The sequence below is a fragment of the Thunnus maccoyii genome, chromosome 5 (genome assembly GCF_910596095.1).
Source record: "Thunnus maccoyii chromosome 5, fThuMac1.1, whole genome shotgun sequence".
NCBI classification, from domain to species: domain Eukaryota; kingdom Metazoa; phylum Chordata; class Actinopteri; order Scombriformes; family Scombridae; genus Thunnus; species Thunnus maccoyii.
In genome coordinates this window covers 24,355,244-24,423,517 of record NC_056537.1, presented here as the reverse complement: position 1 = coordinate 24,423,517, position 68,274 = coordinate 24,355,244, and the positions used below count along the sequence as shown (strand labels likewise).

The window sequence follows — 68,274 nt, the reverse complement described above, 5'->3', positions numbered from 1 at the left end:
GGAAACACCCTTGACTTGCTTTTCAAGTGCATCAAGTTTCACTTGAATTTGAGTTTTCTGTGAGTTTCAGTTGACCTTTGAGAACTGGATAGACAACTTTTTTCATACCTGACCAGGTTGAAAACTGCTCTAACTAGTTTGTGAATCTCAGATGCAATGTCCTATATAGACATTTATTTTTTTCCTGCAGCAACTGTGTATAGTATTTGTGTCGTCTCATCAAGGTGCAGGTACTACAGGAGTCTCTTATAAGAGACAAGTCACAACAAAAAAAACAAACTTCTTGATGTAGTTGGGGTGAGAAAAGCTGAGCTGAGTGCCCACTGACGTCCCAGTCCATGATGCAAAAAGAGAAAATACAACACAGCTATTCACTACATGTGGTTAAAGAGGTTTGCAAGGCTGAAAATGCTGATAGACTGACATCAGTATGCACAGAAACCAAACATCAATTTTTAAATATTGTTATTTTGGGTTTCCTTTGTGGTGAACACAAGATGTAGATATGGAATATCTATGTTGCAAAAAGGTTATTTTTCACCTACATTTACTACATTTGAAGAATACACTTAAAATTAAAAAAAAAAAATCCCAAGCCTTGATATTAACTCACACTGACTTCAAATAAGGAATATTTATTGCAGCAGTGGTTGTCCGTGCTGTTGCTTCAGCTGGAAATCATAGCTTTTAATTGCAGATGTCATCTATTTCTGCTGAGATATGACCCATAAAAGCAATATGTTAAGTGTGGCTAATATCAACCAGTGTCATGTTCGAAATGAAAAAGGACAATTTATTCTCCCTCTTATTAACCTCTCTGGCTTGCCTGTGTAATTCAAGAGCTCGGCGCAGGACGGCACAGCAGTCAACAGAGGACAAGAGAACACCGGCTGAGAAATAGAGGTGACTTGCATTTATACACCGGAGGCCTTGTTTCATCTGCCTTGCCTTGATACGTCCTGATTAACTCCTTGTATTTATTACATATCACCATTGAAAAGCACATGCTGTAACCCTGCAGCATGATGAATGAAAGTGATGTCCGGCTTAAAATTAGAAACCTTCAGTACATGAGCTGCAGTGTACTTGAGGTAGTGTTGGAGCCCCCCGGGGGTTCCATGTTGTGAATGGTTTCAAAATGAACTCTAGTCAAGCATCCATCTGCTGAGCTCAAATTCATTACCAGATGCACTCACTTTTGCATCATCTGCCCAGTGGCTATTGCCATGACTACGGAGCCATGCTGAGTGATGCAGACGACAGCAGATGGGAAGTCGAAGTTGTTAACGTATATATGCTCCCCTCCCTCCTCCTCCCTCTAGACATACAAGCCCTCTCTCTCTCTTTGTCGTGACCCCCATCGCCCACATTAGGAAGATGAGGGAACCTTAAGGCAAAAAGTCATGGCTTCATTAGCTGTGAAGCTCAATCCTATTAAAAAGGCACTCTTAAGCATGTTTCAAGGGCTTTTGCTGGCTTACAAACATTAAGAGACAGGGGAAAAATTTACAATGCCTTCTCTTGGCTTGGACAATGGTCAGTAAGATTGCGTATTGATTTTGTGGCCTTCACTAAAATAAATGCGGGCACTAACCTAAAAGCTGTCATTTTACCTATACAGTATATGACGCACAGAGACATGAAAACCTCGTTATTTAAGTCAAACATAATGTAAAATCAATTTTACGTGAACAAACAAAAACTCAACTGTTTTTTGAACAGTGCAAAGTACGTTCAAATAAATCACTTCCAACCTAAATCAAAGGAAGTTTTTTTTTTATCTTATCATGTGGGTGCATTTGAATTCATTTGAAATGATAATGAAGTGATATTTCAGTGGCACAATAGCTCATAATAAAGTGTCTCCATCTGTAAAGTAACAATAAAAAAAATCTGAGACGCAGTTAGACTGCAGCCCTGAGGGAAACAGTTGTGCTGCCAAGAACAGTGTGTGAAAATGAGACACTTGCACAGACTGTAAATAAAATGGTTTGAAAAGCCTTGTTTGTTTTCAGTTATACTCAGTAATACATTCGATAGACGTGTCGGCACGTCTGTCATTATACACTTATGTTATGCAGCGTTTTATGTCAAGTTATTGTGATGAGGTAATAAGCTGTAATAAAGTCTTCATTCGGCGAGGGACTATATCTTCACTGAAAAGCGTGACAAGTTAAGATGCCATTACATTTGTTTCACTATCTGGTATTACTCTGGGAAGTCTTTATATAACCATCCTCATCTTTTCCAACATGAATGCAATAGAACCTGCAAGAAAAGTGCCCTGATTTTCATGTGTTTGAAGTAATACTTACTTTGATACATTTTTGCATGTGGTGTGAAGATTCACACTACCCAGTTAGAGGAAAGTCACATGACTCACAAGTAGTTTGTTCAGTGTCTTTCAATAACCTGCCGATTACTCTCTCAATTTATCATTTAGTCTATGAAATGTCAGATAATTGTAAAAAAAAAAAGCCTGTTATAATTCCCCACAACTGAATGACATGTATTTAAATATCTTGTTTTGTCCGATCAGTAGTCCAAAATCCAAAGATATGCGGTATACTATCATGCACAATACAGAAAAGCTTCAAATCTTCACAGCTGAGAAGCTGCAACTGGCAAATTTTTGGAATTTTTCCTTTAAAAAAAAAATGACTGAAATGATTTTTCAATTTTCAAAATAGTTTAATTTTCTGTCAATCTACTAATTGATTAATCACCTCTGGTAACCTGTCAAGAGAGTTATGATGGAAAAGTACCTAACACACACCAAGAGTTGTAGTGAGGTGATGATCATTGGAAGTAGACTTGAGAGCAGGAAAAAAAGGTGTTGCACACTTGGAACGTCATCTAAATAAAAAGAGTAAAGCATATGGAGCCAGAGTGTGCGACCCTTTTTTCCTACTCTCAAGCAGGAAGAGAGTTAAAACAAATCAGTTTTTCAGTGTGACTGACATTTCCCTCATAAGAGTTCTTAGCACATCAAAAAAAAGCTGAATTGAAGTCAGTTTTTCAACCCATTTAATCTTGTGTTTTCAGATTGTTTCCTGCAATTTCACCCATTTTCACTGTCAAGATTCAGTGTAAATGTCGTCATTGTAATTTGTCCAAACAAACTGAACTACAGGAGTCAGAGTTAACAGCTTGAAGTGAAGCCAACCTCAAACTTATGGCACTCATATCTGATAATGACATAGAATAAATAGAATTGAGCACAAGTTACAGTTGTAATTCACTTGCATTTGTTCACACATCAGTCATCTCCTTTTAAAGGGGCGACGGGGTTAAAAAGAGGTCTCTCTCTTCGTAGTTGTAGTTTTCCATAGCTCATCTCAAAGTCCTTCTTAGTGCCATTGAGGACCTCCAGACTACCTGTCCTTACATCATAACCGTGTGCCCTCAGTCTCTGCAAGCGATAATTCACTATCTGCGTTGTCAGCTCCAGAACGGTCGGAGTCTCTATGATTTGAGACATGCTGATCCCCGCAGAGAGGAGGCCCTGAAAGCGCTCTGCCAGAATAGCTTCATGGTAGTAAAGTAGAGCTGGGCAGTTGATGATGATGTCCCGCAGCTCTGCCTCGGAGCAGCCCATGGTGTCGTGAGAGTATGCCAGGGTGCGACGCATGCTGTCCGGGTTGAGCTCTGTGACAAAGCCCCTGAGCTTGGAGAGGAGGCGGAGGAGCTCCGCCGTGCTGAAGCCCCTGTCTCTCAGGAACAGCAGGTTCTGCCTCAGCACCTCGGGGGGTTTAAGGAGAACAAACGGATTCTGGCTCAGCAGCTTCTGAAGCCAGATCTTCATGTTGGCCTCCTCTCCACCAAGCTCCTGGTAGGCCTGCTGGAGGGTGCGGACCATAACCTCGTTCTGCTCCACTGGCCGGCTGAAGCTCTGCGGAGCGCTGGCCATGAGCTTGGTGATGATTCGCTTGTTGAGGTTTAAGCTCTGGAAGAAAGCAATGTTGTCCCGCTGGTTGTCATGGTGGCTGGAGGAGGTGAAGAAGGAGGCCGGGAATTTCTCAATGATACCAACCAGCTCTTTCTGGTTCGGGCACACGGATACCCACAGCTCCCTCTGAGCCTGCATCTGATCCGGGTCACAGAGTACCGCCTCAGGGTGAACCGCTAAGATCCGGGCGATGATGGACCCCGAGGCCCCCATGTCCTTAAGCAAACCCGCTACCTCCTTAGTGTAGGCTGGGCTCTGATGTAGGACCCAGCCCTTAAGTTTTCGGACCTTCTGGATATCCACAGAGAGATCATAGAGAGCCTCCACGGTCTGCTGGTTCTCTGCTGAGCTCAGTGTCACACATGGTCTGTAGTTTAAAGGTAGAGCTGTGACACGCTGGCACCGGAGGCACAGGGATGTTGCAATCAGGCGCAACATTGATGCAAAGTCCGCAAGCTGACCACCTAAGGTGAAGGAGGAGAAGAAACTACAGTGGCTGACAGCAAAGCAGGCAACTAACATGACTACAGACTAAACTATACTAGCTTCAGCCTCTAAAGTAAGCAGAGGAAACCGAAAAATGTCAACTTGAGCAAAGATACACATCCACACACCCATCTGTATCATAGTGTAATAACTCTGGTGATGCTCTGTAAGGCCAGGGGTCTGGGCCTGATGTTTTAGGACAGGAGACTGTCAGTCATGATTCTTATCATTATAATGTTTGTTCTGTCCACATAAAAATACAATACAAACATGTGTTCCTGACATTATTCAGAGAGAGAGGATATATTTCTGGAACTTCCTGTGGACTGAGCCTCACACATAGGAAAAGAGATCAAACAAACACAGCTGTGTAAATCATATGAAATTCCCCTTTTTAAAAATAATAGACTGACAGAAATGTGTCTTCTGTTACGCATCTTCTGCCAGAGTCCCTTATGAGTGCTACCTGTGTCGTTTGAAACGGTTTATCTAAAGTGATTTAATCTCTTAAAAGCATCTTGTAATTTAATCCCCCTGCTTTGACCGATGGTGTATTTTGTTATGCTGTCTTGGGTAATGTGACATCACAGCAGATGAGGGTTACACAGCTGCTGCCAGATGTTTCATATGAGAGAGTGGAAAGGCATCGGCCAACTCTTCTCTTTGACACTGTCAGTGCTGCTGGCAGACGTACCGAAACATGAGTCACAATTACTGACAAAAAATATGACAAATTACCACAAAAATGGCACATTGCCATTCATAAATAATACAGATGTCATAATTAAAAGCCTGGGAAGGTACGCTTCCTTTTGTTGCTCTTATGGCACTTTATTGCCTCACCGAGTAAACATTTTTGCAGAGGTTGCCCGGGCAACTATATCAAATCTTTACCTCTGTATTTTTATATGAGGAAACATGCTGAGTGTTTCAATGGCTAATTACTAGAAGAGACAGTCCCATTACAATGACATTGCAGGACATCACGTGATTTAACCTCGTGATTAAACATAGTTATCGTCAATTATTCCTGTACAGAAATGTGTAAATATGTGTATATTTAAGCCGGTACATGTCCACATAAAATGAGTTACCTTTAGCAGCGGTCAGAGGATGTGACGTTTTGTTATGAAACTGATTTTTTCTTCTTGAGTTTTAATGGCGGTTGGCAAACCAGCTTATAGGCGCATTACCGCCACCTAATGGACTGGAGTGTGGAGCAGTAGATGGGCAGTAAAACCTAGAAAACCTAAAAAAAAAAAAAAAAAAAAAGATTGTCTGCTTTCCATGATGTCTTTCCTATCAGATTCCTCAATGTCATGAATGCTGAATGTTTTTCACCATTTAGTAGTGATATTAGTCCCCTTCTTTCTTCATCATACCTGTTGCAATCTAGCAGTACTGATTCTTCTTCTACAGTGTGTCTGTGTTCTCTTGTTCACCACAGTGCCATGCAGAGGCAGTGACTGGTCCTGCAACCAAGACCCTAAATGTGACCATGAAATAGCCTTGATTTTTTTTTTTTTTTTTTTTTTTGACAAAAATCGTTTTACATGCAAAATGTGGGAAAGTCAACGCAGACATGTGAGTGTTATTTGTTTTTATGCTCCCACTGCCCCATTTTCCTCCTGCTCTTCATAGCTCTGCTCTTTTATTGCAGGCCATATGTCCGGTAATGAAATAATTTTGGCAAAAATCTGTACCTCAAACAGCAGTTGGTGCGCCTCCAAAGCCTGCAGCATACGGGTCCCCGATGAGTGTAATCAGTGCAGGGCTGAATTGGACTGAACACACGGAGAGTTTTCTCGCAGTTGGTGCTTAATCATGATGCTTGATCACCAGCTCTGCAAGCTGTTCCCTCAGCAGCACGAGAGCTGCTGCTGCTGAGTGGGAAGCTGGGTTCATTAAAGTTTATGTACTAGTAAACAGATGATCTGCCTCAAAGGGAAAACAGGTTGGTGCTCTTTTTCCTTTTTAATGCCCAATATGTTGACAGGAATGAGCAGGTCATCATAGTGCACTGATGGTCTTGTTATTAACAGTTTGTGTCACTCAGACAGATCAGTGTATGAAACCACAAACACGGAGAAGAGAGACTTAGATGAGATTTTTAAAACATCTTCACTGAGTCACCCGTGCTTCATGGGAAACAGCTTTCATTATGGTGGAAGCTGAGGTACACACAACAACATGCGGGCCTACAGACTAAACAGTGTCAGTCACTCTCCTGCTATTTGCAGTCAACCTGTTGATAGTGTCACTGGTGTTTATCAAGGCTTTGAGCAAAGTCACGCAATCAATATCTACCCTTCATTGCTACAATGCTTCTCTTGTTTCTGTGGGAATGTAACTTAAACTTAAAACATAAACAGGGATGATAAAAAAAAATAATTAAAAGGGTGCTAATGTAAGCAGAGGCACTTAGAAACAGTGTCACTGGCAAAGTCAAATGAACAGACACTTAACCAATAGGTGCAACAAATGCTTAGATTACACTGGCATGAAGAGCCCTACAATTCAAGCCCCATGATCTGTTTAGGACAGGAATCCAGTATGATCCCCTCTGTACTGGAGACATTGAGTCTATGGGCTAGTGACAAGCCCTTCTGATAAATACATGTATAGCTGTAGGATGTCAAACTTGCCTAAACTTGAAGCACAGACATGTTACCACATACTGAAGCAATTTTGTGTTTGCTGTGGGGGGTGCACGGAAATTAAAAAGGCAACTGTAACCAGGTTACAGCACAGCCTCCAAAACTCAGAGACAATAGCATCAACAAATAAGCAAGAGACAAACTGGAGAGCTCAAGACGAGATGTTGGCAGAAAGAAATATCCAAAGGCAATGAACTGGAAGAGGAAAGGAGACACTTTTCCAAATTGCCACTGGGCAACACAAGCAAAAAGTTGATACAGGCTCTCAGACCTCTTGCAGATGCTCACAGACCTCATGCTGATTTGTTTAGTTGCAGTAAGAAGTAAAATATGCGTCATTTTGTTCAGAGGACTTTATAAAATGTGCTTATTTTGTCTACCTACTTGACTTAGATGGTATCTGCCACACACTGGTCACATTGAGGGATTTCATCAACCTTATATAACCTATCTTTACCTTATCTTACTAGACATCTCTTTGTCCTTGTGTGTTTTCCCCACATAATGCCAAAACCTCCACCTGACCCACTTAGCCCACAGGTGGATAAAGTACGGGATTTTCCCAGATATTGTCCTTTGTCACCAAAACACTTGAGTAAGTTCCAGGCATTTATAATTAGAGAAACCAAAAGAGATAAAGCAGGTTTGACTAACAATATCAAAAAATTGCCTCACTTTTAAGCTAACAAGCATCTTCCTTGCTGCAGTGTAAAAAGAGAAATTCAGCTTTACAAAGTAAACAACAGGTTTAACCTTGCGTTTTTCCTATTGTGATTTCCTTGTGTAATTTAGAAGCAAGTTTTTAACCTTGAATGCAACACCATTGAGAGAAGTATTGATTTTTAGAGTAGTACACTTATTTTTTGCTATTCATCAGCTGGAAATAGCTATTACTTTAGTGCTTCATACAGTGAAGGAGTCAAGTAATATGACCAAGAACATAATAGTTGTGTCCTACTGTTTTACAGTAGATCAAAGTCAAATGCCCTTGTACCCAAAATACTTTCTGGGCCAATCTTCTGCCAAGCAAAATAGCAGTTTAGAATTAACAGATTACACACTCCCACTATGTTGTGTGATAAGGCCAGTTACTATTTAAATACTTAACATAATAGGAACAATATGAAGCACATTTGTTATGATACAAAGTGCATTCAGATTTTACAACTTGCCATATTACGTAACTCTTGCACTATACAAAACCAGAGGACACAGCTTTCTCCTGGTGATAAATAGCACTTCCAGGCAACAGATACGGATTACTTGAAACTTCTAGATTTAGTTCAGATTAGTGTTCTTCCTGAATAAGAGCATGATGGTACATCAAACATGCACGGCATGCATTTGCAAAGGTGCAATCATGCTTGCACAGCTGGAATTTCCACAAAAACACGCATGCACATACACTCCCTCTAACTGCTGTGTAACAACCTTGCATGGCTGCTGACCGCACCCACAGCTGAGTAAAAACCTGTCCAACTACACATCAACACTGTACAACCAAGAGCATATTTAATTTTAATTCTTTCAGTCTCTGGGCTTTTGTTTAGCCTTATTGGTTGTCTCAGACTTGTCACAATTCAATTAATTACTTTAATGACTTTGAAGATTTTCCACCCACTCCTATCACTCATTGACTAACTTGACATGTGTGTCTGTGTGTCTCTGCATGCCTGTGTGAATGTCTTATGTGCATGTATGTGTGTGTGTTCCTATGTGTGAGGGCGACAATAAGAAGAATGCGGAAGAGGAGGAAACTGAGATATCAGCTGGAGGCGGAACCTAAGTGACAAACGAAAGTGGCTACATTAAAAACAGGCTTACTGTAAACTCACTTCACAGAGTGTGGCAAACATATGGCTCGGGATACACAGGCAACATGACCTCCTTCAGGTTTCTAGAGTTTCTGCTTTTCCTTCTCCTCCACCAGGTGCGCAGTGAGGAGGCAGAGCTCGTAGTCAGAGCAGAGGGCAGCGTCATTGAGATGGGCTACTGTTTCGGGGTGGATTATATTGTTGTTTATAGATGTGCTCCTGAGGGAGACCAGCTGCTTGGCAACTCCTCAGCTGACAGCACGCCCATCACACCTCCTGCCGACCTACAGGGTCGCATCCACATCAACCAACATCAGCACCTGCTCGGGCTACAGATCAGTGACCTCAAACACATGGACTCAGGGATTTACAGGAGGGAATGCTGGCAGAACCGGGCTCTTGTCAACCACCACACACAGCAGCTCTCTGTGTGTGATGAAGAGATTGGATCAGAGGAGATCATTGTGAAACAGGAAGATGGTATGGCTGAGCTACAGTGCAACAGTACTTCCATAGGTCTGGAGGGAACCTCTGTGCGCTGGTATTATGAAATGTATCCGTCTTATAAGCTCACGCTGTTCCTGGATAGCAGTTTGTCACTGGACCCATTGGTGGAGGGGCTACATGGTGTCGTAGAGGTCAGGGAGAGCGGGGCATTGCTCTTGCTTAACAACAGCATGTTAAAGGATAACCAACAATATTACTGTCTTGTGATGAAAGGTACGAACTGTCTCAGTTACCAAAATATGTACCCACCTGAGCGCAGTGAGAGCAGGGACATTTTTGCCTCACAGGGAGACAGACTGGTACTAAATTGCCCCTCTGATGGTAGTAACCAGCAATGGGAGACACCATTGGGAAGCATTAATGGTAGCAGCATGGAGAACAATCAGATGTACATATCATTCGGTAACAACTCTGAAGACTACTCACTGGTGATTCGTGCCGTCTCTGATGAACACAACGGGAAATACTCATGTATTTCCCCTTCATCCGAGGTGGAGTACTCGCTGGTTCTTTGCCCCAGAAAGGATCCCAAAAAAAATAGTTTTGAAGGTGGGAAAGTCTCACTAAAATGTGATGTTGGCCAAGATGAGGCCGAAAGGGTGCAGTGGTACCGCCAGGAAACATCAGGGGAACATGAACTTATCCATGACTCAAATGATGAGACCATACCAGTCCCAGAGGATCTGAGGGGCAGGCTGACTCTGTCTGAGAACGGCTCCTGTCTGACACTATACAACCTGAAGATAGAGGATAGAAAGGTGTACTGGTGTGTTGCTTTTGGCTCTGAGTTTCTGGAGAGTTATGAATACAAAGATGATTATGATGATGAGGAAGATACCGAGGAAGATGGGCTCAGTGATAGCCAATACTGGTATGACACACACAAGTGCATCTTTAAACAGGAGCATTCGGTCTTGATGAAGAAAACAGGCAAAGGCTCGGGTGTAGGGCCTGTGACCTTTATACCACCGAGCGGTGACCTTGAAACCAGTACCACAGATGACCCATCAACAGACTCTAATGTTACTGTGTATGCTGTGGGAGGCGGACTGGCTGTGCTACTGCTGGCTGTAGTAATTGTTGCAGTGATTGCAATAAAGAAGAGGTCAAAGGCCTCAGCGAAGCAGAGAGCCTCTCGGTCTAGACTAAATACAAATAGGGACATAAAGATGAACGTGGATCCTGGTTGTACTGACAGGTTAACTAACAATGAGGAAAATGAGGCTTAACAGCTTTTGTAAAGTAGCTGCAAGGCATTTTATATCAAATTGTCATTAAGTATACTATGAAACCTGTCCACAAATCTGTTTTCACCAGTTGGTAATTATCAAACAGCTGTATGTATGCTTTCAATTTCATGTTCATGCTGTCTTTCTCACCTTTTCCTCTTAGGTGCTAATGAGTAATGCTGGACTTTATACAATGGAATATGATAAAATGCAATTTTTTCTTTCAAAACCCTTTTTGGTTTGTGACTGAAAATCGTCTGTGTCTAGAACAAGACAAACAGCAACTCTCTCACAATGTTCCTCTTCAGTTTTAGATGCTAAAAGTAAATTTCAGTGCACAAACCACATAGCCTGTACAATGTAAAAAGATGATAACATCTTTTAAACTTATCTGATGGAAAATGTGGTATGGCTGTAATGTGACATTAAATGATGACTAAAAACCAGTCAGGCTGCTCTCCTGTCAACAGATTGTTTAGTGCCATGAAAGCTGAGTGCTACAGCCAAAAAGTACCTGACACTCTGCTGTCAATAGAATCCAAACAATAGAAAGTTATTTCACTGTGACACCATTACTCTGCGGCACATGAAAGTAAGGAATATAGTAGATTGTCCACATTTTCTCTCTTAGCCCTCGCTGAATTCATGGCTTCATAACTTTGCAATCTTTGAGCTAAACAATTGTCTTGAAGTTGCCCTAAATGATAGATTTGGCCACTTGGGGGCAACAAGTTGTAAACAGCATTCACATATTATCACCTTAGAAAGTTCATATGACTAATTAAACTATATTTTTATATTTAAAAAAATAAAAATAGTCAGTGTTAACCTGGAAACAGGCTGAATCTAAGCCTTGCATTGCTTATAGTACATGCTAGCATAAGTGCTTATTTACACATCCAGCAGATACAGAGCAACACTAGCATCCTTTCTGAATCTGATTATGGACGCATGGTAAATGTAAGTTCAATATGTATTCTCATTTTAGCTCTGTTTTAGTGTCCACCATCTCCTAAGGAAATAAATGTATTTTTTACTTTTTGTCTGTCTGCTGTTTTGTGCTGGGCAGGAAGCATACAGTTAGTTTTTAAAGCTTTTTTTGCTGAAAAAAGCTGCCTGCCACTGTCGAAAACAAAGTTGATGAGAGCGGTGAGGTTGAACCAAAACAGTAAAGTTGTTGGTTGCAAATCCAAAACAATTAGCAGAAAGATGCTAAAACGTTCTGTCAAACTGATCAGAACTGCAGACACAGGTGACAATTTTCTGTGGGTTTTTCTCTACGAGTGACGCCTTTCATATTACACATAGTCATTTGTTCCATTAATATATAAATATTGATTAGAGCAACTTTAAAGAAGAAATATGAGGATTTGACTGGAGGAAAGATAGCAGATTATTTTTTAGATATTTTTTGTGAAAGTTTTAACCATCACTCTCAAATAATCTCAGGTATCAGGAGTAAAAAAAAAAATTGGTTTTAAATGCATTCCACAAGACATCAGGATGAATTGGCATTGCTACATATATAATTTTCTTTCAATGTAAGAAAACCAGAAGGATCAAGAGACTCAAAGAAGATTTACATGTAGGCTGCTACAGCTTTAATGTTTCTGAAGACTGGCGTGTGTTATTTTTTATGAAAAGAAGAAAGAAGCAAACAGTTCACTTGACAAATGCATATGTTCATGCATCTTACATTTCTGTGTGCGAGTTCTCCTATCTTTGATTGAAAACATACCTTAGGCTATCTAATCGAACACTACACACACACACACACACATAAACCGCAATACTGAATCAATATCTACTGTACCCTGGAGTACTGAGCAAGTTTAGCAAAACCCTGCTGCAGAGTGAACATCGCTATTGATCCAATATTGCAGTTTGCAAAACACAAAATGAGGTACAGTACATAAAGTGATTATGCGTGTTATTGACTAGCTGTTCATATTGATTCAGTTGTGCATTTTATTACATGTGATAATGTACACTGGAATATGCAGTTTGTGTAGGTGTGCTCAACCAGCTGCAAACTCACAAGACTTCAAACCAGGATCAGGAAAAAGAATCAGTATCATTGTTTAATCTGAATATGAACACACCAAAGTGAGAGGAAAATGTCTCATTCTTGCAGTTTGACTAGATAGTAATTATCAGTTTACAATCAATAATGTGTTGACTTACATAACACATGAAGCAGCTGAAGTTAAACCCTCAGCTGCTGAAACACTTGTGCTCTCCCTCAGGTTGTCAGTGACACCGGGGCCAGACAGGGCTCCTGTTCTCCACTCACTGCCTGACCAGACTTCACAACAAACATTAATAATGTATGAGCCCCTGTGTGCTGCACTCGCTGTTGTCAAACTGAAGCAAGCCTATTGTACATATATGTCATGTAAGTTTGTAAACTTGTCCATGAAATCATAAGAAAAGTTCAAACACTTGTTATAGTACATATTATATTACAGACTGTGGAAATAATGTCTCTGGCATTACTGTCATGACCTGCTGCATAAAAAGTGAATGTAGCTGCTGTCTCATTTATAGCTGCAGGTTGTTAAACTGATCAATAAATCTTGTTTGCAGTTATAACGTACATAACATTTTAATGTTTGCAGCCATAAGGGTTCCATTCAGTGAACCTAAAGTAATGAATCTTGCCTGTGGTGTAAAGTGGAAGGAGCTTTGTAAAATGCTTTTTTATTAGGTGTTTTAAGTCTTTCTTCAGTGTTTAAACAGTTAACACAGTAATAACATCTAGTAACATCATGTTAGTTGTTTCACTATCTGGAAGGGGACGTTATCTCGCTGGAATGAAGAAACTAGAAGATAAAGCAATATTTTGCTCAATGACTTATCCACCTGGAAATTAAATAATCAAACCCATCAAGGAATAGTTTGTCATTTTGGAAAATACGCTTATTTACTTTCTTGGCAAGAGTTAGATAAGTAAAATCAATACCACTCTCATATCTGTACAGTAAATATGAAGTCATTTCCACCAGCCGCTGAGTTTAGCTTAGCCTCACACAAAGAGTGGAAACACATAACACACAACTTCCCCATAAAACCACACCCTTCACTTTTACACTTTGGATTTTGTACGTCTTAAAAAAAACAAGATACCGTGTGTTAATTAGTGAGCTGTAGAGGCACTGGTAGGTGGATTATGTTAACTTTAGACAGAGCCAGCCTAGCTGTTTCCCTTTGTTTACAGTTGCTGTGCTAAGCTAAGCTAACTGGTTGCTGGCTCTAGCTTCATGATGACAGTGGTCTTGTCATTTTAGGGTTTGAAACCTGTGTTCTTTAATCCAGTTGAATCAGACTCTAGTTTGTTTCCCCACTTGGCGCGATTCATTTTTGAACACAGCAGTCATGACAGAGCTCAGTGTGTCATACAAACCATCCCCACCAGTGGGGAAAACAACTGGCGCATAATATGCACCCAAGGGCTGAAACGTTGACAAAATACCATTAGCTAGCTAAAAACATTAGTTTTCAGCATGTCGATGGATTATTTTAGCACCCTGTGTCTACCAGAGAGGAAAAGGTAGTTTATAGCATATGCTGAAACCTGTGACATTGTATATGCTAAGATGCAATACATGAATGCAAGAGCTGACGACGTCTACGGTAGAGATAGCACAACAGTATAGCAAACTCCACCACATAACAGGCTGGCATTACATTTTTCACAGCTCATACTACAGTTAGTAAACATAGGTGGGGAAATTACACACACAGACATGCAATCATTTCCCATTCAGGCTCTTTTTACAGTTAGCATTTCAGTTGAATACAGGTTAGCTACTCTGTGATTAAAACATCTATTACAACACCTCATACCTTTCAATTAAACAGATGTTCTGTTTTTACTTTCAACCTGCATGTTCTCTGTGACTAGCAATGTGTCCAGATATATGTATATTTTTATGGAGGTTTTTGAGCTGCAGGCTGTGCAGCCAAGGTCGAGTCTGTCTCTTCCACAGCCCTGTATTCACTTTTATCTTTTAAAAAGGCTCAGTTTTCTGGTTTGGCAGCTTATAAAATTTAGTTCTGGGATCTTTACCCTGTTGGCATTTTTCTGTTGTTTCATCAGACAGAAGTGACAAGGAGGCACCTTCACTCAATACAAAGTCAATGGAGAGCAATGAATTGTTTTCCCCTCCGGGGTGGGTGGGACTTAATTGTGCTCGGTCTCTATACTCGGGTGTGAACCAAAACAACCGCACAGACTCTCGGTCCAGCCCCAAACGAATTCCAGAGTGGTTTGTTTGCAGTGGGAATGTAATCCAACTCCGATTCGACCCAACTACTTAGCATACTCTGCTAATTTGAATTAAACAGCTCCCGTAACCAGGTGCAATTTGCATACTGGGATGCAGATGAGTGAAATCAACAGTTGCTCGCAGCTAGCCAAAGAGTGAATCGAGAGCCGCCCTGGACTAGCGCAACAAATTATGTTGCATTCTTCATATTTGGCCTTCTTCCTGTGTTCACATTCTTGCTCCTGGAATAGACACAAATAACCAATGAGTGAGTGACCTAACTTTTAGTGATGCGTTTTGGTTTACTTGGATTTATTTCTGTGTGAAAAGGCACCGAACCAAGGGGAAAAGGCAACAAGTCTATCAACTCATCCACTGATTCAGACCAAAGCAAATGAACCATTTGAAAACTGCAAGAAACCAAATAAGCGTTTTTTCCAAAATGTTGAACTATTCCATTAAAAAAGTAAAAGACAATAATGACACATTACCTGCTCTTCCTCTAACACGAATCTGCTAAATTGCTGCTACATTACTTTTGACATGCAGAAGTCAAAAGTAACAGACACAACAGTCTGCACACACCCAAAACACAAACAGCTGGGCAGAAACAAGCTACAATATTCATGACAGGACTCAACATTTTTATTTGTAATGTATATTTACTAAATAAAGATTTTCTGTAGCTTCACATTTTGCCTTTGGGAGCTGCACCATCACCAAACTGGACAGGTAAGTTGAGAACTATATCATCACCTCTGAAACTGGCATAAAATGCTGATTAAATATGGTAAAACTCTGCCCCCTTGAGCAGCCTCAGTGCAGTCTGGCTTAGCCTCTAACATTTCCCTGAAACTCATCACTGTATGTCAATACAAATTCCCCCTGTCTGTGGTTTTCAATGTCATTCAGCAGCGTCCTGCTTTAAATAGACTTGATTTAAATTCCTCATTTACTGAGGCCTCTTCATATTCATTGTGCTACACATTTCTGCACAGTGAGCCAACACAAAAATATTTTTGTGATTTTTGGTAATGCAAATGCCATTAAATGTAATTACCGGTGTGATTTGTCTTTTCCTCCAGTCTTGAAGCTTTCCATCTTTAATCTGGAGATCTTGTGCTTCAGCAATATTTTCAGCTGCCAGATTCTATTACTCCCACACACTTAACCTTTTGGAACCCTGATAAATATTTATACTCCACAGCAGCGCCAATATAGCCAAAGAAGAAAAAAAATGTGTTGGGAAATATTTGTTCAGCTGGTACATATAAAACACTAAATCTTTTCCCATTGTTGTTCATAATTTTTTGTTGGGCCAATATCTGATACTGCAACTGCAATGAAGAGGAGTAAAAAAAAATCCTAAACCAATTATTTACCTGTTTATAACTGTATTTCCTTTTTGAATATTATTTCTATGAAGTGAAATGTTGATATCTTTGAGAAACCTTGCCTTAATAGCAGCTAACATTGTCTCCAAGCCTGCAGTTTACAAAGTATCCAAAGTGTTAAAAATGGACTAAAAATAAACCAACTTTATGAAAAGCATCATATATGGAGAGCTGAGCCATGAATTAACCACACAACGAGTAAGAGGAGGATTTTGGACATTTTTCCCAAAAGTGTATCCTTTGTTTACATTTTTAAAAAGTTATTATAAAATTCATTCATGATCATGAATGCTCTCAGAACAAGGTGAATGTCTGTTGACAGAGCAGAAAACAATGAGATTGATTATCAAAGTGTGTCTGACAACCTGATACAAAAGGATTACAAGGATTTTCATGGGCTGATTTGTTCAGCACTGGTTGTTGTCAATTCAGTGGTCTGTCCACCGACCGTGGTCGCTAACACAGATCACTGGTTACTATCACTAGGGGGCGCTGAAGCTAGCGGTCCGGACCAGTTAGTGAGTGGTCTGTGGAGTGGTCTTCATGGTCCTGACTCACCTTCTCCCTTCTCTGGCCATGTTGGCAACGCTGTAAGCTGAATAAATGTCAGAGATCATAATCCTTTTTTTATATTTTATATTGTCTATATTCTTATTGTTGCACTGTATATTGCATTTTGTGTGGTTATACCTAGATGGTAATAAATCTCTCTCTCTCTCTCTCTCTCCCTCTCTCTCCTTTGTGGTCCGGACCAGTTGCTCAATGGTCTGTCACATGGTCCTAATCCACCACACACCTCCTCTATCTTATCTCCCCTTCTCCCTTCTCTCTCCTTTGGCTATGTGGTACACTTTGTTAGCTATCGATACATTGTTTTTGTTGACAGAGACAAATAAACACCACAAATCATGATATTTTGTCTATGAATTATACTCTGTTGTCGATTTGGCCTCAATTATATTGTTATCGTTTGTACTGTATTTTGAAATTTGTGTGATGATAGATAGATAGAAAGATAGATAGATAGACAACCCCTCTCAATTTGTGTCTAGTTGTGAGGGAAGCACTGCGGAATCAGAAGAGTGAAATAGAGAATGAAGGAGGGGGAAAGAGGGTCTTCCATATTTGCCAGTTTGCTTTACATACGCTCCTTCACAAGCTTGATTGATGGAGACACAGATGTGGAAGGGGAGCAGCTGTTCGGTGCTCTCAGGTGTAATTAAGAAAGGGCTCGGTCACACAGAATTGCCCCAGGAGGCCCAACGGAGCGCCGAGGAATCAGCATGCCTCAGAGAACAGCAAGATCCAGCAGCAGGCTTCCTTCGGCTCGTTACAGTGAGAGACTCTAAATGGATCAGCTTAATTGTCGAGGCATCTCTCAGACCATCTGTGTGTGTAGGAGGGCGTGTTTGAGCTGCAAGTGCTTGTCTGTGCTCGGTCTGTGCTGCATGTGTGTTCCAGTTTAAGCAAACTGCGAGTGATCACGGTGACAGAGCAGAACTAAAGATAGAAAAATAATCAATGAAATCATCCAGGAAATTGTGTTTAGACAAGTTGTTACTCAGAGTCTCTTGTTCTCACTTGGGCTGGTATAACTTCTGCAGAACACACAGAAATGTGTGACTAGACTCCCAATTTAAAGATTATCTAAAGTTTTCTCTGCCACACACACACACACACACACACACACACACACACACACACACACACACACACACACACACACACACACACAGAGGTCCATTTCTCTCACCAATGCAACAATCAAATCCACAGTGGGCGGATGTTCACATGATCCCTCCCTAGCTCCCTCCCTCCCAGGACACCTCTTTCTTTCCGATCAGGAGGCCATGTTCTGTAGAATCAGCACGTCTGCTCAGTGTTCCCTGGTGGCTGCCGGGCTGAGCCTGCTGAGGCCCGATCTGCTGTAATTTGCCAGGCCCATTACTCCCACAAATGTGATGGCTGCGAGCCCTGCGAGTGTGAAACAGTTGGTGGGATAAAGAGCAAGAAGGATAGAAAGAGAAAGAGAGAGAGACAGAGAGAAGAGCAGGGTACCTCGCTTTTGCTGCTGTCTAGCCACAGTGTCTGAGAGTGTGTGATGTGTCATGCTAATGGCACCAATTATGCACCAGAGAGCACAGCTGATGGGCTGGTTTTACAGCAAAAGTGCTGGGGAAAAAACGGTTGCAGAGGGAGGCCTTTGGGTCTAAAAACAAAACAAAAAAAAAAGAAAATTATGTTAGAGACAGAAGGGAGACGAGCCACTTGGGGCTTTTCTTTCCTAATAGCGGTCTGCTTGCTACCCAGACATGTGGAGGTGTCTGGTTGGATCTCAGCCACTCAGGAATTTATGTCTGTTATTTTCAGAGGGGCAATCCAAGCGAGACCAGGACCAATCAAACGCTCTCAATAAAACTGACTTCCCTCTGGAAGTCTCAAAGGCTTTCAGTAGATTTGATTTGAAGTCTATAACCTAGAAACTGGTGGGCGTGAGGCTGAGATGCTGTGATACTCACTCTGTCAGACTGTAAAACTTCAACTCCCCTGTGTGATGGAACTGTTGAAGAGCAGAAGGTGTATCACACATAATCATTCTGTTTTTTAATCCCCTGGCGTGATTGCATTGATGTTTACAGGTTGTGTTGTGTGATGCAGAAATGATCTGATCTACTTTTTCTCATGTATTGATGTGATGCATCATAATAGAACATTTTGTGAAGTGAATGCTCTTGCAAGCAAAAGCAGCGATCAACCAGTTAGACTAGATATCTCTTAGTCATGTAATTGGCTCCTCTGGCATGTAAGAGTCTTCTATGAATGTGTTGATGGGTACCAGGAGAAAACTTAAAAGCTTAAAAAGTTTTAATTTTATTGAAAGGCGTTGAGCTACCCGCATGCATACAGCAGATAATTACAAGTCTTTTTTTCAGGAGCAGGATTTTTCTTTTTTTTTTTTGCGCACAGCAGGGTTCAACAACACAACAGCAGAGCCGACTTGTTCACTCATGTGCAGATACTGTTAGATTAAAGCTGAAATAAAAAAAAAAGAGAATGGGAGATCTCAGAAGACAGGGGAGTGAAAATGAGACCATCTATATTCAAGAGATCTCTCGTTCAAAAACAATCACACAGACGTGCATCGTGAACGCGGCACAGCCACACCTTTGATGCACAGATGGTGTGTGTAAACTTTATCGTTCCCCCCCTTCCCGCTCCTCCTCTCCTCTGTAATCTCTCTCTCTGTCTCTCACATCCCTCATGTCCCACATTCTTCCTTCCTCTCATCACCCCGTGTGTCAGTCAACGGATTTCTCTCACTCTGCCAGCAGCAAGGCACCTCGGCTGGCAACCCGTCCTGCCTAAATTTAATAAATGAAGCCTTTGCAAAATTGGCAAGCAGGGTGGGAACACCACGGCTGGGTAAATGTTAGCTGAATGCTTGGGTTTATAAAGACGGCCCACTACTTGTGTAATTTGGAGTTGTCATAGAAAACAGCCAGTGATGGAACGGGTGAGACAAATTTATGCCAGATGACCCTCGTCTCCTTAAGTGGCTCACTGAACAGGACAGCAGAGAGCCGGGTCAGGAGTTCTGCGAGCTTCAGGATAACAAGCAATCAAATAGACTCAGACACTAAGTCTGATTGGGGTCAGCGTTGTTGAATTCAATCATGACCTCCCATAAACAGTCAAGAAATATCAGGCAAAAAAACCCCAACCTTCAGCAGAGTTTGAAAAAAATTAGAGCAGATTAAAATAATTCCTCCTCATACATATATTGATGATTACATTATTAAATGAAATCATTTTGGGGAAGAGTTAGATGAGAAGCTTGATACTACTCTTAGGTAATCACTTGTAAATGTGAGGCTTAGCTTAGCACACAGACTGGAAATGGGAAAAGGTCTCCCTTTTCACCAGGCCCTGGTTCCCAACGGCACTAGTGTTTCTCTTTGTGTGTGTGTAAAATCAATCATTTCAGTCCAATTTGTTAATTCATCAGTTCTGTTTCAGTTGAGTAGTTTGTGTTATTTTTTTGTTGAAGGGCTTCACTCCTGCTGTGATATGTTCCTTTTTTGAAGTGTTTTGTGATGTCAGCACTGATTGCTTAATCAGTCATAGTGACAACAGGTGTGCATCATTAGCTGCACTAAGAGGTACTGTCAAGGTGAGGTAGGAATTTGATAAAACTTTCCTGTGGTGTAAATGACATTCAGCATCATTTGGAACACTCATCGCTGTGCATGTGTGAACTTAGAAAAATTGTGATTGTCAGCAGTAACAGAGAAATTCTACATCAGTGTTGTTCTAATGTTATTCTCTATGTTCACCATGTGGTAACCTGAGCATGTTCCAGTTAGGTGAGGCCGAGAGGGTAAAAGGTCAGTCACTGGTCAGCTGTGATGAGTGAACGAGAGAGTAACTGACAGCTTGCTTTGAGATTTTACTTGTTTCATTTCTCAAGTTATTTTTCATTTCCTGTGTTTTCATGAATATTTTTTGCACTGCCTTCTGACCTGCTTCCTTCACATCCTCTTTAAAGTTTGCCATTGCCAAACAGCATCTCCTGCCCTTTATATGGGGCATCAGCATTACACTCTCTAAAGGACAAAAAATGACATTTCACCATTATGTGCCACACTATTTGTTGCCTGGGACCAGTAACTTCCTGTAGTTTCCACTGGTTGCCTGGCAACTGGTCCCAGCCAAGAAATAGTGTAACACAACTTCAGTTTAAACAAATGAGATATAACTTGTTCATTAGTGAGCCTTAGAGGTTCTAGTAGGCGGATTTTATTGCCTTTGGACTGAGCCAGGCTAGCTGTTTCCCTCTGTTTCCAGTCTTTATGCTAAGCTAGCTAACCAGGTGCTGCCTGTAGCTTCATATTTAACAGATGAACATGAGACTGGTATCAATCTTCTCTTCCATCTCCCCGCCATGAAGCAAATAAGTCACACTATTCCTTTAAATGAAATAGTTGTGTGTCTGCATGGCATTATTACTGTCCAAGCGACAATATGACTGTGAAGAATTTCTCAGATGTTGTTAGTGCCAGTGAGAAATAGAGAAAGCGTGCTGGAGTGCCCTGTTTCTGGTTGTTTGCTGAATTAAATTTAGCTGTCTCTGCTGGCACACTAGTGGGTGAGATGAGATTTCTTTTCACCTGCTTATTGCACTTATAGGAGGGAGGGGAGGGGGCTGAATAAAGGGGGCTGCTCTTCGCTCCCTCAAATGAGTGTGCAGAAACACTAGCTTTCCTCCACAGGCAAAACTCCTCCTAAGATAACTTTTGCAAGACCTGCTTTCCCTTGTGACAAGCTGATTGACAGATCTTGTCTTTAAAAGAAAGTGGAGCAGAAGTTGCCAAGCAAGCCCAGACACAGAAAAGCAGTCAGTTAAGTCAGTTAAGAAGACACGGTTATCCTGAACTGTGGAGAGTTTTCAGCTGAACACTTCCATCCACTTTATGATGAAAGACTGCTGTCATGTTAAAGATCAGATAAAGGGTGGATCATAGAGATATGGGGAATGCAGATTGGTGAGGTGTGATAGTTAAGAGCCTGAAAGTCCCGGAAAAGAAAAATGAAAGGTAGCCTACTCCAATTCTCTAATGCATGTGTACACGTTTGATTTTGTGCTCTTTGAAAGTGTGTGTGGTGGGGAACAAATGTGGGTATAGCTAAACAGGGAGCCCCGTGGAGGATTCAGCTTTCGCTCACAGAAAATTCAACTTTTTCTTATTGCCTGTTTCACATCTCGCCAAGGAGGTGTGGGGGCGATCGGCTGCTCAGAGCTGGGGAATCGATGCTGTACTGTAGGCAGGCATAGCGAGGGATCAGCGCAGAGAGGTGCGGAGGACAGGACTCTCTTGTATCACTCACTAGGCGTTCTTGGCAGCTTCTTGTCCTTTGTATGTGTGCTTGTATGGTAAAACCTTTGGCTGATAATATGCTGCAGCCTCATATCACCAGAAAAAGCTTGTTCTGTATCTGCGTAGGTAGACTTCTAGCCCTCTGGTTCCCAATTCTGAGATCATTTCAGCCTGCCTTAGCTTTGGTGTATCCACTGCCTGAAAGGTTTAAACACAGGTTAGATAAGGGCAGAAAAGTTGGAACAACTAATCCCCCACTGAGAGAAAGTTTAAGGATCCTTATGCTTTGGCAACTCATCCAATTGTAGAAAAATCCAAAGACAGCCATTATTTCACCAATTTTCTCTGCGAATCTCAGTAAAGACACACTTTTTAGCCAGCATGACACTGCCACAGCAGGAGATAAATCTGAAAGACCGCAAACAGAATCGACCCCATTCCCAGGAGTAATGGAGCTGTCACTGGCTAAATCTGACCCCACAGTAAGCCCCAGGGGGCAATGATATGGCACCCGTCCCTCCACAGCAGGGAGTCAGCAGCACATATCTGATGATAGCAGTCATCCTCACTGGAATGAGGAAAAATAGAGGTCATTGTGTCACTGTAATCTCATGGGAAACGTGTTTATGTGCGTGTGTGCATGTGTGTGTGTGTGTGTGTGTGTGTGTGTGTGTGTGTGTGCGTGTGTGTGTGTGCGTGCGCGTGCGTGTGTTATGAGTGTGTAGTGATCCATTTGAGGGTATAGTGAGAATCCCTGCAAAAGAGCATGACAGTGACAGAGAGGGAGGAATGACACTCTGATGGTTATGGTGGGATGCTGAAGTGATTGTTGATGCCTGCCAGGAGCTGATGAAAGCTGCCTTCATGAAATATGAGAAATGTCCGGTCCTCTTACACCTGCAAACATGTCAAATAGACAATTAAAGGAAGAATCATATAATAGTTGGACTCACTGTTTACTGCCTGTTGAGATCACATGTGTCCAACACATATGCCCACGTAATGAAACGTACCCTCCAGCATCAAAGCGTAATGCACGGCAAGGCAATCTTCCATCCAATCTAGACTCAGCTCCAGTAGCCTGTGTGGTCTCTGGAGGGGTGAGACATACCTCCCCACTCAGCATCTCGCTGCTCTCCATCCATGGCGCATCTCCGGCACTGAATCCAGTTCGGCTCTGGACACCGGCTGCAGCACACAGCGCTCCCTCCGCCTCACACACACACACACACACGCGCGCACACACACACACAGACAAACACAAACACACACTTTTACAAATGCATCGTAGAAGACTGGACTGGCCTGGAAAATATCTGATCGAGCGCGTTCATGGTAAGGTAACATTTTTTTTTTTTTTGTGAGGGGAGGGGGGGGGTCAAAGCCGTCATCTGTTGTGCATTTTACGCGCACCGAGCTGCAACCTAACCGGTTATCTAACAAACAAGATGCGATAATCTGGCCATCATACATCATAATGAGGATGTGTAGAGATAAAACAGTAAATGTGTCAATGATTTTATTTTTTTCCCCATACAGCTACTTCAAGTGTGTCCGTGGTACTCAGTGGTGTGTTTATAGTGACCTCGTCTTACTTTATCGGCTGCGGTTCCACCATAATACTCCACAGGGACTCAGTTTTGTTGTGATATTTGTTGTTCTGACATTTATTGCAACAATATTACAGATAATTATCGGTTATAACTCGAGTTTACAGTGTTTCAGTTACTGCAGATTAATTTCCAGTGCTCTCAGATGCAGATGTATGCTTCTTATGTTTAACATCCACAGGATCGTGTAGCTGTAAGAGAGGCGGGATAAACTCAAGTTGAAGCTTTCTTTTCTTATTCCTTCCATCTTCTCCTCTATTACTCTAATTTCATCATCACTAAACTTTAGGCTACGTGACTTTCTCATTTCATTTCTCATCTTTCATTTTACGCTCAAACATCGCGCACCATCCGCTCGCTTGTTGTGCTGTTTGTGAATGAACCACACAGTGAGAACAATGCGCGGTGTCTTATCAGGGAAATATAATCACGGACAAGATCAGACGGAGAGTTGACCTTTTTCTTCATTGTGTTCCTTACTCTCTTCTCCGTGTGTGTGTGTGTGTGTGTGTGTGTGTGTGTGTGTGTGTGTGTGTGTGTGTGTGTGTGTGTGTGTGTGTGAGAGAGAGAGAGAGAGAGAGAGAGAGAGAGAGAGAGAGGAGAGCTGGAGGAATCATGTAGATGGCAGGAGCTCCTCTGTAACCCAGGGTCAGTTGCAGCTCCTCCGTGCGCTGCAGCGCTCTGTGCGTGCGTGTGTGTGTGTGTGTGTGTGTGTGTGTGTGTATGTGTGTGTGTGTGTGTGTTGATGGACAGGAAAAGGAGGATGAAGAAAAACAAACTGAGACACAGAACTCCTAGTGTTGCCACTGTTGCTCAACTCTTTGGACTGATCACCAGGCTTTGCCAATAAACAGCCTCACTCACCTCATTCAGAGGATCTGAAAACACACAGAGGTGCCTTAATAGAAAAATCTTTGGCACTGTCGCTCACCCACTGTTCCCTCAATCGCTTCCATCCCAGATCCCTCAGTCCCACCCTCATCACTAACTTCTAACTTCATTTGTTGCCTTCATTTTCCACAGAGGCAATTGCCTTTCCTTGCACCATGCACTAATGTCATTATCTCCAACACTTTAGCTGCTAGCTATGTTATCTCAGCAGCAACGCCTGTGCTCACTGAATTTACAACTCAAACCTGCCAGAGGAACGTGCACTGCACAGTGTAATCTGTGGCTGATCCTGTCCCTGAGGCTTTTATCCTCTTGTAAGCACTGAGGAATACAAAAACAGAGACCACCTGAAGCCTGCAGTCCCCTTCCAGCTGTTGACAGAGTGTCTATTATTCCTGGTGTCGAGTCCCAATGCGGGAACAGTTATAAGCCAGGGAAAAAGGAGGACTTGCAAATCAAATTGCTTTAATCCATTGAAGCATCTGTCTTCATTCTCGAGAGGGCAGCAGGGTGTGTAGCAGAGGAGCTCTGATCATGACTGGAGGAAAACAAAACCTGTCACTGTGGAATCGTATGATGTGCCTCGGTCAGCCAGCTGTGCAGTAGGGTATGAATGGCAAGACAGTCAAATTGACAGATTTTTTTTTAAGTGTCAAAGATGGTAAGAAGCTTGGTCAAAGTCTCTCATTATCTGCAGTCATTCATGCTTATATTTCTCTGCCCTTTCCTCTCCCTCCTGTCCATCAACAAGCACACAAACAGGAAAAGCTGCTCTAAAGTTGTTCTGAGACAAGAGACATACAGTACAGTGTCCTCATTGCTATCACTACTAGTCTAAGAAACAAAGTTTTTCTCTCCCCGATGAGTTCATTCTGTGATTGCTGTTTTTAGCCGTATTCAAACAGAATGGCTCATGATGTCAGCTCGATTTCTCTTCCCCTCACCCACAGAGTAAATGTCTGGTTTTGCACTGTTTGTGATTAATGGAACATCAAAAGCCGATCTCAGCTCAGTGTGATACATTCCTGAGGATATGAGTCTGCCAGGGACATATAAACATCATTAATGAACAAGAGGCAGACTGGAAAGACAGAGTGACAGAAAGAGGGTAAGGAAGCAAACAGGAAAGCAATATTTATTTTTGTCAGTAATATGATGTATATATACCTGTAGCTTTGATGGTGATTGCCTCCGCACAGCCACTCTGAGTGATGGAGAGACAGTTTGCGCCCGGATCTCATGTGATTACCTACCATCAGTTTGGTGCAGAGGGACAAATGGATGGCAGCACCTTTTTTTTTCTTTTTTTAAATCCATTTGGAAAATCACATCTCCCTTCGCTCTTTCATGCCCAGTGGCAAAGAACTCGGAAGTGTACAAAGGAAACTTCTCCACTCATCTATGTGAAGACAGCTATATTTATGTGGATATGTAACTCTCTGCTGGGCTTAGAGGCTTAATTACCCAGAAGAGAGGAAAGCAAAAATGAAATGCAATTATGCAACTGTGTGCAGGGTATCCTATCCTGGATAGTGGAGCTATTGTAGATGGGCACATTACAGCTACCATTTTCCAGTGGTCTAACCTTTGAGTCGTGTTTTCCTGCTGAAGAAAATCAATGGATCCTTTAGGAAACAAATCCACAACCTTTAAACTGTTTATTCAAAGCGTTTAAGCTACTTACGTTAGAAATACTACAAGGTGCTGTCTGTTTGTCCTCCTTGTGGAGACAACAACCTTTTTTCTGGAACCAAAAAAACACTTCAAATGTGTTTTAAAGGAGAAGTTTGACATTTTAGAGAATACTCCTATTCTTTTCTTACCAAGAGATAGATGAGAAGATTGATGCAACTCTCACATCTTAAATATGAAGCTACAATCAGCAACCTGCTAGCATTGTATGAAGACTGCTAGTCTGGCTCTGTCCAAAGGTTAAAAAATAGATATAAAAATCTGCCTACGAGCACCTCTAAAGCTCAATAATTACAAAGACATTGTATCCATTTTTTTTTAAATTCATAAATAACCCTCTGTAACACCACAAATTGTCATTTCTACACTTCTGTTTTTGTATGGTAAAAAAAGGGACATAACATGCTAATTAGAACATTCTGTTACATAAATGATATGATAAAATATTCTGAACTGGCAGGGGAAATCTGGAAAGTTAATGTGACATACTTTACCCTCTACTGTTGAAGTGCCCTGGAGCAAGGCTCCCAACTTCTCCAGCAATAGATGCTCAGCGGCCAATAGTAGACGCCTGCAGGTGTGAATGAGCAAAAGCTGCACACATGTATGAAGATGGAAAAAATAGATCAAAATGACATCTCATTGTGTGTGTGTCTCCCTGGTGGCATCAGAGTGAAGGATGTAGAGCCAGAGGGGGGGGCAGGATGGAGTGCTCCTGGAAGACGGTGCTGCTGCTGGTGTGTGCCTCTCTGGGAGTCCAGTACACGGCCATCCGCACCCTGAGGGATTCGCTGTCTGGACCCTGTCAGGGATCCTACCACTGCCAGACCAGACATCACCGAGGTACAAATCAACAGCAAGTCCAGACTGTGCTACAAACTTAACTTCCTGTCTACAAGACCACAGCAAAAATCCGGAGAGTATAAAGTTTAGACATGTATGAATATACGCTTATATTTAATGCAAAAAAAACATGCTCTCTTATAAAATTTGAATGAGCAGCATCAGCAGAGGGCACACACTTGAACCTTAATTGGTAATATTAGTAATGTTGTATTGTGATTAATGTTTGGAGGAAAGCATCATGTAAAGAGATTGAGTAAAGACAGAATATCTAAGCTGGAGAATCAAGCTGTGGCACCACACTGTGACTGAAGCAAAAGAAAAAAGGGAAGCAGATCATTAAACGAGGGAATTCCCAACAAGTGGGCAGGATGGAGAAATGAAATATGTGTAATTCGTTTGACAATTATCCTCCAATTTATCTCCATTAATCCCCCTCTCATAGCGCAGCTGTAGCTTGCCGGAGCTCCTGTGTACAAAAGTAACATCCCCTTTGCAATCAACTCCTCATCAGCCATAATTACATGTTAGCTATTTGCACTATATTTAGAGATCCGCCATTTCATAAACCCCCTCGGTAACCCACCGGCAGACAAGAAACTTACTCATGCATGTTTACCCTCTAAATTATTTAAACCTTATTGGCTTGATTAAGGAGTTTACTTTCTCCTGGCTTGAAGTTATGGCGAAAACGGACTCTCACTTTTATGAGCTGAAATAAGTGAAATAAATCCTCTTTTGTCAGAACTTGAAACAGATCGTTTTATTTTTTTAAAAAAAAGAAATAAAAAAACAATCAAATATGGCTAAATTTAAATCACATTGTCAGTAAAGCGTACAACTTTTCTTTCCCCAAGACTCCAGGTGGAGAGCTTTGTGCGATGACAATTGGATGCCCGTCGAGTCGCCTCGGAAGCACATCCTGCTGTTTGCCACCACACGCAGTGGCTCATCCTTCACCGGTCAGCTCCTCAACCAGCACCCCGGGATGTTCTATGTGTTTGAGCCTCTCTACCACGTCCAGCAGGCCTTCACCAACTCCAGCAGCAGGCTGCGTCGCACCTTGGACCGCCGGGCCCTACTGGGAGCATACAGGGACCTCCTCCTCAATCTGTACACCTGCGACCTTCACTTTATGGAGAGCTATATTCGTCCTGAGCCACAGGACCACATCACAAGTTCTTTCTTCCGCCGAAGCTCCAGCCACGCCCTTTGTTCCCCTCCTGTGTGCCTGGAAGGAGGGGATGGAGTGGGCTCTGATCCACCTGATGAAACCTGGTGTCCTAAGAAGTGCGGGGCACTGAACCTCACCTTGGCCTCTATGTCATGTCTGTCAAGGGAACACATAGCCATAAAGACAGTTCGGGTCCCTGAAGTGGGGGACCTGCGCACCCTGACTGAAGATCCGCGTCTGGACCTGAAGATCATCCACCTGGTGAGGGACCCCAGAGCCATCCTAGCCTCACGCATGATGGCGTTTTCAGATCAGTTTCGTGCTTGGAAAATATGGAATGCAACAGGACGGCAGCCACGATATGTGGACCTGTCACAGATCACCAGCACCTGTAAGGACATGGCGGCCTCTGCAGAAACAGGCCTGCAAAGGCCAGCCTGGCTGCGGGGACGCTACCTGCTGGTGCGGTATGAGGACCTGGCTTTCAACCCAAAGGACAAGGCTGCTGAGATCTACAGGTTCATTGGGCTGGAGATGGAGGACAGGGTGCAGATGTGGATCGCAAAGAACACCAACAGTAACGTGTCATCTCCGTCTGAGTGGAACTACAGGTATTCCACCACCAGAGACTCCAGAGCGACAGCAGAGAGCTGGAGGCTTCGTCTCGGCTTTGATATCGTGAGGACTGTGCAGAATCTTTGTAATGACACTCTGGCTCTGCTGGGATACAGGCAAGTTCACTCCGCAGCTGGACTCAGAAACCTTTCCCATAGTTTAGTGGAACCCCGGACCTTTCAGCCGGTCACATGGTAGATTTGATTTCTTTTTTTTTTTTTAATCTCACTGTTATTTATTTATTTATTTATTTATTACCGCTGACTTTCCCCTCTGTCATACAGAAATAATGAATGTATTTTATATTATTTTTGAATAATTTAAAAAGTAATTTATTATCACTCATATTTTCACTTTTTATGGTTTTGTTAGATATTAAAAGTGCCAAATTTAAAGAGTGTGTGATGCCAGAAAAGGTATTGATCTTAACTAAAGTGTATACTGCTGTATGTGTTGACAGAATACCCCTCTTTACTTGTACAGCAAAACCTTGAGGTATTCTAGTTTTATTTTATTTTTTCTCCACTATTTAATTTTCTCATCATCTTAGTGTTTACTGGGTTTAAAAGAGGAAAAAAGGACACTTCAAAGAATCCAGGTACAATTTCAGAGTAAATCTGACCTTAAGTCTTATAAAAAGTGATTTTCTTGAAGGTGAGACACACAGGAAGCGAGGGGGTTTATTTGCAAAAAGAGAAAAAAGAAGAAAGAAATTATAGGGCTTGTCTCCTGAGTGTCTCTAATGCATTCTGGAAAAGGATTAAAATGTCACATGTTGTAGGTAGAAAATCTTTGCCAGTGCAATCTTCTGAAGCACACAGCAGCTCTGTTTCCTAAGTGAAGATGTTCAGAATATATGAGAATATGTTTGTTTTTTTCTTTACTGTAAATGCTTAAATACTATTAATACTGGTTAACTGTTGCAATGCAAGTGTGCAAATGTTGTGTAGTGGACATATTTGTCAGTGTAACTATACTGTTTATATTTTTTAGATTTTTTTAACAATAAATTATTCATATGTAAGTAATACATATTCACACTGCTGAAATCTTTTTGCAACCACATTTGTTTAATGCCTTTTTTTATTTTTATTTTTTTCCTGCAAGGAAAATGGATAAGTGCTTGAGTTTTAGGGCTGAAAACAGAGAATGGTGCAAATCTTTGCCTTTTATCTTGTAATCCTGCTGTATTTCTCTCTGTCTTTCAGCCAAATTTCAATCTTAGTGATGTGTCTGCAGTAACAGACATATTTTTGATGCAAGAGAACACACGCTGCACCAACTGTGCTTCATTTTGAGCTAACTTTGAACACTAAGAAGAATAATACAAGTATTATTTGGTGGTAACAGCTGTCTGCAGCGGAGTACAGTCACACATTAGACAGCTGCAGGTTCTCTGCCATTCCCACCATTTGAAATTGGTCTTTGTGTCTAAACAGAGAAAGGAAGCGTGTCATCTCCAGACACCAGCCCATTTATTTCCATGTAGAGCTGCTCTCTTGAGATAAATGCTGGAAGTAGTTTCTGAGGGAGAACTCATTGCATGAATCATAGCCGAACCACCGATTGACTGTGATTTTCTTGCCTTTCAAATGCGAGCATTGCGTCTTCCTATGGTAGCCCACTGGGAGCTATGAGTTTTACTGCTTATGCCGCCAAAGAAAGCCACTCCAGAGTAAGGAAAGTATGCAATTTGAGTGGAACGGTCAGGCTGCTCTGTGAAGACTATTAAATCTGAAGTGAAATTGTCCCTTTAATAATGTATTTTTAGACACCCAGGCTTCCCTATCCTTCCTGTAGCTGCCCTATAGCTGCTGACACCAGGGATATCTCAGCGCAGCCCAAAGAATTGATCTACAGATCCAGCGGAGGAGAAACAGGATTTAAGATGCATGGAGAAGAGAGCGGCCGTCTTTCTTTGAACTTAATCTGCAAGGCTACACAAACTGGTCATAAAGCAAAGCTTTATGACACCCAGGGAGATGCACTTCATCGGTTTTTCCATCCCCTCCCTGACACACAAAGCTGCAAGTGGCCTGAGTCAGCCGTCAGCTAATTACCCATTTCTTTGCACTCAATACCAGCAACTCCTTTCTGTCTCCTTAACTGTGTTGACAAATTTAGGTCTTATCAATACTGGTTACAAATATGAGGTGCATGCTGATATTGGAAAATGCAAAATAGCATACAGTTAATCTATGCTGTCCTGGCTGGACATCCAAAACAGAGGTGCAGAGGTCAGAGTATGGGGAGCTCAAACACATTTATGGTATAAAATTCAAACCAAGATATTAAAAGATGAAGTTACCATTTTATATCTTTGACTTCCTTCTTTTTTTGGAATCAGAGTTATTTTCAGATGTTACTTTGTTTTTTACATGTGTTTTTCCCTTTTATATGTAAGCATAAGCTCCTCTTGCATCAGCTCATTCTGGGTGGTTGAAATGTGGAATCAGTTGGGCGGCGATGTGTGATTTGCGTGTGTGCGGATGAGAGAAAAAAGAGACTTTGAAATGTTGAAATACTAATAATAATAACTAATAATCAACTAAAAAAGCATCAAGATAAACTAAATATTCTGTGAAGATACAAGCTTTTAGGACGATGAGGAGCTAGACCTTCAAGCTGAGAGGTCTATGGTTCAAAGCCTGAGTAGGCAAGAATCTCCACTGCTGCGCTCCCGTCTTCACTGTGAGCAGTATTGCAGGGATCAATAAAGAATCAATGTGACACAGTAACATTTATTGTCTTTATTAGATTCAAATGCAAAAGACACATTATTTGTTTTTAAATGTCTCTTGCTGGAAAGTAACGTTTTTTCTGAACCAAACTTCATCTGCTGTTATAATTCAAGATAGATGAATATCACGACGTCATTGCCAGTTTAACAACTACAGGTCACAGACGCAGTGTGAACCAGCTTCTAACAGTGTTTTGATTAGCACCCTCTTGGCCTTCCAGCACCACTGTTGAGTTGGTGTCGGTGGAATCAGCTCTATCGCGTAATTCCCCCTTCTGCTCTGCTTCAACGCCCGCCCGTAATCACTATCCCTGACCATTCGCTGGTCATAATGAGATGTGGGAGAGGAGGATGTTGTCAGACGTCCTTGGCGTTGCCCCCCCAGCTGCAGGTGTGTCATCCAGGTTCATTATCCCACGGTCGATTCTTTATGGTTCCTATGGGCAAGCAGCCAGAAAGACAGAAAATTATGAGCTCTCCCGCTGCCACGCTCACACATGAACACATGCTTTGATCCAAATTACTGTCATTTTGTGTATATACGAAAACATACTGTGCTTTCATGCTCATGTACTATAATGTACATGTGGCTGTTAGAGGCTTGACAGAGGTGACACCCAGCAGAGGAGAGGCTGAGAACCACAAATCGCCCCCTTATAGGATAGCATTGATTTAAGAAAGGTCAGAAAGAGGCTGGTGAGAGCAGAACACACAATATATTGACAATCCAGTTAAAGTGACTTGTGAAAAGTGCTGTTGGTGACCAGAGAAACATCATCAGGAAATGGCTGTTCCTATTTTGTATCAGACTGACATCTGCACTTAGAGATAGCTTTTCGCAGCACACAATATTTATCATTTCTCTCAGCCCCCTAAGTGCTAAGAGCTACTGTAAGTTGTAATTTCAAGAAAATAAATACATGAACTGTATCATACATAAATGTTTTTTATAAAAATGTACAAAAAATCATGCACAAAAACTGTACATCAAGCCCTCCTAACATTAAAGCTGAGCAGCTTTTTCTCTATTGACACAGCCATAGAAATCCCAATAGCAGCGGCACAAACACGTTGTATTTTTCACTCTCCTTACTGGAAGCCAAAGTCATTTATAGAGAGATTAAGGAGCATTTAAGACAGAATGAAACCACTTTGCACCATCATATCTTTATTACTGGAGCCACCCGAGCCCTGAGCAGACATCAGCTTCTGTCACACCCATCATTCAAATACTGTTATATCCCCCCATGCACACAGTTCATACACACACACACACACAAACATGCTCCATATGCAACCCTGCTGTTCATCGGTCATCTTTACCTCTCTGTCTCTCAGCTCTCTCTTCTCACAGCGTCTGAACATTTTGCCTAAAAAGATTCCTTCAGCACGCCTGTGACATCTTCTGTATTGAAAGTTGCATTTTTATGACATCTCTCCCCAGTGTTTGTTTCCAGTGCAAGTCCACTCGCAGATTATTTATTGTGTTTTCCACTGATCCTAATAAGGGGCTTTCATAGCGAACATCAAAAGGCCAGCTGGCGGAGCTGCATCTTGGGTAGAGCTCCTCAAGATAAATGCAAGCCGGCCCCTGTCAAACTTAGCACCGTCAGCAGTCTCACACAGTGCAGTTTAAAAAGACACCAGTGAATCTCAACAGCAAGTACTATACAGTATTTCATGTATCAGTGAATACACTAAAAGCTCCATTAACAGCAATCCATTTAAAGCACCGTATGCACATATTATTGGGGTTGCGGTCCTCTCTTAACTGCCAGCAAGATTTAAATCATGGGTTTACATCTTTACAATAATGAAATGCTCGATTGATCTCCTTGTCCTTTATTGCTCTATTGGGTGGAAAACACACACCATGAGGGCATACAGTGATTGCTTATCTGCTGTGATACTGCAAAGGGTAATTAGGCATATTACAACCTGAAGTAACAGGCAATAGAAATTATGATTTGAAGAAGCATCTATAGCTTATGCAATGCTGGGGCTATTTTGATCTTTTTTCATGATGCACAATGAAGCTGTCGCAGGAGCTCATCTCGGGGGAGAAATTGAGAAATAACATGGCATCAAGCATGAGGCGAGTAACAACAGGCTACTTCTGAGGCTCCTCGGTGTGTAAATAAATGAATATTCACTCAGTTTGTCTCTGCTAGATTCATATGAACGGTCACATTGTGACAGCTGCACAGGCTTAGATTTGGATAAAAAGGCTCAGGATTCCTGTAAATGGAAATGCATATGAAGACCATGTGAGTGTTGGTGCTTTAGCTCGGAGCAAAGCTCTGGCTTTTTGTTCTCCTGGCCTCTTCAGGGTGCTCTCAGTAGAATAGAGTAGATCAGTGTATCTACTGGCGTTCAATCACACACCCCACTGACGCCCCTCACCAGCCAGAGCCAGGCTTCTCTGAAGGATCTTACCCTGAGGAGAGTCTTTCTTCCGGAAGTCCAAGCCTTTTTCTAGTGAGCAACACTCAGATGCTTTAGATGTGGGTATTGGTCCGCTGCCCCCTCACTTCCTCCCCCACAACTCTCCACCCCCTCCTCATCCCTGTTTGGCATCTCTTTCTTCCTTTCATTCCCAGCTCCACTTTCAGAAAACTGTAGGCGTGAAACTGTCTGTGGGATTTTTTATTTTTTATTTTATTTTCTGCCCTCTGTTATGGAAGTCTTTTACACAACTAAAGCACGGCATGAGGCGTAGGCTGCAGTATCACAGAGGCAGTAGGGGGAAGGTGTGATCACAACCCTGCAGGCTCAGATCGGATCGCACATCATCGTTTTCAGCCCTGGTCTGTGAGTTTGGTTTGGCCTCTGTTTTTTCCAGCCCACTCATTGCAGCTTGCTTGAAGGTTTGGGGGCAAATTTGAAACACACAGACTCATGCATTTTCTTCTTTTCTTTGTCTGGCTTTTACCTACAGTAACTTATTTTGCATTGAACCCCCGTCTCTCTCTGTTTTCCTCTACCTGCCCAGAACCCCCCTTCCCCCACTGTCAGCAGTTCCTCAATGAATTCCCAACTAGCTTTAATTTTCAGACTCATCCATTATTCACCAACAGAGGGCACCGAACAGAGCGGCATTGAGTTGGATTAAAGGCCCAAGTACTGTATCTTTTCCTTTCAGTTTAATTTGAATAGATTTCATATTCATTGAAACGGCATATGAGACATCCAATTTCAATATGTTGAAAAGGAAAAGAAACAGACAGGATGGAGTAGAGGCAGTGGGGAAATGGACCTTGACTACAAAAAGATCAGCAGGGATGGCTGTGAGCTGTTTTTGTGTGTCCTGAAACTGCTGCTGATTTTATGACAAGTTGTCTTTTACAGATATTGTCCACTTCTGTTGTTATGCACTTTTTTTCTTCAGTTTAGATGCAGAACAAGAGAGAGAACAACTCGCAAAATTTTTTTTTTTAAATTACTGGCATGTGAAATCATTTTTTACAGTGTGACATTTTAGGACTACTATCTTGCCTGGAATTAAAGGAGAAGATCAGTACCACTCTTATGTCTGTGTGACATAAAGAGCAAGCAGCTATTTAGCTTAGCTTAGCACAAAGACTGGAAACCAGGGGAAACAGCTAGCCTGTCCTTTGCTAAAGTCCAAAAGTACACCAACCAGCTCATTAATCTTTTAGAAGAATATTTATGGATTTTGAGAAACATGCTTAAGGCATGTGTGGGCACAAGTTGGCCTAGGTAGCCTTGTTACACCCAATCATTGTGCTTCTAACACTCATAGGATCAAAGCTGTATGGATGGAGGCCATTCAGTGGATGATATCTCTGGATAATGTGACCATTAAAAATAAAGCATTATGTGTGTTCAGTTCTTTTTGACCACTTTATTACTGTTCTGTTTCTAAGTGACCACCTACAGTTTGTAAAATCAAAGCTATCCAGCTGCTTCTAAATGAAAAAAAACAGCATCACAAGGAAGAGAAAAGAATTTAGATTCAGGAGTTATTCTCAGCTTGAACTCTATCGGCAGACAAAACATCAGTACTAGATAACTCTGCAAAAAACACTCAACACTCATAAAAAAAGAACATTGACATGTTTTTCTTGCTGTAATCATTCCTCCTGTTCATATTGGCTATTAGCAGATCCCATAATCATAATGCACTTTCAGTGTAGATTTGAAGTTTGAAGCTAATATGAGGCTTCAGCAAAATCTCCTCTTTTTGTTACAATCTTTCCACTGCAGCTGAACAGGAAAACACTAAATATCCACTTTATTTGACTAACTCAGACGGCTGCAACTTCATATTATCTTCAGATAGACTTAAATACATTTTTGCTCAGAACAAGGACTGTGGATTTTGTCCCCCATCACTTAAATTGGAAGCACATCTGGAGGAGATCTTCTAATGGTCAGTATGAACAGGGGGAATGATTATAGCAAGCAAAACCTGTTTCAATTTTCATTAGGGCACCTGCCTGTTGTTTCAAGACAGACTTGAAAAACTGTGAGTCTATCCATTAAGGTTAAGGACAGATACTGACTATGGCTTGTGCTGCTGTTTCTGTACCTGTGAAAGGATAATTAGTCTATTTTTGGTGCCTATAATTCCCACACATCGTGTAAATGATACATTAATTTAACTAAGAATAGAGCCAGGCTAGCTGTTTTCCCTTGTTTCGAGTCTTTATGCTAAGCTAAGCTGTAACCACACCCTGATTCCAGCTCTGTACTTAACTCACGGACATAAGATTGATATTGATCTTCTCATCTCAACTTCACTTCAATTCTTGTACTTCACAAACTAGCCCTTTAAATGACTACAGGCTTCAGGGCTACAGTATGTCAGCCTGCTTGAAAGCCTTCTCTTCCTCTCCATCTTTCTCTTGCTCTCTTTCTTTCCCTCCCTTCTTTTGTTTCCAGTCACACAGCTTCGGTCCCATCAGTACCTCAGGGCTGACACGTCCGCTGATGCTAACAAATGACGAGCGTCCCCACTGACAGCAAGTCCATCTGTCTGTGTCAGAGTAATTGAATTTCATAAATATAATCAGATGGGTCTGTTATGAAGGGACCTGTAGTCTGGTCTCCTCTACTCTGTGGCTGTGTATTATTCCACACACAACAGATACTGTCTGCAGCCAGATTAACAAGAGGGAGCATGATTACCGCAAAACACAGATAGATGTTAGTTTGGTATCTGACAAATAATGAACAGAGAACTGATTCTGCTGCACCATTTGTCTTGAAATCTAATAGGAAGAGGAAGTTGCCAGTGGCATGCCGGCTTAATTGATAAGGTAATGGAGGGACTATTGATGCTCCACTCCGGCGTCATGATTATTTGAACTGGTTTGAAAAGGAATTGTGCTTTAAAACTCCAGTAGACAATTTGAGATTACCAAAGTAAATTAATATACTGAAGGCAATCTGCCACTATTGATCAAAACAAGATAAAATGGAGAACTCTGAAGCTACTTAAGGCAAATAGACTTTAAGCCGTACATCCTATTTGTTATTTGCAAAAGCAGGGCCACAGTTTTCCCACTGACCGGCATGTGCAAATTCAGCGTTAACTGTATGTTCTGCTGAAACAGATGCTTCACAAGAAACATATGCTCAATAGAAAGCATCTAATTAGCTGTTAAATGAGCCGAGCTTTGACCTGAGAAGCTCTCTCAGAGGGGTAGTTAATCCCTGTTGATGCAGTTTGAGGAATTATTGATCCACGGGCCCATCAAGCTTTACTCCATGAGGATGCTATCGACCAAGGCATCCAGAGAGTCCTTCCACTCTGCAAATTTACGACAGAATATTTCTTTTCTTTTTTTTTTAAACTCCATGTGTAGATGATCACAACAAAAAGTCAACTGACAGGGCCTTCAGGGGTTCTCAAAGACAGCGATCTAATTAGTGGCAATAAAGACTTTGAAAACTCCTTTGACGAGACGCTCCCGACAGAGATTATCTTTCTCCCAGGCTGAGGAGAACAGAGCAGCAGGCCCAGATCAGGACTCTCTTGATGCCACTGTAAAGAGCTTCAGTGAGACAAACATTGTGTGATATAACTGCATACACAAACCAAAAAATTAATCTTGTAATAATCCATCTGAAGTTATCTTTGCTCTGTCTGATCCATCCGTAGCAATCGTGGTTCCAATTAACAACCAAAAGGAAAAACAATCACTCAAACAGCATTTACTTTAGAATATTTCTTCTTAGAACAGTATTTTAATACAAAGATCAAAGCACCAGATAACAGGATAGATGACCACATGTTACTCACTCCCTTTGGCAAGCATTCAGACAGACAACTGTGATGTCTGCAGAGCTGCAAAACCTGCCTAGACGAGGACCGAAGCAGCGATTGGCTGATTCACTCGCTCTCTCATGTTCAAGTCCTGATAGATTTCATTTCCAAAACAATTGATAGTTTGTCGCATCTGCTGTGCTGTGGGACATGCAGCCTGGGATGTGAAGAGAGTGCCAACATATGGTGGATTTAATTAATGTGAACCATCTCATCTGCCTCTCTGTAGACAGTTTAGGCCTGATACACCCTACAGACCTCCTGTGTTTCCAGACCAATTCACTCTGTTGGGTTCACCTTACTGAATTAATTAGTATGCCCTCTGCCCACCTGAGCCTGGGGTTCACATGCTTCCACTTAGAGCCACAAACTTCTGCTAAAGTTGCAAGGAAAATTTTTAACATTTAGTTTCAAAGTTGCCTGTGTGATGTATATTCCCCAGCTTGCAGAAAAACAACTTGAAATTTGATTTATCTCTTTGAGATTCAGTCACTGATGTTCAGCTGAGAAGCTTATTTCTCGATCCCCCAGATCAATGAGCGTCTTTCGAGGCGCTGTTTGTACTCAGTCATCTTTCCTCTGTACTGCTAAGGAGAGTGCTCCTTTAATGGATTTGAACACTAAACTGATGAAGGAGCATTAATTGGCTTATCAGGGCAAATCACATTTTTGAGCAAGCTCTCAGAATCAGAGCTCCTGTCTGTAATGGGATAAACAAAATGGCCTTGTCTCAAATGAGAGAGTGTGTGAATCCACCGTTGCCAATAGAAAAATATATTCCAGAGGAGATACCAAGAAGCGTTGGCTCCTATGCATGCTTTTCTGAAAATTTGATTTAAATGATTGAGCCCCATGCCTGCTGGCAACTAAAGTCCCTCATTGGATGTTAACCCTTTACTTATATACATCAAAGAAATGAACTGAGCTATGGACAAAATGCAGAAAAAAAATAATTTGGAGACGAAGAAATGTTGTCTTGTTTTAGTAAATTAAGTAAAAATTGCCAAATAATACATGTCCAGGCTCATAATCTGAGCCAACACATCCAAAGCATGAAGCTCTGCCTTTGGTGAGAACTGAACTGTCTGAGTGCCAAGTATACAAAGTACCCAAAATAGAAAAGCAATGAAATACTGAGATTTTATGGAAAAAGTTTAATATAATTTTGCTCTTCCTTCTGCTCCAGTGTTTCATCTGTGCACCGTATCAGTCCCCAAATTCACAAGAGGAGAGTTGATATAGTGAGCAAAATTAAATAAATATCATCACTCACCATCTGTCAACATGACAGCTATATTTAACAACACAATCTAATATGCAACATCTCTGAGTTATCAAATCAGCTCGCCCTGAGGAAATGTAAGAAAAACAGCATTGATTGGGGGGCCAACACAGTGCTCTGTCATTATCGACTGACCCTTCTGTCAGAAAACAATCTGACAAGCTATTCGGTCTGGAAACACAAAGAACAAAACTGGATAATCTAGCTATCATAAGGGTGGCAGTTGAAGATCATTCATGGGTGGTTTTCAAACAGATGATACAAATACATTTCCAATAGATATTCAGATTCATATTCATTTGCAATCCTGCATCAACAACAGAGGAAATTAACAGGAGTACAGTAAACTATATATATTTTATGTGTCTTTTATTCAGTATGAATTTCACTCTCTGCTTTCTCAATAAGGAAATAATCAATTCACAGACACAAGATAAACAGACTCCAGGATGGTCCAGCTGGCTTTGACCGTTTCCATAGCAATATAATAATATAAAGAGTTTTTTGAAAGATGGATAGAACCATAAAAAATCTTGTGTTCATTGGCCCTGAAAGATGAATACTGACTGTGTCAGCCATACAACATATGAAAGACTTTCCATTATTTTGATAAACACCAAAACCCACCAGAATATAACTGAATGGGTAGCTCCTGTTGACTGGAGCATGGGGCTCAAAGTTTCTCATGAATAGATGTAGCCTGGGTCTAAAAAAGCTACAAATTGTGGAAAATAAACTGGTGCATAAATAATATGATTCTGATAATGCTTTATGATAAATGAGAGGGCAGTGTTTGCAGAGGAAAAATTTCACACGCACACACACAGTCGTGTTTCCATAACTTCAGAGGACATTACATTGACTTATATTAATTTGCTGGAGACTTATCTTAACGTTAACATAACCCTAAACTAACCTTAATTTTAAACCAAATCACAGTGCTTTTTTGGAGTGCATCTTAAAATCTACACAAATATGGAGCTGTTGAACATCCTGAGATTTAAACCTGTATTAACAGTTGTTTTTTGTTGTTGTTGTTGTTGTTTGTTTTTTTGCCACTTGGGGGCAACGGAAACAACCTGTAAACACAACACTGACATATTATCACCTTTAAGTTTAAGTTGATATAGCTAATGTCTTAGCAAGGGGGATAGCGATAGCATCCCCCCTCAAATCACCTACTGACTGTATCATATCCTTTTAAGTTGATATAACAACAATTACAACATTAATATTCATTTGGAGCCGTGTTTCTGCCCACCTGATGAATGTAGGTCCAATATTTTCCTCCTCCTTTAACTCCCTTCTCCTTTAACTGTTTTTTTAAAACATCAACTCCTGAGGGAAATATCTGGTTCTTTAGCTGCTAAATGCTCCACTTGTTCACCAGCTAGTTGCTAACTGTGTCTATTTGCCATTTTGGTGCTGAGAAGAGAGTGTACAGTTCATTTTTAGAGCTATTTGTCTCTAAACAGCTGACTGCTGTGGCCAAAAACAATGTGGAGAGTGAACCAAAACAGTAAAGTTGCAGCCGGACAGCTAAACAAGGAGCTGAAACTCATTATAAAGCTTCATAAATCCGAGTGGAGCTGCAGAGCCAAGTGATAATTCTCTGTAGGTTTATCACTACAAGCAACGCCTCTGACATTACACAAGGTCATTTGATATATTTATTTTATTAAAAATCAATTATAGCCCCTTTAAAGACAATGGGTATATAAATGTAAAACACTAATACTAAAGTATGATTGAGTCTCACCAGACTCTTGTTGCTACTGCCTCCCCGTCTTCCATTGTTGGTCTGATATTTGTTCAGCAGTGGCCAAGCAGCCAGAGAGCCTCCTGCTCCTCTTCAGGGTTTGTTCAGGGTAATGAATAGCATGCTAGTGTGCAGCCAACCACCAGGGAAGGCCATGACTTTGCAGGAGGGGGAATCCTGCTGCTCTCCCCCAATTAGAGCCACCCGGTCAGTCCGGCCACCTGCTGATCCACAGAGAAACCTCATGATTGCAGCAGCTTGCACCTAATCCAGTCTATTGAGGAGAAAACAGGAAGAGGGGCAGACAGCACGTCCTGAATTTGGCATGGCGAAGCCTGATGCAGCAGACAAGAATGGTGATGATCTCTCTCCATCTCCTCACTTACCAAGTATCTAGAGAGGGACCTAGCTGCAGACAAGATGGTGGACATCAACCAACGGGGTGTTCGTGGTGCTCATTAAACATTAATGACTCCAGCAGGTGGCAGTAATGCGCCTTTCGTTGGTTGCAGCCTGTCATTGAATCGGGAAGAAGAAGAAGATAAATCAGAAGACTTTTAGAGCAAATAACTTTGTTTCTGAGTTTGGTCAAACAGTGAACAAGATTTCCTCACAGTTTTGACCTACTAGCAGTGAATGCTTGTAAAGGTCAATGCAATTATATTCAGCTTCAATCTGGTGAACAAGAACATGTCAGGTTATAGATCTCAAGTTCAATAAAATTGAGAAGTATCTCCATATCGACTCAAGGAATACATGAGACTCCAATTTAACTGTAACTTACAGATTTAAACAACAGTGATTTCTGTGAATCTGATATAGAGACATCTGAACATCTGTTCTGCAGCTGTAGATTTATCAAGAAAATGTGGTCGGATGTTTATGATTGGCTTCATTCTAAAGAAAATAAATGTGGAACATGTTACATTTAAGAGTATGCATTGTGGGATAAATCTGGAGGAATTTGTTGTGAATGAGTGTTTAATTAATAAAAGTAAATGTACTAAGTCACTCCTTTTTGTGGAATATTATTGAGTTTTCATCATATACCAAAGCCGAGGAGAAGATGAACAGTATCCAAACTCTTAGATTTAGATTTATTTACATTTGTTTTATGTTTATAGAGAAGAAGAAGAAATTGAAGTAAAGGAAAATTTGTTTTCATCTGTTTTCATGTTGATACTTTTTATTAGATTCGCTCAGTATTTTTGTACAACAAAAAAAAATATAAATTAAATTTAGAAAGACAAATTTGTAAAAATGATTTCTACTTTATTTATTTAATCAACCAATGCGTACTACATGTAGTAGTACAGGATTTATACAGTAATCTATTAATGAACTGACAAATACCATATCCACAAATGTGAAATTGTTTATTTTCATTACTCAATGGAGAAATGACTCTGTAGATCTACATTGATACAAACCTGTTAAAACGGCTAAAATGGCTGAAATTTCCTCGGCCTCAGTTATTAATGACTATTTAAATAAAGGTAATAAAAAAGGAAAAACTATTGGTTATCGTCAAAAAAAAGTTAATAAACTCAGTGACCCACTGTTTATTAAAATTATGTTTTAAAAATGTTTTGGGGAATAGGAACAAACACTTCTTCCACTATCGAGCCGAATACATCTGTCCCTCTTTTCTCAGAGCTGAGAACTCTTTGCATTCATGGCTTACAGGGTCTAACAACACGGCTAATGGGATCTCAGCTATCTGATCACTCAAGAGCTCCTGGACCCCTTTCACAACCAGCTCTTTACATTCCCAGTTCTTTACATCAGAGGAGCTGCAGCTCTTTCAGGAAAGAGACATAATACAAGAGACATGTTTGGTTTGAGCTGTTTGTTTAACGAGCGGGAGAGAGTTGGATAATATGTGGAAAAAATGATCAAAGACGACAAAATATTACCTTAAATATTATCATTCAAAATACTATTAAATTCAGTTTTACATAGGGCTCAAATAATGGGTCACTCAATGCAAATATTTTCCGTATCACTGATAGCTGGTCCATTTAAACATCATACTAAAGAATTTAAGGACTTTTTTATTCTTGGTAGTGTAGGAAATTAAAACAGAATCAAGACACTAATGCTCAAATTTTGAAGGAATAGTTTGACATTTTAGGAAATACAATTATTCGCTTTCTTTTTTTAAAATACTTTTTTGGCATTTTGCCTTTATTTGAGAGTCAGTGTCTTTATTAGTGAGACAGGAAAAATATTTTGCTGAGAGTCACATGAGAAGATTTATATCTTTGTACAACTTTGTACATTAAGTAACGTTCGCACACAGAACTGGAGCCAGGAGATGATTAGCTTAGCTTAGCATATTGACTGGAAGCGAGGGAGACGGCTAACCTGGGTCCGTCCAAAGTTCAAAATTTGACTAAACAAAGACCTCTAAAGCTTACTAAATGATATGTTCAGATGATATTGTTTGTTTTGGTCATTGTTTTCTCTCTGTGTTTGGACAGAACCATATCTCTGGTTATTAAGCTAAACACCTGCTGACTTGAGCTACACACGCAATGCCAATATCTAATATATGTGTGTATCCTCAGTGGTGACCAACAGAGGTGTCACACAGTAAATTTTATTGAAGGGACACAGTTTCACAATGGATATGTTAATGTTCACACCAAACCAAGTTGGTGCCAGTAATTATCTGCTTTGGCTGCTATGTTTATGCCCTTCTAGCAGGAACTATCTAGAAAATGACACTTATTAACACCATATTTCATTTACAAGAAAATATTAGGGAAAAGGCTTTAAAATCAGGGGTAATGTTAGCTGGTTAGCTAAGTAGCTTAGCTTAGCCAACAACAACTCAGCCAGCACTGTTGATTATTTAACGTTAATAACTTATAGCTACTAATAATAGCAAAGGGCAACAAGCTAACATTACTGTTAATTACTTGTGGGTTATAGTTAAAACCACTGATGCCAAATTCACTTTCAATTTTGAAGTTCTAAGTTATTTACAAATTTACTCAAGTCATAATGTAGTGCTTTCTCGTTCTAGGAACCAAGTAGCCTTAACAGAGAGGGATGGTCACTGTATGTAGCAGGAAGAGTTAAATACGAATAAAAACATACAGAAAAGCGACTTGTTTTATATATGATATTATTAAGGCTAAGGCTAAAAAAAACTTACTGTGAAAATAGAAGTTAACAATATCTGAAGCCATCCAGTCTCAAATATTTGAATGGGCATGATGTCGCTGGTCACTGCTTTCAATTTTAGATTCCTGGGATGAAATATTTAGGCATAATACTGACACCAAAACTAAAGGAAATTATGGAAATTAATATAAACACAAGATGCGCATGGTATATATCTTCTTAGCTAACTATTGGCAAGAAAACAGCACATTTCCCAAAATGTCAAACTATTCCTTTAAGCCCAGAATAATAACCTTTTCTATGGTAGGTTGGCAGCTTGAAGCAGTTGGCTCATCCTGCTTTGTGAATAAAACAAGTTAAGCAGTCTGATGCTTTAATTTAGCTCATGAATGCAGTCAAGAAGAGAGGAAAAAAGAGCAAGAGAACAAGTGTGGCTCCATCAATCTCTGTCTGTCTCTGGACCTTGGGCAGATGGCTCTTTCTTAAACCAGCTTACACACACAGATGGAATACACAAACACTGTATGTGGTCAAGGGTAAAGAGGGTTGTACTACTATACATTTAATCAGTTCATGTCTCTCTTTGGTGCATTCATGTCGGACAACTGCTCCCTCTTTACAAGCCTAAGGACCAAATATCCTTGGATCCTTCAACCTTTAATCCCCACCAGTCTTTTCCACATTGACCTTGTTGTGCATGTTTTTAAATTCACATTATTATTAAATATGCGACCTACATTTACATGCAGAAAGAGAGAACAAATACAGTGTCGGTGCCCTTGAGGGCCTCAGTGTGAATGACATCAGTACTTATTTTTTATTTGTTTTTTTTGGGGTTGACATAGATCAGTGTGAGTACTTAAATCAATGGAGGTGAGTCTTGAGGAAAGTGATGACACAAAACATGTCTTTATCAGTCCAAAGGATGATTTATTTATTTATTTATTTATTTTTATTTCAGCTTGTGGATGATGGTGCTGGCCTGTGTTTGATGCATTTTACAGTTTCTTTGGTAAAAGTATTTCCAATTGAAGCCATTGACATTGAGGTCTGTGGATTAGTCAGAGTGACTGAAAAGACACGCTGCTGTAGAGTGTTTCGAATGTAATTTTCCAAAGCTTTGAGCACCACAAATGACATTCCTTTCAGCTCCATTGTATCGGGGTGGCAGCAAAACCTCAGAGAAAGATATCTGTGAAACCTTGGCACAATTAACCAGTGAGTTTGATGAACTAAAACTTTATTTTACACACCATTATTTGTAAGTACAGGCACAATTAAACAACAATACAGCAAAGACACCAGAAAAGATGCCTACAAGTATCAACCTATTGAAAATAGCAACTTGAGGACAGAATAGACCTATACATTTGAGCTATGCAAGATACAAAGGTGCTTATCATTACTTCTTTTTGGCTTCACAGATGTGTCAGTTTGGTTCAGTAATCAGACTAACTGAACAAATCAAACCATAGTTCAACTAATAGCATTACGTGAATAGCTTTATTAAAGGAACAGTTTGACATTTTTCACTTATTCACTTTCTCTCATATTTTTACAATAAATATGAAGCTACAGCCAGCAGTTAGCTTAGCTTAGCATAAAGACAGGAAACGTGTTGAAACAGCTAGCCTGGCTCTGTCGAAAGGAAACAAAATCCGCCTACCATGACTTCTAACGCTCACTTATTAACACACATTTCATTTGTTTTTGTAAATAAAAATAAAATAGTAGTGTGGCACATAACCTCCCATAAAACAGCTAATTGTAATTTTTAGACTTCAGTTTTTGAGCTTATTTTGCACATATTCCTGCTAAGCTAACTCGCTCTCCACCAGAAAGCAAATATGTGTATTTCCAAAAATGTCCAACAACTTCTTTAAATGATGCTGAGATTTGCTAATTTGTCACAATTTTTTCAGTCTGTGTAAATCAGGGCTTGGTCTTGGCTTCATGTCTGTTTCCACAGATCTGAGTGTTGGTGTACACATGTGTTGTCTTATCTCGGGGGGCGCTCAAGATTCTTTAGGACCATAAATTTAATTTTAGAGGAAATTGGTGCAACGTTGATCCCTAGTAATTCAGCTTGGTTGAAAAGGTCACGGCTCTGTCACATTGTTGTTGCATATAGTTCTGTTCTGGTGTTGATGTCTTGACTCTGTTAAGCCATAAACTTCTAGCACGAGTGGAGACACCTGGTCTCAGAATTTGGATTTAATATCGTGCCCTGGCAGAGTTCAGATCCTGGGCAGGGTGTGATTGGTCAATTGGTGATTTCACTCAGTGATCAAAGGACCTGAGGATCTGCTGCAGCACTCCAAAAAAGACAGTTTTAAAGTCGGGGATCAGAGTGGGGGATCTGTTTTCTTGATCAGGAACTCTGAGTGCTGTGGGAATGTACTCTGCTCTGACATTCAGGCCTACAGAAGTATGTCCTGAGCACTACTGTCCCAACTGAGATCCACTGCATGAAGCGCATTTTCTCCACAAAAATCATATCATCCGCTCGCCCTCTTGGATCAACCCTCCTCTGACACAACAGAGAAGTTGTTGATACTATCATGTTATCATGTATCATGTCATTCATGGGCTGGCTGCTTGTTAAACCTGCTTGTGTGTTGACTTTTTTAATAGCTTCACTGCTTCACTGAATAAATTACACACATCACACACATTTGGAAACACCCAACCTACTGTAAGCCTCATTATATTATAACAATCATCATCATCAGGAATCGCCTGATTACCTGACCTTGAAAAAATGATCTGTAGAAATCTGTTCTGTTTAATGCTGTGGGAGAGATGAGAGATGGTGACCTCAACTATAATTAATGTAAAATAGAAACAGAGCAGTAGGCTGTGGAATTGCAAATTTTGCAAATCTGAGCATTTTATGTATTTAGGTTACATGTCTGAATGTCTCTTTACAGGAGAGCTTAAGTGGTGTAATCAGAGCCAGGTATTTTTCTCAACTAGAAGCTATTTCATTCAAACGGTAAATAAAGTATACCGCTCCAGTGCATTTAATTTACAATGTGCTGCGTTCCAGAGACTGGAAAATCATGGTTAATGTATGTTTTGATGCTTCTATTCTTCCATACCATGAATAAAATTAATTCAAGAAACAGGGAAATATTATCTTAGCTCACTAGAGTGCTAATTTGGTAAAACTCTCATTTCTCAGAAATGAATTAATTTAAAGGCAAGTACATGCAAATCCACTGATGTGGATGCAACCTGGTGATTAATTAGAAACTTAATGGTTAATGTTATGATAAACCATTAAGGAATAAATCAAAGAACGTTTATATTGTGAACAAAAGTCACAAAGATCAATGCAGACTGGGAAGCTCCACATATAAATTATAGTCTTCACATTGTATATGGCCTGTCTAGTCAGGTAATAACTATACAGGGACAGATTTGGTGTAGTTATATAAATTATATTCATGGATTAGATTATTTATAAATGACTTTGATCACTAAAGAAACCAACAGATGAGGTACTGACACATTCAGAAAAGAAATCTATTATTTATTCAGAGTTCAGGATCAGCATCACGCATCATCATGGTGAAATAGTGAGAGGCATTCAGATGTTAACCCCCTTCAGTTCTAATGTATGTATGAAAGGTCAGAGGTCGAAGCCATCACGCGAGCATAACAGATTGCATATCTAGTGTGTGCTGGTGCCCTCTGGCTGCTTCCTCTAGCATCCCAGTAGAGGAGGATCTTTAAGACAATCCCTGAGTCACAGCGTGCCGGAGGGTTATGAGCAAAGAGTTCTTGCTGAAGTAAAGCAAACATCATCCCCTGCCAGCTTCTCCACAGCATATGAGATTCAAAATGTGCCACAAAAGATGGGGATAAAGCATACTGCCTCGCTGCTGTGTTAAAAACCCTTTGATATAAAAACTGAACAGCTCCTATACAATATGAGTACATTAGAGTAGGGACTGAAACTTATTTTCAGCTTGTATCTAAAACCTAAACACAGGCCTTTGTGTTTGTGTGTGTGTGTGTGTGTGTGTGTGTGTGTGTGTGTGTGTGTGTGTGTGTATTACTCAGATTAATGATGTCTTAAAGGGTATAACTGGGAAATGTTATCTCGCTCTGACAGTAAAAAGTCTTATTAAAATCACAAAACAACATTTCCCTCATGAGTTTCTAATTACAATGTCAACATTCTCCCAACTTTCTGAGCTGCTCACATTTCTTGTCACAACAAGACAATAGACACCGATGTCCTCTGTAGTCACATCTCTGCGTGTTGTCTGCACATGAGCCACTGTGCTGATTGTTCTGCTTTAACCTTGAACTACCTGGGAATCCTCCCCACCGTGCTCCGTCTATTTTCCCTTCTCACTACAAACAATCCTTTCAGATCAAGCAGCGCACCGAGCGGTGACCCGCTCTCCAAAAGCTCTCCTGGGACGTTAAACATGGTCGCCTGCTGGTGACTCAAGCTGGTTGACAGAGTGGAGGGGAGGGGGGCTGACACAGAAAGTATTTAGAGACATGAGTCTGTTGCCTGCATGTGCACTCTGTCTTCTGCCCTTCCCCTTCCTTTATCTTCTCTAAGTGTTATCCCCTGGGGAGCCCTGCTGCCTCCTCCTGCTTCACATCTTACAACTACCTTTGAAATACAAGTCTTTTCAGGGGAAACGGCCTATTTTGTTCTGTTTTGTGGTGACATTTTTATGACTGTGCAGATCTCGGGGGAAAAGCAGGTTTGGCTCAGTGTATTGTGCCAAAACTTTCTATTAGAAGTGGGCTTTCATATCACAGATGAGAACCAAAGACTCTCTTGGTCTCTCTCTCTCTCTCTGTTACTCTCTGTAACTATACACTCTTTCTCTGCTTGTCATCTCCACTCTGACCGTGTTGGTTTAGTCTCATTTCTCTCCATTTTCCTGCAAGCTGTGTGCTACTGTGGCTGGCTTTATAAAGCATGCATCACATACAAACTCATACACACACACATCACTCCAGTGGGACTCTGCTTCCATCTGACAACAACTTAAACAACGTCTGGTCACCATCTGTAAATGGTTTTAAGTCAGCCTGAGGCTCTGACTTAAAAACATGAAAAATTGCACTTCTGTTATAAACATCTAATTCAATATTTGGTGATAAAACATGAGGAGAGACATGAAGAGCAGCTCATTTCTTGCCAGTACAAAGAAACCTGATTAAACAGATAATGGGTTTTATCAGTGATTCTTTCCTCATTCGACTGGACTTTTTTCTGTGTTTTTCTTGTGTGCAAGTGCATAGATTAATCCTGTTGACCTCTGTATGAATCACATCACAGGTTTAAAAGCTGTCTGCTTCTTGGCACAGCCAGTCAGTGAGACTGAAGCACCCAGGGGGCTCACACTGTCTGCAGCCTCTTTGCCAGTACTATCCAAACACCATCTGGGTCTGTTTGTATACTTCACATTACATAGCTCCCTCCTGTGGCACTTTACCACAAAAGTTTTATCATGATACTCTTGAATAAAGTTTGCGTTCATATCTTCAAAGATTCATGTAATGTTGTCTGCTCTGAGGACAAACTCAGAGATGTACTGTCACTGCAGTGCTCCCAGATATCAGCGGCTTTGTTTACATGTACAACTAATTCTATTACTAGTTCACTTAATCAAGTAATGTGGGTTTTTTTTATAACTTTCATAACTTGATTAAAATGTTTGGAGTTTTTTTGTTTGTGGGTCATCATCCTGCCATTAGACATGATCATTGTGGTGGAACTGATGTATTAGCGTTCACTACTAGGTGACAGAATCCATAAACAATTCAAATGCTAAAGGTGCATAAAAACCTTAAATTAAAACAGATTATAAATGAAGTCTGGCCTTGATGACTCATAAATTGGGTGGCTCAGCTGGTAGAGCAGGTCCTTCATTCACTGCAGGGTTGGTGGTTCGATCAAAGGCTCCTCCTGTCTATATGAACCCCAAATTAGAGCTGCAATGATTAATTGATTAAATAATTTAGTTGATCGACAGAATTTTTTTTTTTTTCAAACAAAAATACAAAAGACTCCCTTGTTCTAGCTTCTCAAATGTGAGGATTTGTAGCTTTTCTTTGTCATATGAAATAGTAAACCTGAAAACCTTTGGGGTTTGGACTGTTGGTCAGTCAAAACAAGCAGTTTGAGGGTGTCAGATTGGGCTTTTTAAAATTGTGCAGACATTTCTTAATATTTTCAGATATTATAAACCAGACAGTTAACTAATTCATCAAGAAAATGATCAGCAGAAAATAATTGGTATTTGTAGCACTACCCCAAACTGTTCCTGATGGCCAGGCCAATTCCTCACTAAGCTGTTGGTGCGTGTTTTAAATGAATGAGAGACAAACTGTAAGGCACTTTGGTATGTAAGTCCAGATATATAAGTCCATTTACCATTTAAATGGCATCAGAAGTGCTTTAGAAGTATAGCTAGAATGACTGACAGTAACTGTTATGTCTGTGCACATTAAGGACTGTATATGAGTGACTAAAATGTACTTTGTGTTTTAGTGACTGGACCTGAATTCAAGTGTATCTGAGTTGGGGTAGGACATTGCCTGGATGCATCATCTTCTAGTGTTGATTTTAATGCTGATAATAAACGTCATGTCTTGGTTTCAGTCAACAATGTTTCATTTAATGAAGAGTCTAATAATGCTCAAATCTGCTTTAGCTATAGTTCTTGCAGTGGGGAACAGAAACAAGGCCCTGCAGGATCTCTACAATTCATGAGTCACAGGGGTAATTTTTGATATTCTCTAGTTTCACATCAGAAGATGTAATGAAGATACAATACACACAGATTTAATGCCATTTGATGTGTTTCAGGATTACACGTTAGAGGGTGAATTTAGGACATCAACAGATGGTTTCTCTCACACTGGTGGGGTTGTGGAAAGGTCCACCTATAGTGCGATAAATTGTCTTTCAGCAGTTCATCAAAATGTACTTAATTTTTAGAAACTTCCTCAATTCATTTCACATAGTTTAGATCATTATATTTGAGAAGAAGGATACCTGATGCCTTTATTTGATATAATTGATTACTCAGCTCATTACTGAGATACAATAATGTCGTCTAATGTAACCATTCATCATTGTTGTGCTCAACAGATCGCATCACAGAGACAGAGGCAGATGCTGCAGGGAGCCAAAAAAAAGGTCCTGTTAATGTATGCAAATCAGACTTAGTATCCATTGCATTTCCATAAACATAATACTGATACTTTTTTCTTGTAAGTTTCTGCTTCTTAGACAGTTTTTCCCTGCTTTGCTCTGGAATATGACCCCATACATATATGACACATCAGTCCACAGCACATTCTCAATAAAGCCACACTACAGTGCTAAATGATGACTTTGTTTTTCCTTATAGGTATTCCAACGTAGACATGCACCCAAAGGAAGCCTGAGATAACTATGCAGGGTTTATTAGGTCCAGAGGGGAAATCCGTGCCTATTTTATAAGGCTTGTGTTGCATTCGCTTCCAGCCTCCCAACTTCTCTTTGGGTAAATGAGTGTCAATTGAACACACAAGAAAACTCATTTTATAATTTAAAAAAATCCAATTTTCAGGATACTTACTGATCTTGTTTGATTTCTTTCTGATGTTCTTACAGAGGTGCAGTGTCTAAATGAAACTCAAATATTTGCTCAAAGTTGTGCACGAGATGGGACTTGAGCTGCACAGCACAGCAATGTGTAGGAGACGACCCCTTCACCCTGCAGGATGCCCTAACCCACTACCACTAGATGCTTCTGATGTCACATGCGACATCAGACAGTACTGCTCCTCTAAGACAAATAAAAAATGTTCCCATGCACAGATCAAGGACCCAGGATTACAACCGCCTGAATAGAATATGACAGCCAGTCAGCAAAATGACATCAACTGGGAAGAAGCAGAACATACAGTTAAATAACTAAGTCCCTCTGGTGGCTGATCACAAACATTGACTCCATGAGCCTGAGTTTGAGTTCAGCTCAGTTGGAAAGAGGTTTGACAGAGCAGATATCCTGCTTTCTAAAAGAGAAAGTATCAAATTGGACTCAATTCATCACATTTCTTTAATGTCTGAACTTTCTGTATCTCATGTAAGTTTCAGTGTATTCACTTTTGTTATCATGCAGGTAATATTAACGTATTCTCCAAATGTTAATATGAAAGTGGTTTATAAAATAAATTAAAACAGAATTTGACCAACAGTTTCAAAAAATACTTGTGTCTTTTGAGAAGTTGAATTACGTTGAATAGTTTGAGCTTTTATCAGTGTCAGACAGGTCATTGAATGGTGCTTTAGTAAAAAGTGGTTGGTGACATGTACAGAGCCTTTTGTATGACAAGTTAAGTCAACAGTCAACACTCTTAAAGGTCTTACGATGAGATGACACATCTGTTTTATCATCACAAATACCCTCCCAAAGTTTAAAAGGTTACTTTTATCTCAGTGATGTTTGACATTGTTTTAAACCAGCTGTCTCTATGACAGTGGTCATGTTTAAACTAACTGGACACATCACACGTGTTCACATGTTTGAGAATCTGCTGATTCCTGCTGTGGGTGAGTGGTCCTGCTGTCCTGAATAAACCAAAGTAATATCTTTCCCACTGTGAGCAATAATAAATCTTCTGTAATACCTCAATAGCAATTTTAACAGAACTCCTTGCTGCTTGGTTACAATACAAAGCGGCAGCTGTAGCCTGGGGCCTTAATGTATTTAAAAGGTTTTCTGTAAGGTTTTCTATTTATTTCACAGGCCTGTAATTTCTTAATAATTTATTGGAGTGTTTCCTGGAAAAATACAATGTAATATGGAAAGAAAAAAAGAAATTTCCTTGAAAGACATTTTCCTCGAAAGAAAAGCTTTATTTAAACCTAAGTAAATATTCATTACTCATGTATTATTGAAATGCAGCTGACCTGCTGTGTACTAACTAAAATTCTCATGAGGTTACAGCAGACATTACTTGGAAGGCTACAGCACCAACTCAATACTGTATTTTAGTTCTTTACAGGAAACTTTATGGATTTGTTTAAAAAAAAAAAAAAGCAGTACCAGATTTCTGACCATGTAAACTGTAACTGTTAAAACTAGATGTTTTAACAGTTACAGTTCACATGTTCCCACCTAAAACAGTCATCATATTAACCGAGAGCAGGAATAGTAATCCTCCCAGTGGGTAATGTGTAGCCAGTGAAGTCAGTGTTAATCACAAATATTAGATTTGGTGTGATCATCTGGGTCCTGTGATTATGTCGGAGGATGATGTCTCAGTGTTTCTGTTTGCCACTAAAGCTCCTTTGGGATCTTATGAGGTTATTGCAATGGCGCCATTGTTTTCATACTCTTCATATCATTGAAAGAGTTGTTGTTCCAGTGGGAACACCGTCATCTCTTTCAGTCTGGAAAATGAGACCTCCATGAGGACAAAAATTCTCTATGTGAGCATACAGTTGTTCTGGAGGTTTATTAAACATGAAACATACCATTAGAGCACTTTTATTAAAGGTATTTAGAGACACAATACATGGACACACATCAAAAGGGAAATGCACAAAAATAAAAAACATAACATGGGGATTTAAATCGTGTTAATCATTTAATCATAAAGGGATATATAAAATAGAATTATGATCATCTGGCTGACCTGGCAGCTATATGACAACTGCACAGATTGCCAACATCATTTAGAACAAATGATAAACATACAAAATCATAATAAACTTATTATAATAATTACTGAACAGCTAAAATGAAAAGATTTGCTCACATATTGCACAAGTTGCATGTAAACACTGAAATACTCAAAAAGGTAATATTTACTAGAAATTAATAAACGTTTGATAATATCAATTGGTACCAAGTTCTGTAACTTCCATGAGGAAATTTGCCTTTCGAGAGTGAGTAAATACAGATTTAAAACAAATTTGTTCACAAAATTAAAATGAAAGATTAATTTCTATAAAGTGAAAACACTGTCAAACAAACATTGAACAGCTGTACAATATAGAGGATTTTCTTTGTGGAAACTGTACCCATTATTTAACCCATTTATTTGAAACTGAAAGTGCTAAAGTAAAAAAAAACATTCAGTTATTACATCTTGAAATGGGAATATCTCAGAATGGAACAAGAGGTCATTTTACTTATTTTAATGTGGCAACTTGTGCCAGCATTTTTTGACGTTAATTGCTGCAAGTTCAGTTTTAGTGTTGTGATCTGAAGTGGCACTTTGCAAGACAAAAAGAATATCCATTAATATTCAGAAAAGCCAGTCCAGCTAGTACAGTATGTCCACTGTGTACAGGATTTCACCAGTTTACATCTTTTCAGCAACATCCTGATGTTTTTTTCTGTCGGGGCTCTTTGTAACACCACAACTTCCTTTCTTGTGTCAATTTTTTGACTAAACAGCCTGACAACAACACAACAACAACAACAGTCAGTGGATGGCAAGTAACATTACAGCCCTACTAAAAGACATGCTTGAAAAAATAATATGTGTGTGACAAACAGACACAAGACAAAGGAAATATCAGTGAAGAATGTGAAATGTGTTTCCTGGCCACAATTTCCAAAGACTGAACCACATTTTCACCTGTGGCAGAGCTGCACTTCACAAAGTCAAAGTTGTACTCCTGTCGAAATCAAACAGCTGCCCTCAGTGAAGGTCTTTGACCATCATAATTATTTAATTATTTTCTGGTGTCCTGATCATGAGTGGAAGTAATACAACAGATCCATACCGTAGCAAGAATCTCCCCTTCCTGAGTTGCGACTTGATGTTCTGCATGATCACTTTTATTCCCAAGAGCCCAACAGCCCCTTCCTGCAAAACATGAATTACTTTAATTATTGTAACTTTTCAGAAAGGGTCAAATGTGACTAGAGCTGCAATGATTAGTTGATTAATCAATTAGTCAATCAACAGAAAATGAATCACCAACTATTTAATGTTTTAAATTAAAAAAATAATGGCAAAGTTCTCTGGTTCCAGCCTCTCAAATGGATCTAATATAATACGAGTGAATATTGTATGGCTTCTTTAGTCTTCTACGATAGTAAACTTTGGATATCTTATTTGACTTTTGGCTGGAACAAAACAAGACATTTGAGGACATCACCTTGGGCTTTGGGAAACAGTGATCAACATTTTTCACCATTTTCTGACATTTTGTCAACCAAACGAGTAACTGATTATTCGTGAAAATAATCAACAGATTAATCAATCATGAAAATAATTGTTAGTTGCAGCCATAAATGTGACATTGAGGTCATACTCTAAATCCTAATTCACAAAAGTTCTATTTTGTTTGTTTAGCCCGTCAGTAAGTGTTGACTGAAAATTATAATTTCAATATCAGTATTATTTTGCAAAGTATTGTTTAAGTATGAAGGCTGGGGCCTTTCTGTGTGGAGTTTGCATGTCCTCATGCCTGCATGGGTTCTCTCCGGGTACTCCGGCTTCCTCCCACAGACCAAAAAACATGCAGGTTAGGATAAATGGTGACTCTAAATTGCCCATAGGTGTGAATGTGAGTGTGAATGGTTGTCTGTCTCTACACTATATGTTAGTCCTGTGATTGACTGGCGACCTGTCCAGGTTGTACCCACCTCTCAACCAGTGTCCAGCTGAGATTGGCTCCATCTCACTGTGACCGTCTAGAGGATAAGTAGTAAAGAAAATGGATGGATGGATTGAGTCATATTTGACATTGTTAAAATATAGAGTAAATATTACTCATAGCTACTGTACATGCTGCTGTTTAAATACACAATTCAATGTTATGTTGTTTTTAGTTTTGATTATATGTATTTTGTGCTCTTGAAGGCTGATTTGTATGTAAAGAGCAACACTAGTTTAAAACTTACCCAACCCATTATTAGGGGTGGGTTTCTTCTTTTTGGGTAGCAGTACTGTAAAGTACTGACAGTTGGCAACAAATGCCTGGTCAGATTTTTAATTTTATTACATATATTTTTACCTTGTTTACTTATTCTGTGATTAAATATCTACTAATATAAATAATAATTTTGCAATTTTCAGTTTAGTATGTAGCAAAGTTCTTTTACAGCTGCTTTGTGTTAAGACATACCGACAATTTAACACTGATACATTTGATAAAGTTGGCTTTAGATTTTTGATTTTAAAAAAAGTAGGTGGTTTTGTAGATACACATTTTTATATCTATATATGTGATATTGAAAAGTGTGGTTTTGGCATCAGTACCAAAACTTGGGTATTATAAAAGCAATGGTATAGAAACATTTTCAAACAATACTCTACCCTGCCAATCACATCAAAATGAGAAGGACTTTCTGCTCCAGAGTACTAGAGCAGCTCTGTTGTCAATCAACATGAGTGTGACCTGATTTAATGAGATTTATGCACTGTGCATTAGAATACTTAATGCTGTGATTTGCATGTCAGTTAGCGCCAGCCCACTCTGGTAAATGCATATGCAAACAAACGCACATAGTCTGCCATATACTAAACATGCGGCTGCATGTGTCACAGAAACTTGTGAGTATTGGTCGTCTTGTGCTGTTCCCATAGTTCCCCTCTTTAAAAAGAAAATAATGTGCTGTTTTAGAGAATTGTTGACACTTGACACGGACTTCATTTGCTTCTTTGAATAGGTGCTATGATATAGGTTTCACAATAACAACGAAGGAGCAGGATGAAACAAGTGTTTAGTGTTAAGAGCAGATTGTGTTATTACTTCACCATATGTCGTTTAGCTTAGACACTGCGGCAACATACTGTATATGTCTTTTGCACCTTATAGCTGATGTGACAGCTCATCCACACATGTATTTCACCACAGATGGACATCATCTATCTTTCATAAATGTGTTCCCATGCTACATGCTGCTCGCATCCTGACATTTCAGTCCAACAAAGCATAACACATTTTCACAATTTCAGAAAATTACTTAATTTCATTCTGACTTCACTCAGCAAATGTTGGAAGTAATTTTAGGACATGAAAAAAGAAGGAACAAATACAGAAAAAATCAGTGAGCATCAGAAGTAATGGTTCCTTGTTACTGTGAATCTTTGTCAACAAAATCATGAACAGGAGAAAACATTATGCACTGAGAATTGTTCTCCTCCCCACTCTTATATGAAAACAGAAGTACCACTCGCTCTTCAGAGGATATTATTGAGCTTACTCATGCACAAAGCTTTATTCCTCAGAAGCATATTAATTGGGGCATTTGCATAACTGGAGAAATTAGTTGTTAGTAATACAAGAATAGCTTAGAGATACCATTATGCGTTATTTTATCAGTCTCCTTTGACAGTGAAGCATATCGTTCTGTTAACATGATCAGTCCTGTGGCGATGCCTGCGAAAGCCTTCCAACTCAAGCATAACGTTTGATTATTCTACTGTTCCCCCAATCACATGTAGTAATAATTCAAAGGAGAAAAATCAATTCAGTGTAGCTCATTATTTCGATCTGTATTAATCAAAAAGTAAGCTCTCTAAATAAATGATGCTTTCCAAATTTCCTGGCAAGTATTTCTGCTGGCACCCTGCTGAGCATTTTGTCGACTGAGCCAACATGAAACCAATGAAACCAAATGGGAAAAGCATTGTTTTGTGGATGTAGGATAGGATGACTTTATAAGTGGTTTGCAGGATACTTTATGTATTTATGTGGTGTTTCTTGGTGTCATCAGTTGCCTGTATGTATTATTTAAACTGCAGCCTGCTTGGGGTAAAGTCAGCAGAAAAATGGCAGGTGGTCATACTGGATCCACGCTGCATTACCAATATTTTCATCCATCATCCAGGGTCAAAACGTGGACGCTGAGGGTGATCTGGGTGAGTTGGTGAGTGTTCTGAGTATTTTCTCTAGGAGTTCCAGTATTTGTATTATTTTTTTTTAATTTTCAGTCTCTTTGCCTACTTTTAAAGGATCAGTGTGTAGGATTTAGTGGCATCTAGCGGTGAGGTTGCAAATTGCAACCAGCTGAATACCCCTCACCCCTCACATACCAGAGTAAAATCCAGGTAACTACTATTCCTATCTTGTATGAGCTCCACCCTCTAACGGGCTTTGCTATTTCTTAAAACCTAAGGTGCAGGCCACCAAGGATGAGACATACTCCTAGCTGGGCCCAAACCAACACTAGTCCGTAACCAGCCATAACAAAGAAACCACAGCAGTCCAGTGGCTGAGCACCGCCTGCCTGAGGGTCTCACACCGACTGCAACAATGCCAGCAAAACTGGACATTATCAAAAAATACCTGTCTGCTCCAGGCGAGGTCCCCGCAGATGCTGCACCAAGCACTGAATGAGACACAGAATCAGCAGTCATATCCCTGAGATTTGACTGCACAAAGGTAGAGGTGGAAGACCAGGAGGCGGCAAGGCAGATGTCCTCCACTAAGACACCCCTGAAAAGTGCCATCGAGGACGTGATGCCCCTACTGGAATGTGCGCTCAGGCCCACTGGAGGGGCACATTCCACTGCCTGATAACTCCCGCAGATCGCATCACAGGTCCAGTGAGCAAGCCATTGCACATTACAGAGGGGCCCTATGGGCCCAACCCGCCGTGACAAATGAACAGCCAGTCGGACTTCCTGAAAGCTGCCATGTGCTCCAGATAACAGCAGAGCACTGAGGCTGGGTTCGTGGTGGGGAGGCGGGTGGGTGCTCGCGCTGGCTGTGGACCTGTCTGGCAAGGGGGAGGCTGCTAGGGATGGAGGTGAGAGCCCAACACCTTCCATGTTGCTTCCAGCTGGTCGATCATAGCCTGGATGTCCAGGCCAAAGAGCTAGTCCGTGGAGAGAGGAGCAATCAGGAGGAGGCACTGCTCCTTCACCTTCAGGGAGGACAGGCCCAGCCAGAGGTGCCTGTGTCTGACCTGAGTGGCGCACATGGAGCAGCCACTGTTGATGGCGATGGCCTGGGACATCCAGACGAAAGTGGCCGCCGTCATCTGGACCTTATTGATTTCCACTGCTGAGCAGTCTTCCAGTGGGTGAGGCGGTCCAGAGATCCTGCCAGGAAGGCCATATTATTAGCCAGTGCCACTCCCTGGGTGGCACTCCCAGCCACCTCCCAGCACCTGTGGTGAAATCATTGTCCCACTCCCAGCCCTCAACAGTGGAATATGGCCCTTAAGCGGGCTTAGCATTCATATGGGAGACAACGACATGAGGAAGAGGCCTCTCGTGAGGCTGGCGGCAGTCTTGGCCAGCAGCTGGGGAGGCAGCAGAACCGCCATCCTCTCGGTGGCCGAGTCAAACAAGCCAGGCAGGTCGTCTACAGATGGCGGTGGGCTGCCAGTGCATCATCATCTTTGAGGAGGGAAGCGGGGTCACTTCTAGGGATGTGCAGAGGGCCCAGTATTTATATTTGTATCTGTATTTGTGGAGGCAGCAAAATTATTTGTATTTGTATTTGTATTCGAATAAAAGTGGAAAGAGGCTTAAAAATCCTGTTTTTGTATTTATTACACTTTTAATTTTAGAAAATTAAAGTGTCACAATAAGTGTTCATGAATAAATTACCTTACAGAGGAGGTCCCCACACCAGGTCTTGAACTGGAGTCTCTCAGATCATAGACAACTGCACTGACTACTGAGCTTAAACTTTACTCATCGACTCATTGCAGACAGACCTCTACCTATTTATACACCAATAACACAGAGACAGCACACCATGTAACATATAGTAGAACTTCAAAGATGATTCTTGCTTTGCACTTTTCATTATTACCTATTTTTTACAACCTAACTTTGTATAAAGGAGAAGGGGAATAACAGGTTATGGAGAGTCCCTTGGGACTTACCCCTGATAGATGTAACAGCAGAGCAGAGGAGAGAGACTGACATAACGATGTAACTGACCTGCAAACTGGTATTTGACATGTTTTTTTTCTTCCTAAAAACAAATAATTTTTAAAATATTTGTATGAAACAAATATTCATATAAAACCCTCTATTTGTGCTTTGCCAAATAATGTATTTGTATTCGGGCACACCCCTAGTCACCCCTAGTTTTGTTTTCAGGAAGTTTTCCTGAAAATAAATACAGAATGAAATCTGGTGCTATTTATAGGTACAATAGAGACAAAGTTCAGAGACAGTTTTTTAAGCCAGTTTGGTGGTGTTGAGTTTATAAATTGTTCCTGATAACAGAGGAATTTAATAACACACACAAATTCATGAACAGCTAATTAAGTAAATTATATACTATATGAAATGAAAGAAAACATGAAAAAGGTTGAGATGTTTGGGGATGGACTAATGCATGACCTCAGTATTTAAAAAGAAATCCTGGCTACAGCTCTGCTATCATCCAATCTCAGTCTTCTTATATGATAAGCATATAAGCATATAGGTAAGCGTATAGATAAGCATATAATTTAACATATATGGAGAATAACATTTCCAATAATTAAAAAATAATTCATTAATATTTACTTGACTCTAAATTGAGCAGCAGTTGATTTCCAGAAGACATTCATCTAGAAATCACTACATCAACACAATTAACTAAATTCTAACTGTCTCACAGACCTTTGTCTCTGTTTCCCTGTCGCATCACCTTACATAGTTCTTTATAGGAAACTGACTGGGAAATTATTGGGATATTATAGACATGCAAAATAAAACATGGAGTGTTCTTCTAGAGACTGAAATTCATCAGATTGTATTTACCTTTAAGCGGGAGGTCAAGTGTTAGAAAAATATAAATCAATGTTTTCTTTGAACTGAAGCTTAACCCAGCTTGACTTCCTGTCATGTGAACATGACCCTGAGCTCACATACATACTCTTCATTATCCATATTAAGATTAAGTCTGTCTATAAAAGACTTCAGATATAGCCCTGTGACCTTTGACCTATCCAGAAATCTGAAACATTTGTCTTCAGTATTTATGGACGTTAATGTGATACGTTAATTCTGTTCATGTTAAAAATGATAATGAGAATCGTGTGTGAGTAATAGTGCAGGCCGTATGTCTGAGTGAGCTCAGGCTTAAGGTTTACATGACAGAGAAGATCCTCTAGTGGTGAAGTGAGGATGTGAGGGGACGGATGTAAACCCTCTGAGGTTAGATTTCATAATTTCATAACATAATGATCAGAAAGGAGCAGAAGTCAGAGGCAGAAGTTTTCCAGATTTGCCATTATTCACTCACAAGCCTGGAAGAAACAACTTTGTTGATATACTTTGACAAATAATATCAACATAAATTAAACATGAACAATATTATGAAGAGTAAAAAACATTCTGATCAGGACGTTTTATTTAAAATCTGTAAATCAGTCAGTCTAAACTAATTTCATCTAGGGAGGAACAGAGAAAGGCAGCAGAAGTGTGTTAATTTAACCCAAATTTAACAGTTGTTCTTGCTCTTAACACATAATGCTAAGATACTACTTTTTAATTTTGGCTTTATTATAACCAAAATTTTAGGTATAGTGTATCAGTATGACTTGAAATTGTACCTTTTTCCGATTTCTCTGCATGTGGCTGCAAACAGTATCTCATCATAGTGTTGATGGTAAAAAATAAAGAAAAAGATGCAGATACTGCTCACAAACTTCTCAACAGTTTGTTGACCTCGACTCTGCCTGCTGTCGTACTGTTGTGAGAGATTTGACATTTTGAACTGCAGAATAGAAGCTGAGAGAGAATTTTGCATTATGAAAATCCATAATAATATAACAATTAGATTGTCACACCTACAAAGAGGATATAAGATCATGACTTTGCTTCACACCTCACCTCCCACTCATTCATACACACACAGACTCGACTCACACAATAATGTTTGGATAAAACAATAGGGAATGATGCTTCATTCTTTAGAAATAAACAGATTGACCAACAGGGGGAGCTACAGCATTTGTTTATTTACTACTAAATCCACTTGGACTATTTTAGTGCCTGCATATAAATAATTTCATATCATATTATTAAATAATTTCACATCATATTTTCTCATCTTTGGTTTTAGGAAAGAAATGTCACCTTCTATATATTTTAATAAAACTGTGTATCTTGTGTTCTGTTAATGCTGCTGTTTATTCTGTAAGTGTGTGTGTGTATTTGTATTTGTATATATATGTATGTATGTATGTGTATATATATATACACACACACACACACACACACACAAAATATTCATGATTCTGACCACCAAAGCTTATTCAGCAAAATTCAAAGAGTAAAATTAAACTATCACTCAGATTTTGTGGGTTCCCCTGGGAATCCCTCAAGGACTCAAAGGATTTCTTTTATAAGGGAAAAAATGGGTTCAAGCTCTAAGATGTTAAAGGCCTTCAGTGCCTTTTTCTACAGCTTGCATTCCTGTAAACACAAAGACAATGTAGTGAGGGGGAGGGGTGGTGTCTGATATCACTGATGAAAGGTTTGGTGAGCCTGTTTGGGTAAAAAGTTGCTTTTGCCAGTGGAGTTCATCATGGAGGAGTAGCACCTTTATTTCCTAAAGGAATACCAGTTGCAGCAGAGGATTGGGAAGATAATTTAAGGATGGTGACAGTCCATGCTGGAGGCATAGCTGAATAATTTAAACATAAAAAACCTGGAGGTGGGAATAAAAGCATATTGATGTACATTTACCTTGCCTAATGTGTTAAGGATGGTGGAAAACTAGGCCATAAAGCTGGAAGGCTTGATTCTCACATTAAATTAGGTCAGCTATGATTCTACCAGTTTTGTCTGAGAGGGAAGACGAGACACAGAAAGTCATGTGGAGCATGTGATACATGCCAAAACTTGTCCACACGCCTTAAAACTAACTGTAACAGATGATGAACAGCAGGCCACCAAGGGAATGTCTGCTTGTATAATTATGTGCTTGTAACTCAGAGCAGGGTGCCTCTTTGCTGCAGAGCTCAGGGGACCCACATGCATGTGTAAAGAATAAAAGGCAGATGTCTGCAGAAAACTGTGTCTCTGGAATTTAATTACCTTTCTCACCTAACTAGACATATTGACCTTTCAGCTGCTACCACAAAATTCCAGCTTTTCATTCAGTCCATGTGGCGAAAGTGTGTTTAATTTATGTTTCCATAATGCTTCACATTTCAAAAGCAATAGCCTAGATCCAGATTGCCACCTTGCTTATTGTAATTTACTTTCTCAATTTCCTTGGAAGCATTGACTAGAAATAGTGTGGATGTGCTCTGGGAAATGTTTTGCTAATATGTCCCTTTACATTAAAGGACTGTCCTGAATGGGGATGTCTGAACTCTTTTGTGCAGGTTTTGTTGTTGCAATGAAAGCATGAGTAACAAGGAGAATTCAGGTTATCACGAACATTTGGACAGCTTCTCAAATCTGAAGAGACTAGAATGTCTTTAAGATTTTTTCCTCTCTTGTATGCTGGTGTCTGAACAAATTTCCAACTCTTTCATCAATATTTTAAAACTACAGACACTATAACTATAGATATCTGATCTCCTTCATCTGCAAAGTGTGAACACATTGTTGCACTCTTGTCACCCTAACTGAGAACGAGGGGCTCAAGGTTGCAATTCCCATATGAAATCAAGTCAATACACCCCGCTGGCCCTGATAGACAGCAGCCATCTATAATAAACAATCCCTGTGCAGATCCGTGAGTGTGCTGGAGCAGGCCATGAGGGTCACCTCCAGGTAACTTCAATGACAGGATGAAAACTATCCATTAGGACTCCCCCACCTCCTCCATCAAAAAGCAATATCTTTACACATGATGAGAACATAAGGGGGGGCTGTAATTACAGCCTCGGGCTCCAGTCCCCACTGCTACTGGATAAACAGTATGTAGTGTATGACACCATCTGCTCACACACGGTGTCATTTTCACACGTTGAAACCTACAGTTGACTCATAATTTCATTATTAACCATTCTACTTAAAATAGTCCTGGACCACTATAATTCCTGTGTCATGCTTCAGTTTGAGGACACTGTGTTTGTGTTAGTTAGTTTTATTTTATATAATTTTATTTTTATTTATTTATTTATTTTTGCATATCCAGGTGCCATGTTGGATTGAATCTGTGTCTTGTTTTGTTTTTCTTCTTCTTCTTTTTTTTTTTTTTTGTTTTGTGTAGAATTTGGACAAAAGTGTTTTATATGTAGAAAAAAATCCAATCCAATAAATTTAAATCATAATTATATTTTCAATTCTCTCAATTGTATTGATTGGTCACACTGCAGTGATGAAGAGGGTGAAATAAAATAATTTAGAGTCGTATATTGTCATCATTACTGTTGTTATTACACTATTGTGAAGTAGGGATGGGGCTGTCTCTTCTTGTCATCATCTTATTGTAGTTTTAGTGGAATTTACAGATACGTTATTATTAATATTATCCGTATTCTATAAACTGTGTAATAGCTACTGTTAATCATTTGAATAACTGAAAAATGAAAATAAAAAGTCCAAATGACAGATAGGAAACAATAAAATATCACATCATATGAAAATATCCTATTATTCTCTATATTGCTAATATACAGTATGTTATGGTTAAGACCTAAAACGCTTTATTATTTCATTTGTAAAAGCATATCAATCATCCATTCAACATATTCTGTGTAGGAACCTTTTCAAGCGGAACGTAGATCTTATATTCCTGTTTCAGGAGGTGGACGGAATTTTGGTCCGACACTATTTTGCAATCGTGTAGAAAACAATGGCTGGTTGGAAGTGGACGCGTTATTTCAGCACTGTTATCGTGAATCTGGCTAACTTGACAAGCACTGCAGGTTCAAACTAACTTCATGATCATGTTGAGACTTTTAACACCTCAAAGATTAACTCGTTACGTTAAGGATTGTTTTAAATCGCTCAAACAGACAGACAAATTCTTCTCAAACAGCTGTCAGTCCGATGAGTACATCAGGAGGTTTATATCAGAGAACACACAGATAGTCGGAGGACAGAGTCTGACTCCAGACATCAATCTGAGACTCTTCACCTCCAGCTGCAGATTCTGGTTTGAGAGACCTGAGCTGTGGCCTTTTGATGACCCATACTGGGCCATATACTGGCCAGGAGGACAGGCGCTCTCAAGGTACAGTTTTAAGCCTCACAATAAACAACAGAGGCTGTTTTATGTGTGTGAGTTACAGCCTCATCTGATGCCACCGCCTCCCTGCAGGTACCTGCTGGATAACCCTGCAGTGTGTCGGGGGAACACGGTCCTGGATCTGGGGAGCGGATGTGGAGCTTCAGCCATCGCTGCAAAACTGTGTGGTGCTGCTCATGTAGTCGCCAATGACATTGACACTGGTATGCATCTGTGTATATTTGGACTTTTTCCTGTCATTATTAACCTTTTTAGTCAGTTTCCTGAACATTTTATTGTATAGACAGATGTGTAAACATGAAACTACTCAATGGCCGGATTAACCTGTCAGGGGGGCAACATTTTGCTGTTGAGCCCTTAGTAAACTTGGGATTTTTCTTAAATATAATCTCTAGATCACAAGATCAGTATCAAGAAGACATAGTAAGTAAACCCACACATTCACTTTGTCCCTAAATATTTCAGATGAGGTGCCCAAGATGTCTCCCTCTTGATCTGAGATTTCAGGTTATTTAACAATGATAATATTAATAACAATGCATTTCATATGTACTGTACTTTTCATTTGCAGTACATATGAAAGTTTTCAAAGTGCTACTGCACTGAAAACATATAACATAAAGAAAAAAACAAGATGAAAAAGACTTCCTGAATAGAAAGGGTTTTTTTAGGGTCTGTGCTGCTCTCAGATGGTTAGGAAGGCTGTTCTACAAGCATGGTGCAGCAGAGCAGAAGGCTCGATCCCCCATGGTGCAGAGCTTCTGGGGGCCCGGAGGAGCAAGCTGCTAGCAGATCTGAGGGTGTAGGTGGAGGTTTGTGGTAGTGGTAGTTCCTGTAAGTAGGGAGGCGCATGTCTCACACTGAGTGTGCTGTTGAGGTACACTATCATGCCACAGTACACAGAGAAAATCTAGGAGCAGCTGAAAAAGTAAGTAAAGATTTTTTTTAATTAGAAATTAATTGCAAGTGGTGGTGACACAGCTGCTAAAAAATATTGATTTATGTCTGTTGGTGTATGTATTCTATCATTTCCTCTTAGTGCAAAACGATGAAGCATGTTGATTTTTTTTGTTTTGTTTTTTTGTATATTAAGTGCAGTAACCATTACCGTGTAGAAAGGAATATGGATACAGATCCAGTGTTTGGTGAGCTGGTGCAAAGTACTAAATGTGCCTCTTTGTATTACAGTTGCAGCTGTTGCTACCCGCATGAACTTTGAGCTGAACGGCCTGGAGCCACCTGTTTGTGTGACTGACAACATGATTGATTCAGAGCCTGAGAGCTTTGACCTGATCCTCCTGGGTGACATGTTCTACGACGAGGCTCTTGCCACCACCCTTCACAGCTGGTTGGACCACTGCATTAAAACCCACGGCAGCCAAGTTCTGATCGGAGATCCTGGGCGAGCCCAGTTTGAGGAGCATGGCATCCGAAGGCTCCTGCATCAGCTGGCCCAGTTTGAGCTGCCCGAGTCTGTTCGAGAGGAGAACTACGGTCTGACCTGCAGCAGTGTTTGGCGCTACCATCCTGAACTGTGAGGACTAGAAGGGATCCTTTGTTCTTTATGTTTTTAATTTATTATTATGTCATATGTAGACTGACTACACAGGGTGACTGAGACTTCACATGCTGCCTTTCCTAGAGTGAAAATACCAACAACTATTTTCTGATATGATGTTCATATACAGTAGGAATAAAATCTTTTCATATGAATTTCACCATGCTGCAACCAAATTTCCAATGGGGGACAATAAAGACTGAACAGAACTGTGAAAGCAATACAATTTAAAAATGACTCAACATTTTGTTTGTGTCACCAATTTCATCTTTAATTTCCTGTAATTTAATGTGTGGCTGCAACTAACAATGATTTTCTCTATCCATTAATCTGTTGATTATTCTCTTTATTGATCAGTTTATTGATTGGGTTATAAAATGGTAGAAAATATTGAACAATGTCCATCACAAGTTCCACGTGCCCAGGGTGACTTCTTCAGATGTCTTACTTTGTCCGACCAACAGACTAAAAACTCAAAGTATTTAGTTTGATATCATAAAAGACTTGACTCAAAATCAACAAATGTTTCCATCTGGAACCAGAACGTAACGGAACCCAGTAAGTTCTGGGAAATTACATGGTAAGTGATGGGAAGTTACACCGTAAAACGCGGGCTGTATTATAAAGTGTTACTGTTGAATTGAAATACATTATTTATATTTCAAGCATCCGTTGTTGCAGCACGTCTGCAGCAAGTACTTAGCAAGTAAATATTTCCTATTGTTAAAATCACCAAAGCAGCAGCAGATTGACGTTGTGTCACAAATTGACGGGCTTCTGAGGCATCTGTTTTGAGAGCAACGTCTAGGATCAAATGTCAACTAAAATAAAGTGACTGTCTTTGTGCTGCTTCTTCCTCCGTTCCCACCTGTGCACCGTGCACTCTGCACTGACCAAAATACCATACAGACGAGCAAAGCGAGTTTCAAGGTCAGGAAAAATACCAAACAGTAGCTGCTGGCGCCAGTCATTGCACCTCAACGAAAATACATCCCGTAATGTAATGAATAGGTGACGTGAAACACCTTCTAGTGGAGACTGTGTAAATTGAACAACGACAAAGTCAACAATACATGATCTTTGAGTCAGAAAGTAATCAAACTATTTTCCAGAAAAAGCTTTCATCCAAACATGTTTCCTAAATATCAATATTTTAAATCTGCTTGTGTCCTGTTGTAGTGTTTTTTTTAGTTAATATAGCATCTTTGTATTACAACAAATCATGATCAAATGTGTGTGTGCTACATGATAAAGTTTGTGTGTACTACAGAAGCATGAAGAGATGACTCAGATCATAGCCAGAGGTGAAGGAGTAGAGGGTAAATGTGCCAAGAAAGGCATTTGATGTCCGGGGAAAAACCCACCAGAGCACATAATACATTGCAAGTTTGAGCACTGTAAAGCAA

At 40.2% G+C, this 68,274-nt stretch overlaps 4 protein-coding genes and 3 long non-coding RNA genes across 9 annotated transcripts in view; 4 read left to right on the top strand and 3 right to left on the bottom strand.

The window, feature by feature from the left end:
• Positions 1–3,010: 3,010 nt before the first annotated feature.
• mterf2 (mitochondrial transcription termination factor 2) lies at positions 3,011–5,672 on the bottom strand. Its single transcript, XM_042410573.1, has 2 exons — positions 5,530–5,672; positions 3,011–4,413 (listed from the first exon to the last, which is right to left on the bottom strand). Exon 2 carries the CDS (start codon positions 4,385–4,387, stop codon positions 3,260–3,262), a length of 1,128 nt encoding a protein of 375 aa, XP_042266507.1. The 5' UTR covers positions 4,388–4,413; positions 5,530–5,672; the 3' UTR covers positions 3,011–3,259.
• A 3,130-nt stretch (positions 5,673–8,802) lies between these two features.
• LOC121896664 lies at positions 8,803–13,214 on the top strand. The gene is made up of 2 exons (XM_042410572.1): positions 8,803–11,602; positions 12,889–13,214. The coding sequence occupies exon 1, from the start codon at positions 8,972–8,974 to the stop codon at positions 10,640–10,642; it is 1,671 nt and encodes a 556-aa protein (XP_042266506.1). The 5' UTR covers positions 8,803–8,971; the 3' UTR covers positions 10,643–11,602; positions 12,889–13,214.
• A 7,255-nt stretch (positions 13,215–20,469) lies between these two features.
• Positions 20,470–29,961, top strand: si:ch73-62b13.1 (Carbohydrate sulfotransferase 1-like). Of its 3 annotated transcripts, none has more exons than XM_042412288.1 (4): positions 20,470–20,480; positions 20,665–20,689; positions 27,045–27,216; positions 28,074–29,961. In XM_042412288.1, the coding sequence occupies exons 3-4, from the start codon at positions 27,078–27,080 to the stop codon at positions 29,201–29,203; spliced, it is 1,269 nt and encodes a 422-aa protein (XP_042268222.1). In that variant the 5' UTR covers positions 20,470–20,480; positions 20,665–20,689; positions 27,045–27,077; the 3' UTR covers positions 29,204–29,961. The 3 variants fall into 3 exon arrangements, with proteins under 3 accessions (XP_042268222.1, XP_042268220.1, XP_042268219.1); XM_042412285.1 differs by lacking the exons at positions 20,470–20,480; positions 20,665–20,689 and adding exons at positions 23,368–23,515; positions 25,632–25,789; XM_042412286.1 differs by lacking the exon at positions 20,470–20,480 and having other exon boundaries at positions 20,607–20,689.
• A 1,689-nt stretch (positions 29,962–31,650) lies between these two features.
• On the bottom strand, positions 31,651–42,021 carry LOC121897803. Its single transcript, XR_006096291.1, has 3 exons — positions 41,465–42,021; positions 41,079–41,352; positions 31,651–32,182 (listed from the first exon to the last, which is right to left on the bottom strand). It is a non-coding gene; the product is annotated as an uncharacterized LOC121897803 (long non-coding RNA).
• Positions 42,022–51,369: 9,348 nt separating this feature from the next.
• On the top strand, positions 51,370–52,261 carry LOC121898050. The gene is made up of 3 exons (XR_006096342.1): positions 51,370–51,401; positions 51,605–51,739; positions 51,850–52,261. It is a non-coding gene; the product is annotated as an uncharacterized LOC121898050 (long non-coding RNA).
• Positions 52,262–53,768: 1,507 nt separating this feature from the next.
• Positions 53,769–55,905, bottom strand: LOC121897988. Its single transcript, XR_006096319.1, has 3 exons — positions 55,847–55,905; positions 54,979–55,061; positions 53,769–54,647 (listed from the first exon to the last, which is right to left on the bottom strand). It is a non-coding gene; the product is annotated as an uncharacterized LOC121897988 (long non-coding RNA).
• Positions 55,906–64,872: 8,967 nt separating this feature from the next.
• The window catches only part of etfbkmt (electron transfer flavoprotein subunit beta lysine methyltransferase), a 3,882-nt gene continuing 480 nt past the window's right edge, over positions 64,873–68,274 (top strand). The window contains exons 1-3 of the mRNA XM_042411991.1: positions 64,873–65,295; positions 65,383–65,513; positions 66,499–68,274. The exon at positions 66,499–68,274 is cut by the window's right edge and continues 480 nt beyond it. Coding sequence (XP_042267925.1) covers positions 65,003–65,295; positions 65,383–65,513; positions 66,499–66,848 — 774 coding nt within the window. The 5' untranslated portion in view covers positions 64,873–65,002 and the 3' untranslated portion in view covers positions 66,849–68,274. The remainder of the gene's footprint in view (positions 65,296–65,382; positions 65,514–66,498) is intronic.

Excerpts from the sequence above, each read along its gene's own strand:
- si:ch73-62b13.1 (XM_042412288.1), top strand. The coding sequence starts at position 27,078 with ATGGAGTGCTCCTGGAAGACGGTGCTGCTGCTGGTGTGTGCCTCTCTG. Across the intron at positions 27,217-28,073 it reads CCAGACCAGACATCACCGAG|ACTCCAGGTGGAGAGCTTTG; the intron begins GTACAAATCAAC and ends TCTTTCCCCAAG.
- LOC121896664 (XM_042410572.1), top strand. The coding sequence starts at position 8,972 with ATGACCTCCTTCAGGTTTCTAGAGTTTCTGCTTTTCCTTCTCCTCCAC.
- mterf2 (XM_042410573.1), bottom strand. The coding sequence starts at position 4,387 with ATGTTGCGCCTGATTGCAACATCCCTGTGCCTCCGGTGCCAGCGTGTC.